We start from the raw sequence: 72,089 nt of genomic DNA on the forward strand, positions 1-72,089 counted from the left end.
GAGAGACTTTACTGCAGCAAGATGCAAAGCACTATCATATTTTATTTGAACATCAATTTTAAAAGCAACTCTTCGTAATTTCTAGAACTGGTAATCAGAGAGCAGAATATTAATGAGACAACATCAGATACATTAGCTTTTATGGCAGGGATTTGCTTCTCCTGAAAATAAAAATAACCTGGGCTAAAATAAGTTTTCCTTTCTATTGTACCACAGGAGTTGAGCTTACTTTTTGTAACCATTTAAATTGTGCCTTCTTATTTTAATAGAAGGAATTTTTTTTATCTTGTCTGAGAATTGGGAAGGGCACTAGAAAGAGATCTGTAGGTCAACTCCCACACTCTGAACGGGTGTTTGATGAACTTGTTTGGATCCGAGACAAAACCAAAAGGGAGATGGAAGACCCAAACTCAACATAGTTTCAATGCCTATCTGGGTATCACTAAATCAGCAACCAGCCTGGAACACAATGTATTTGCCAGAGGGACCATGCATTTGTCCAATGGTCCCCCACAAAGCTCTGTTGTGGAATAACTGTGCATCAGGTACAAACTGGAAATGGTTTTCCAAAAAGAACAAGGTATCTTGCTTTAGTAAAAAATAAAAATGCCTATTTGGAACCAATACTGTGCTGAACAGATTCAATGATGGGGAATGGCCGTGTTTAGGGTTTCCCAGGCTGTGATGTAAGTACTCTCCCCACCACTGGTTTTAGAACATTAGGTACCAAGTTGCTCAGCTGGAGCAGGATGGGAGGCATGGGCTGGGCTCGTTTGAGCTGGTGGGAGCCATTTTCAGACATGATTGCTTTGGGTGGGTATCTTTGTTAGGTTTTCTATTGCTGTGAAGTGACACCATGACCATTGCAACTCTTATCAAGGAAAACATTTCATTGGGATGTCTTATATTTTCAGTGGTTTAGTCCATTATTATCCTGACTGGACAAGGTGGTATGCAGGCAGACATGGTGCTGGAGAAGGAACTAAGAGTTCTACGTCTTCATCTTCAGGCAACAGGAAATGAACTGTGTCACTGGGTGCACCCTCAAAGCCCACCTCCACAGTGACACACTTCCTCCAACAAAGCCACACCTCCTAATAGTTCCACTCCCTTTGGAGGCCATTTTCATTCAAATAACCACAGAGTGTGTTTTTAGTGAGGGGAAATGGCATGGATGGCACCTCACCTGCTAAAATCAGACAATGGTTTTTCCATGGGAATGTAATATGATCAGAATGATGAGCAAGCAATGACTTAAGACAGAGCCAATAGCCCTGATGTCTCCAAGCAGTTCCCTGGGCAACTTTGCTAGGATGTCTGAAATTCCACAGCAAGCACCATTCTTTGAGATTAAAACATTGGGTCACAAAAGGGACTTGTTTAAAGGGCAGAGTCCTCTGGGACAACCTGAGGTTGAGTCTTGATAGACAAGAAACTTGGCATAGTGAAAAGAACACTGGATGAGCAGCCAGGATGTGATCTAGTCCCGATTGGCAACCGCCGATTGTCCAAGTCACTTCATGCTATCAAGCTTCATCTATCTGAGGAGCCATTGTTACCACCTTTTTCATTTCTATCTGTGGTACTGCAAATCACCTCCACACTGAGTCTCCCTCACAGCCTGGACCAAAATAACAGGCCCATTGGTTGCTCTACGCCAGCAGATCTGACTGTTGGTCAGTTGTGTCTTGCAGGGAAGAGGCAAGAGTCACTATGGCGCCAGAGATGGACATCCCAATCTCTTGAACATAATGGGACCATTCTCTGGGGATCAACAGCCTTGCTATTGCTTTCGGAAGGTTCTTGAGAACCCCCACCCCATAATACAATGTAGGGTAACTCTCAGCATCAAACTGCGTCATCTAGAAAGGGTGACATGAAAACTGTAAGATGCAAGCTTTATTGAAAAGGACAACTAGGCAGAATGATAGGAGAGACCCAGAAGGTTGAGTCACGCCTTCTGACAGTGACCCACAGCTCCATCACAGCGCGTCCTCCAGATGCAGAGATTGTATGTCGATGCTTTTACTGTCCTTCCAGGTGTCCTAAAACTCACAGCATGGTAATCACAGATCAGAATGCCTTCTGGCCAGCAGTGACTGGATGAGGGAGCTGTTCCAATTTCACACCACTCTTTATAATTGTATCCCAACTCTCCATTGACCCAGACAACACATAAAACTGAGCACTGGAAGACATTTAATGACCCCTCTGGTGTCCTCCAAAACATAGGACTTTCCCAACACATGTTACCACCCAATCCTGAGCTTCTTCCTAGAGAAGCATAAATTTTGTCAAGTTTTATTTATATCTTGAAATTATTTTCTAAGAAGAGACTACAACTTATCTCAAGGCAAACATCTTCCAAAATATTTGTTCGCTACTGGGGGGTGGCTTTTATTTTTTTCTGCAGCAGAAGTTTCTTGGGCTTTACGTTTTTAAGTAGTTTTAGTTGTGTGGGGGAATTACACCACCTGACATCAGTATGGCTCTGGGAGTGTTGTCATCAGAGCCCCAGGGTGAGAAATAGGGACACTAAATGTAATTGCTAGGTTACAGCCGCATATCTCACCACACCAGCTACTTTGGATTTCCTAGAGATGGATGGGAGTACCTGTTGGTTGGTGGAATGATTTGAGCTGCCGTAGAGTGTAGGGGAAGCTGTAGCCACGCCTTCTTAGGGGCTGGCTACAGGAGTACCTGAGGGCTTGTGAGGGCGTGGTCAGAGTGAGTAGGGGGACTGCGTTTTTGGTTTTGGTTTTTCTTTGTTGTTTGCTGTACAGACTACCACCGGCTGGCTGGTTTGCTCTGTAAGTAAGGCTTTTTCCTATTAAATACCCTTATATTTCTACCTGACTCTGTATTGGTAATTTCCTACTATATCTGGTGTCAGAAGTGGGATATTGGAAACCCACACCCCATTTGGGACAGGCTGTGGGTTCCATCGGGCCCGCCGCCTAGGCCCGAAAAGCACCCTCTCTCCACAGGCGTTCCCGGCTAGCAGCTGACCCACGGCAGCTGAGCTTCTCAGAGCCATCCACCCAGTTTCTAGCTGCCTAGAGATAAGCGCAGGAGCTTTTGTGACCTCTCTCCACTGCGGACCGACTGCTGCCAAACGCCTCGGAATAACTAACAGCCTGTGCTACCTGCAGGTCAAATATATTTACTGCATCTGGAATAGAAATCAGGTAAAATTATGGCGGAATATTTATCATTTGCTAAAATTGGTAATGTTTTTACTTATTACGTGAATTCACTGTTTGAGGAGGATGCTAATTTGCCAATTATTGGCCTATATGCTGTCATGGCAGTTAGCTTGCTGATACAAATAATATTACTAGCCAGAGGACTCAGGAACAGGGACAGAAATAACCTCACCACCTGCTTGCAGAAAATAACAGCTTTACGCAATGAGGTTTTGGAAAACAGATTAGGTCAAAACACAATTGTACAAGTGGAACAAAAATTGGATGATAAGCTTGGCTCTATGTCCAATACACTAAAGACAGAGCTGTCTGATGAGATACAGCGTATTTATGATAAGATAAACACAGAGAGATCCTCCATGTCTAAGGCCTTAGAGGCTAGGCTGTCAGAAGACCATGACCAGCTAAAGAATATCTATAGCCAGCTAGAAACTCAGATAGGCAATGTTACTCATCAACTAGACAAAACGGTACAAAATACCCAACATAGGGTTAAAGAATTGGACAATGCCATTCAATCAGTTATTAAAGCATCCAAGGTAACAGATCAAAAATTTGAGTCTAGATTTAAATGTTTGGAAGATAATTTACAGTACAGGGCTGACAGATTACATAGGTCCATACGGTCAATTGCTAAGGACTCAAAATCAACAAATCATGACCTGGAATCTAGACTCCAATACCTAGAAGGCAGTTTCCATGCCATCCAGATGCTGTCTAAGGATGATCGTATAAAAGACCTAGAAAAACATGTAGATGAGCAGTTAGAGCAATTTACAGATTCACTAACGTGCTTGGAATCTTTTATGATTAAGGAGATTAAAACTTTTCAAAAGGATATCATTGCTAGGCTTAAAAATCAGTGGGATGCCTCAAAAGCAGAATCACTCCAATCCCAGGCACCTACTCCACCCAGGTATCGTAACTATTCTTCTAAGGTTGTTACTCGTACACCATTAGTGTACCTAGCTACCATGGTAGAAAAGCCAGCTTCTAAAAAACACTCTCATGGACGAATGGTTTATGAATGGCAACCTATACAGCCAAAGGATCTTAAGAATATTAAAGAATCAGTTGTCTCATATGGTCTCCATAGCCCATACGTAAAACAGCTATTACATTCATGGGCAACCTTTAACAGGGTGACACCCACAGATTGGAAACTATGGGTAACAGCTGTACTTGAGAATTCATGCCAAATCCAGTGGAAGGCATTGGTAAGGGAAGAGGCAAAGCTCCTTAAACGTCAGGGCATAAAGGAAGGTTTTAAAGCCCCTCTAGATAAGCTTCTTGGTCAGGGTATTTATGCTGACCCACAGGTTCAGGCTAAATATGATGACGATATACTGTCTCTTTGCAGGAAAGCAGCATTAAATGCCTGGGATAAGGTTCATGAGCCAGGAGAAAGTCTAGAAGCTTATACCAAAATAGAACAGGGACCTACAAAACAGTTCCAGGACTTCTTACAAAGGTTAACTAGGGCAGTAGAATTACAGGTAACAGATCCAAAAACAAGACAATCAATTATATATACAATAGCTTATGAAAATACAAACCCTATATGCAAAAGAATACTTTTGCCTTTAAAGATCAGATCAGCTCCGTTAGAAGAATGGGTTTTGTATGCAGCCAACATTGACTATAATGTACAAGATACTGGAGCTTGGGTAGGAAAAGCCATCTCCAAAGGTTTAAAACGGCAACAAGAAATTAAAAGTTCTAGAGGTGAGGATATAAGGGCTTGGCAAGGAGAAGCACCTTACAGAGGTCAACATAGGTACCAAGAGGCTAGAGGTTACTACTACTATGAACCAGAACCTTGGGGAGGAAGAGCCTTCCCCTTGAGACCACAAAGGTGCCAGAAACCTAGATGTTTCAACTGTGGTAAAATGGGACATACTAAGAGAAATTATAGACAAATGAATTCTAACAATGCCTCATATGGAAGGCCACTGCCTTCTGGATTGTGTAGAAGATGTGGTAAGGGCAGACACTGGACCAATGAATATAGATCGACCAGGGACATACAAGAAAACCCCTTAAGGTCGGGAAACCCCGAGGGGGGCCTCAAGAAGTCCCCCACATCAAGAAAGGCTGGTCAAGTGAAGCAGTGGGAGTGGAGAAGGAACAAAGAAATCTGTAACTGGTTGTGATCAATTAGTTGTAAACACCACTACTCTCGGACCAAGGCTTTTCCCTATTAAATACCCTTATATTTCTACCTGACTCCGTATTGGTAATTTCCTACTATAGTAGAGGAAGACACCTTCATTTATCTGTTTATGTCTATTTCTTTCTGTTTACTAAAACATGTAAGTCTGTAAAGCTGAAAACATTAATAAAGGAATAAAAAGCTTGTTCTTTGTTATCAGGCATAGAAAACAAACAGCCACAGTAGTTATTTCATGCAGCTCTTCCTGAGATTCTCTCTCTCTCTCTCTCTCTCTCTCTCTCTCTCTCTCTCTCTCTCTCTCTCTCTCTCTCTTCTCTCCCCCCTCTCTCTCTTTCTGTGTGTGTGTGTATGTACACACATGTAGACATATGTACACTGTGCACATGTACTTATAGATACATGTACTATCTACAAGTCATTGCTCTTCCCAGTTATCCCAGACATCTTTTCGTGTTAATCCCTGCATCTCTGTGTCTTCCTTTTAAGGACCAGACAGAACAAACAAACCCTCCTTTGTAGATATGCGTCATTGTAGTATCTTTGTGATAGAGGAATAGGATGAGCAGTGTTCCTGTTCACAGATGGACAGATGGAAGGATAGAGAGGATGCTTGCTACCTCCAGAGCCCGGAACCCAGTAACACCAAAAAGTCAGCAGCGGCTGACCTTTACACTTTGATTTGGGTAGGGGTGGTGTTGGGGAGTCCAGATGGGTTCTCATTATATAGCTGTGGCTGGCATAGAACTTACTCTGTAAATTTTGAGGTATCCTTTCTCTTACAGCAGTCCCTCTGCCTCTGTTTCCCCTGTACTGGGGGTGTAGGCATGGACAGCCACATTGGACCACACCTGGGCTTTTAGGGTAAGTCTCCTCTATCACTTTCAACCCATTATCTCCCCTCTCTGGGAAAACATTGCAAGTATGGCTTTTGAGCAGGCTGGGTTGCACTAACTGTCCATTGATTTTGCAGACCGCAGTTAAAAGGGATACACAAATAATCATTACAGTGCAGGGGATGGCCATCCATCCTTTTCAAGATTAAAACTGACTTACCAGGTTGTCTGTGTTCCATTTGCCAGCAGACACTCAAAGAGAACCAATAATCCATTTTTGGAGATTATGTTCATGCATGTTTCTTTAAGAAAAGCAAATTTCTGGAAATGATGGCTATATATTGCTTCCCGTTAAATGGTAGAGGACAGTATAAGCCTGTTGTCCCCTTAGCACTGAGGACAATTGTCCTTTTAGAGAGGAGACATTTTATAAACGGCAGTTGGAGCTGTTTCTAGGACAAAAGGCTGGAGGGCGGAGTTCCAATGCACTGGCCCAGCAAGGGGGCCGCCATTTTCACATTCTCACACCTGTCTGGGACACCCACGCCCCTGCGTGTACTTGGCACCCATGATGCATACGCAGCTCCACTCAGATCCATTCCCCTGGTCTCTCCAGATGTAAACTCAGTCTCCCTCCAGCTTTCTGGGCCTTAGGAAGCTGGCTCGCCCACCACTCTACATCCAAGTGGATTCTATTTTAAAAATGGTCTCACACTTGAGAGAGGAGATGGGAGCTCTTCTTCCTGTGTCTGGCTCGTGTAATTTACCATCATGACCTGTGATTCTATCCATTTTCCCCAGAGCAGCAGGACATCATTCTCTATGGTTGAATAACACTCCGCTGTGTACATAGCACACACTGTCCTCCATTCTTCTACCGTGAACATCTGAGTTCATTTCATAGCTTACACATGTGCATAGCACCTTGTTACAGGAAGGGGGCAGGTGTCTCCAGCTTACGCAGTTTCTCTCCTTTGCATACACACCCAGAAGTATAGTATCTGGATCACAGGGAAGCATAATTTTAGGTGATTGAGGAAGGTCCACACTGCTTTTCATAATGGCTGTTACTTCCACTGTGTGAGAGTTCCTTTCTCTTAACACTATCACTGACATTTGTTTCTATTTTTATTTTTCTGGGCAGTTTTACATGTATGGTGCTGGAGGATAAAACCTGTGTCTTTAAATGTACAAAGAATGAGTTCTGTCATGTTAATACTCCCCTAGCCTTCTCATTATCTTCGTTTTTAGGCATCCTAACTAGGGTGAGATGATATGTCTATAGAGTTTTGGTTTATGTTTGCCTGATAAGGATACTAAGCAAACTATATATATAATTATTGTGGATACTTCTTATTGGGAATTACTATTTGGATATTCATTTTTTAAAATCTCTTATTCTTTTGGTCATTGCTAAAGTTTTTGAGGTCTTCATGTACTCTGGAAAGTAATCCATTGTCAGGAATGGTTCCTCTTTCCCTGGCAGCTGACTATTGTGCTGTTGGCAGCTTCCTTGGCTTTGTAGTTTGTGTTTGGTGAAATTCTGCGTTTCTGTATTTTCTTTGGTCTGCTGTGATCTTTTGGTCACTGGATATTGTCATTAATACCATACGTACCAATTTGTTCATGTCATAGATCCAATGGGTCTCCATTGGCATTTTCCTGCTTTCTCTTCCTCATTTTGTCTAATTCCTAATACGATCCACACTATTATTATTTGGGGATTTCTCCATTTTACCTCAGACTACCAAATTTCTTGATTTATATATTCTTTCTCTAACTCAGTTGCAGGTGTTTTGGGTTAAGAGACCTCTTCTTGGTCTGTACTTCCCATAATTCTCAGCAAAATAATGCTCAGTTCAAATATAATCTAAAGCACTTGGGGGGTTCTATGTACCCACAGTGGAAGTTGCTAGACCCAAGGTTCTCTAAGCTTTTTGGAAAATCCAGATCTGAGTGAGAAAAGAGCATGGAGCCAGCAGACACCCAATGCACAGCTTCGTGTGTCAATACTTTTTATTGTGAAGCAGATGATAGAAGGACTGTTAGTCGTTGAAACTGGATTAGTCTATTTCCTTTCTTGTATATATTCTCCCGTCCTCCATGTACCATGGAGTTTCGGGTGATCAAACATAGGTGTGTTGGTACTAGTTGCCACCTAATTCAACAAATTCTTTTGTTAGTAAACCAAATTTTCAGTGATTTTTCCTAGGGCCTCAAATCCCTTTGACTCTTATCTATACAGAATTATAGCCATGTATAAGTAGTAACAGTCTAGTTTAAAAGTGACCAGAATATATTTTACAGAAAAATGGTTCTTGAGCTCTATTATTTCCTTCTTAAACCTTCAATAAGTAACCCAAATTTAATAGATATTTTACTTTCCAATGATTTCAGAAAACAGATAGGAACTATTTCCTTTTTAGTTCAAAGTAGAAACTTAAATTCCATAGAGTTCAGGAAATATCTTTCGAAATTTATACCTTGTTTGTGATTGAAGATTGCTAATGAGTTGATGTTGTAAATTATATTAATTGAGACAAAAATACAAAATCAAACCTCCTCTGAATCATTCCTCTTTGTATCCAGGTTTCAAAGAGCTTTATGGGCAGAATCCATATTACCCACAATGGTGAATAACTTCAAAACAATTTCAGGCATGGTCTTTATCCATGGAAGAGTTATCAGTGCAGAGAGAAGAGAAATGGAAAATGTCCCCATTATGCACAAAGACAGATATGTGCAGATGTAGACAAACCATGTGGAAACAAAACCAAACACCTCATAGTTCCTGGTACACCATCTCAATCTCTCTCTCTCTCTCTCTCTCTCTCTCTCTCTCTCTCTCTCTCTCTCTCTCTCTCAATAAAAATACTTATGAAATAAGCTTCAGGAAGTATTCAAAAGCAGTCAAGGGAGGGGTAGCCACAGCTTAGACTTGCACTCCAGAAATGGTTTCCTTTGAGTGGAAAATGTCATTTTAAGAGACAGAATTGCTGTAAGGGAAATTTCTGTTTGTGTATTTATAAAGCAATTGAAAGAAAATATTGAAAACTCAATGGGCATTATTCAAAAGATAACCTCCTCACAAAAACATTTCAAGGTATCAATTTTGTTTCATTACTAACAGGATCATTTCAGCTGTGGTTGCTAAAACTCAGTTCCCATTATCACCACAAATCAGAACACAGAGCCCCACATGGCGATGGTTTTGACAAAGTTGTGCCACTAACGAAATGTAAGTCATATTTGTTTGCATCCTGATCACAGGCTATGACAGCCTTCACAACTTAGGAAACTGAACTTCATTTCTTTTCAAAACTCTTGCAACGCAGGGTCTGTATTTTCCCCATTATCTGGATCATGGTCGGCAGCGTGACGTTTCCAATTGGTTGGTAACACATCTGCAGCCTGGAGTGCAGTTGATAGCATGGAGCAAGGTTAATTGGATTGATAACATGGCAGTATCCAAATGGCTGAATATTTTAGCATTTCATTTACTGGAAGTTTGAAAGCATTCTTCATTTCCACCTCATTTCTGATTAGAAGCCATCAATCCCAAAGTTTTAGTGCTTGACCTTGTGGGTCTGACCTCGTCCCTCAAGTGCTCAGCTGCCTTGGCGAGGACCAGGGACTAATTCAGATAACATTGCAGGGCCACTCTTATTTTATGAGGAGGGAGGGGTGAGGTGGTTTTCCATGGAGCAATTCCAGTTGGTTTGTTTTTCTGTCAGTGTTCAGGAACACTGTCCCTTTAGTGCCCAGGGAAAGGAGAGGTTTATGTCTAGGCTGATAGAATACTTGGTGAGCAACAGGGACATCAGCTCCAGGTGCCCACCAAGCATGGCTGCCATCTGAAAACAGGAAGCCTGTTACAGTTGGACATCTGTTTATCCAGTCTATGGCTTGGTGCATGCATCAAGTACCCACCTATAATCAGTTGCAATGAGAATCTGGCTCCAAAGCCCAAATCTACATCCAGGCTTCCCCAGCCTGCTTCAGTATTTTGGCTGGCAGAGCCTTCCTAAGCCAAGAAGGTGGAGCATTAGCCCACCTGTCATCCAGCCAATATCTGTGGAGGGAGATCCAGGTTCCAATCTCTCATTGTGAAAAAAATTATTCTGGCAAGCATGGTGCCCTGGAAAAGGAGACAGTGTAGGACTAGATAAACAAGTCATTATATAAAGAGGTGTGAGCAACGTGTTGAGCCTCAATGCCTCCTCCCAGTGTGGATCTTGAGGATGACTTGGAATAAGGAGGTGAGGGTGATGCCTATGCTACCTCAGTTCATTATACAATAGTGAAAAATCAGTGTAAAATGTAAAAATGACACTTGCACGGATTGCTTCTCTTATCATTCTGATGCGAATCAGAAGGAACTTAATGAAGGCTGGGTTATCTTGGCTCACGGGTCAAGGATACAGTTCATCATGGTAGGGGAGTGGTAATATTAGGAACTCAAGGCGATCAGGAAGCTGAAAGATGGTCATGGGATAGAGCCACCACATCGTCCATTGTCATTTTACAGACAAGAAACAAAGTCAGTGACTTCCCCAAAGTCCCATCCTAGTAATGTGACAGCTGTGCTCTGACCTCTAAATTGTAAGCCTTTATTGTTTCCTCTGACCAACCTAAAGAATTTTCAACAGGCACTGGGTATTTCTCCTCTACCCTTGATGACACAGCCCATCAGAAGGTCTCCCAGGTATTTCTGGATTCCAGCCTGGTCCTGCCAACTCATTGCCCTAAATAAACACACACAGATGCTATATTAGTTATAAAACTGTTGACCAATGGCTACAGCGTCTTATTGGCTAGTTCTATATTAATTATTAACCCATTTCTATTGCTTTATGCATTTTCACGTGGTCTTGGCTTACCAGAGAAGGGATCCGGACTGTTACACCTTCCTCTGCTACATGACATCTCTCCCCGGTCTCTCTCTCTCTCTCTCTCTCTCTCTCTCTCTCTCTCTCTCTCTGCCTACCTTTCCCAGAATTCTCCTCATCTCCTAGCCCTGCCTATCTTCCTGCCTCTATTGACCAAACAGTGTTTTATTCATTATCCAATAAGAGAAACATATATATAGAGAGAAGGATATCCCCCATCACCCAAGTCACCCAGGCTGGGCTAGCCCTGGTACCTGTGGTCAACTCCTCTTCCATACAGTGGGTGTGCCTGGGCAACTACACCATTTGTTCCGCCAGCCATGCCAACATGAGATTATTTTCCCTCTCCCTCAACCCAGTAGACTCTTTCATTCCATTCCCTTCCTTAAGGCTGCTGCTTCCATCTCAATAGCACACTTGCCTGCTTCTAATGTTGGAACTCCCCCATCCAACATTCAAAAACCATGAATGCATTAATCCAGCAGATCTGTACACTAAAGCTATGCTGTTTGTCAGTGGAAGGACCCTGGGAAAGTGACATGACTTACTATAAGGTTAGTGGTTTAGTAATTCACATTTTTTATAGCAGTAGTAAGGAGTTTTGCAAAGAGCACACAGCAACATTGATAATCAAGGTTTCCATAGTGCCTGACATTGGGCTAGAATGGACCAGGCTGCATGGGCGAAGCCTGCTCCACTGTGCAGCCTGAGGCAGTGTGGGGTATAATTAATTGTCAGTAAGTGTTGTTTACTTTTCGTACTGAACACTGAGAGTGTCCCATGTGGGGTGAGGAGGAAACCTATTCCCAACAGCTCAGAGGCAGCAGCTTCCAGGTATTCTGCCCTCCTTCTCTTTGGAAGACGAGCTGTTTAACAGACAGGGTTCATTTCTACATGCTGTCTTCCTTAAGAAAGTCTTTCATAGTAGATATTGGTCAACAAATTTATTTTTCCTAGTAATCCCCTCTGTGTTCATTGTCATGTCAGAGAACCATCTATGTGGCTGACAAGGTCTCTAAAGAGAGGACGTTGCCTGAGCTAATTTCCAAACCAAAGCACTGTAAAGCCCATTTTACCTCTGCCACATTCATAGGATGTTATTTCATTTAAAGAAATAAAGAAATAAACTTCTCTGACTTTCTATGTCAACTTGTTCTAACTAGAACATTAACTAGTGTCCTTTTCCTTTGCAGCCAAGTTCCTTAGACAAGGGGCCCTGTACCTGCTCTCTGCTGTATCTGCTTCATAAACTGTGGGCTGTAATCTGACTTCTACATCTTTCTCTTAACACTGCTTCTCACTCTGTAACAGGCCCTGCAATCTCTCGCCTTTGGCATCTCTCCAGAGCTCCCACACCCCAGTCTTTATCATCTGATGTCACCAACCGCTTCTTCCAAGCCAAAAGCTGGTCTTGCTGGGTCCAAAGAAATACCATGTGGAAAAGGACATCTGTCACATGTAATGCCAGCAAAATGAAGATTGGTCCCGGGAAGAAACCCCTGCCACTACTTTGTGGCCATGTTTATATCCCAAATTAATTGGAACCCAACATAAATGCTAACTCTGTAAGTTAGGAAAAGAAAGTGTAGGAGAGGATTCTTACAAGTTTGAACAAAACAAAGATTTCTTAGGCCAGATAAAGAAGTATTACTATCAAGAAATTCAAATATAAAAATGCATTAATTTTTTTAAAACCTTCGTTAGGTGAAAACATCACTAATAACATCATTGGCAAAGCACAGACTCTGAGAAAATGTTCCCAGTTACCCAAGACTTCCACATAACATGTAAAAAACTCTCACAACTTACTGAATAAAGCAAAAATAAAATAAAATGTGAATGACCTGAAAAGTAACCAATAAATACATGTAAAATAATTTGGCATCATCAGTCACTAGGGAAGAGTTGATTTAAAGCCTATGAGCAGAATGTAAGCAAGAAGCAAACCAATGGGAGCAACTGGACAGACGGCCAATGGGATTATAAGATGGCAACTCAACAGACAGCCAATGATATGTAAGAAGGGACCAGGATTTGGAGAGCCTCTGAGCATGTTCTTGTAACACTAAACACGGCAAAAGCAGCAGTTCTGCTTCTCTTTATTGCCCCAGAGAGAAATCTCATACATGTATACATTTTTCTAAGAATGCTCACTCAGCCAACAGTAACCAAAGCTGAGTGTTGGGGAGGTCACCAGGACATATGCCCATCAAAAGGAGACCGGCTACTTGTCAGGATAAAATGGCGTGATGCATACAGTGATGGCACTCAGAAATGCTGGGTGAACAAAGGAAGAGCATATCCTTTGTGATCCCACGCCTCAGCTCAGAATTAGTTATTACTGCCATACTATAGGAATAAAACCATGGCTAGGAGGGTGAAGAACTCTCTGGAATGAATATATTCTGTATCTTGATAGAAATGTATAGAATTCCGTTAATGTATACGTTTGTTAAAATTCACTACCCTGTACAGGCAAGAGCTGTGGATTTCACTGAAAACTATAATTCAATGAAAAAGTGTTATTTTTCAAAAGCAGAACTTCCTCTTTTGGTACTATCTAATATCTCCTGTAAGTCCCCAACCCTGGCCTTGCATCTTCCTGATGGTGTCCCTTCAATCTGCGGGCTGCCACAGGCCAGCCTTCCTTCCCCTAGCCTTCTGCCCTCTGGTGCTGACATTGACTTATCCACTCTCAATCTCACCAAGGGAGGAAAACAATCTTTCCACAGCCGAGGCCACTACTCAGTGGCTCACAAGCTACCTCTGCCTTCAACTCTGTACCTCAAGCCTGCCCTGAAGGCAGAATGGTCACATCACATTCCTGGAGGTGTGGTGTGATGGGGATGTACTTCTATATATATGTTTCTCTTATTGGATGATGAATAAAACACTGATTGGCCGTTAGCCAGGCAGGAAGTTTAGGTGGGACTATCAGATGAGGAGAATGATGGGTAGAGAGGCTGCAGGGAGAGGCCATGTAGCCAAGGAAGGCGTAACTGGTAAGAGAAGACCACGTGGAAATACTTAGATTAATAGAAAGGGGTTAATAATTAAGAGAGAGCTAGCCAATGAGAAGCCTGAGCCATGGGCCAAACAATTTATAATTAGCATGTCTTTGTGTGCTTATTTGGGTCTATTCGGCTGTGGCACCAGGCAGAACAGAAACTTCTTCCGCCTACAGCTGTGATACTACAAATGGCTCAAGCAGCCTGGTCTGTGGCACTATGGGAAACCCCTGGTGTGGTGCATTCTCACTGTCTGGAAACACATCACCTCTTTTGTTTCGAATCCTGTCACAGGCAGATGGCGAATTTACTGCAGAGTGATCACAACTAATTCCAGTTACCCAGAAGCATCTAAGTGCAATGGTTGTTCAGTGAATGTTAATAAAGAATAACAACCGTGAGCTTGTGCAAAGGAACCAGGCCTCTAGCCCACCAAAGTCAGAAAATGGAACCTTGCCACAGTTGTTAGTTAAGATTAGGAAGCCAGCTGTCTGTGTAAGGAAAAGGAAGGGGTTTTCATGCTCAGGCATGGAACTAGTGAAACTTAATTACACCAGATCCTGAGCTCTCTTTTCCTTCTTTGCATTTGGAAGAGGAGTACTACCTCAGACCTCCAAAGGGAATGTCATTTGGAACAACTAGAGAACACACTTTTCTTCCTTAGCACATTCATATGGCTTGGCAGACAGCTCTGGCAGTAAGCAAGGGGGGCAAGCCTTATAAAGAACATGACAAGGGTCTAGCTAGAACATTTCCAATAAGTATTATACAGGCCAAGCATTTTTATTGTCCTTGTTCTTTTTTTTAACCAAAGGCACTGGATGGCTCATTCTAACTGCCCTGAGCACTTTGTCACTCTTCTGAGGCAGCTCCTTAATGACTGATGATGAGCAGAAGTGTGTGTATGCACCAGTATTTCCTTCAGCCTACTCCTAAAGCAGTGCCTAAAGTTAGCATTTTAACATAATATATATTTAGGGGCAGGGAAGATGGCTTAGTGGTTAAGAGCACTGTCTGTTCTTCCAGAGGACTCAAATTTGATTAGAAGTTCACATCTGCCTATCCAGTTCCAGGGATCCAGTGTCCTCTTATGACCTCCTCCAGCATCAGGCATACACATGGTACATAGACATGCATTCAGACAAAACACACACACACACACACACACACACACACACACACACACACACACACACTTTTAATTAAGGATACATTATTTACCTGGAACACTGGAAAGTGTTTCTCTAGGTAAATTGTTAATGAAACTCCATCCGCATAAATCATTCTTCATTCAGGCAGAAAACTTTTTATAACAAAAATCAGTGAAGCCTCTGGAAGACACAAAGTTGAATTTGATTTTGAAGGGTCTTTCCATCTAGCTAAATGGCTGTTGAAGGCATGGCTTGACTGCCCAGCACAGGCAGGAAGTTCTCTCAAGGCTCTCAGCTTGTCCCCCCATTCTTATCAATGGCCTGGCCCATACCCTCCTTGTTGCTATTTCCCTTGGCATTTTCTCCCCTGTTCTTGTGTGCTTGTCTCATTTCAGCCTTCCCTGTGTTTCCTTGACATGGTCTCCCTTGTACGAGGTAATGACCCAGATCCTCTTGACCCTAGCAAACCCCAAATGAGCCCTCACCACCACCCCTGTTGCTTTCTAATACCCTCTACCGAACACTTGACTAATGAAAACTCAGTTGTTGAATTTCTCAATTATTGAAAGCTCCATGAGAACTGAGTGGGCCATTCACTTCTGTATTGTCAGTTTCTACAATGGTGCAACCAGGAATAAGTACTGAATCAATGAATGGATGGATGGATGGATGGATGGATGAACGAATGAATGGGGAAAGTGCTAGTTATGAATAAAAACCAGAGCATTGCATTCAGCTTAGATTAGATACAAAGCAGTTGGAGAGATTGGAGATGTAAGGTTGTACTGAAGCTTAAAATGGTGGCCTTGATACAGGTCACTGAGCTGGTGGCAAGGAGGGTCCTGCTGTCCCAGTGAGTGTGGATAAAAACAGTAACACATGTGGGCTCAGCATCTACTGGAGCCAGTGCATTCCTGGAACTTTATTTGTGGCATACTCATAGCTACACTTAAGGAAGATTGGAATGAGCCCAGTGAGGGTGTGTAGATAACGGACAACCCACAGCACTAATAAGAACACCAGCAGTGACTTCCAGGGTCCACTGCTGCTAGTGACACACCTTGCACCACCTCATTGGCTTCACCACCAAACTCATGGGAGATGTAATAACGCCTCATTCTACAGAAAAGAGAACTAAAGACTAAAGAGATTAGACAGCTTATTGATTGGAGAAATGGAAGGAGGGTATGGTCAGAAGAGAAGCAGGGGTCATGAGTGTTTTCTAGAGGACAGCTCCGATGTCAGCCTTCAGAGCTCTCTGTGTGTAGGGCTGGCGACTGCTCTGCTGGGCTGAATGTCAGGAAGGCAACGGATATCAACCCTAGCTGGACGATTCAAACACTAGTGTCTGACATGCCTGAAGTCTCTTTCTTCTGTTGCAGACCTGGAACATCTGCACAGATGCTATGGAGCCTGGACCTGGGGGGGGGGTTTCGTGCAGGGATCACAGTGCCCTACTAAGCATGTTGCTTTGACTGCCTTAAACCACTGTGATTGGACTGCACCTGTAGCTGCCTTGCCTTGTCCAGGGAGAGCTGCGGTGGATCGTCTTGGACAACAGAGGGTCTACAGCTGCCAGGAGGCTGTCCCTAACCAAAGCTCAGGGATGCGCTCGACAGAACACCTGGAATCTGGCCATGTGTTTTTAGCATTAAAAAAAAAAATACATTTCATTCTTTGACAGGTTCATACATGGATAGAATGAGTTTTAACCTTTCCATCCCTCATTATTTTCTCTCATCTGCCTCCTCCTGATGACCCTTCTTCTTTCTAGTAAGTCTTCTTCCTACTGTGCGTGTGCGTGTGCGTGTGTGTGTGTGTGTGTGTGTGTGTGTGTGTGTGTGTGTGTGCATATGTGTGTTGTTGTGGGGTGTGAGTGTATGTGTCAGTATGTGCATTTGTGTGTGTGTATTCATGTGGGGTGTATGTATGTGCATATGTGTGTAAATGTGTATTGTGTGTCTGTGTGTGTATGTATATGTGTGTTTCTCTGTGTGTGTGTGCGTGTGTATGTGAGAAAGAGAGAGAAAGAGAGAGAGAGACTCATGGAGATTAAATAGGACGTGCATGAGAATGGACCCATCAACATTCCGCCATGAAAGGGAGAAGGGCTCATGAGACCCCCACCTCTCCGTGAGGGGCTACCAATAGTGGTGACCATAAAAAAGTGTCACTTTCTTCAGTGGTGTAACCACTGATAAATTGCCCAACCTTCATTAAATATCCTGCCACCCAAATGTCATACAAACAGTCCCATTTAAACACAGCGGCCATGTTTTCTGATTGCTATTTCTTTCCACAGCTCTGCTCCTATGTGAAGCTTACGCACAAAAAGACAAATGGGCCTCTTTCTGGGTATGACTGCTGAATGTCAACAGCAGCTCTCATCGTCACTGTTTTCACCACTAACTCTCCCCCTCTATCCCGACCCCAGTGTACATTTAACTTAAAATACTTGTGGATCTTTGCAAAATATTTTGTTTTTAATTTACATAACTGGTATGGTAGTAGAACCTTTCACCCTGTACTCTGAGTTGCTTGACCATTGTCTTGTCTTCACACACTTACTTTCGCAGTATTCCAGATAGGATAACCAAACACCATTTGTCACATGGCCAAGCTGCCAATAAGGTGCAGATATTATTCACGGTTAAGGTTACTAACATTTTAATTAAGCTCTCAGAACCTCAACTTCCTCATCACAACAACAACAAAACAGAAATTTCTCTTGTGCGGGACCAGGATGCTGAGCAAATGAAAGGATGTGTGCAGGAGCCCCGTGTATCTTAGTTTATGGGTGATCAGAACTCAGGTCTTTCTCCACGACATAATGACAGACAGTATCACAGGATGAATTAACCAAAAACAAACATGTGTTTTCCCCAGAATTGTGCCATGGTCTGCTTGGCCATGCCTGCTGTTGCCAGACTCATTTTAGGACAGAAAACGCCAGGAGCTCACTTGGAGCATTGATTCAAAAGGCTGCACCACCGTCCTAACCACCTGTTCTTACGCCTCACCCTGAGAGGCTCATCCATATCCAAGAGCATTACTACAGGATCATTTCCTTGCCAGTTTTGAGGTATTTTTGTTGAAGGTCCATATTTTAAAATGCTGAATACACAACAGAAAAACTAGTCAGTGCAACCTAAGAAAACCCAAATTTACATGCATATATTTAAAAGAAATAAATGATTAATGAAAAAAGAGGAAATGGGTTTAAAGAGAGTAAAGAGGGGTGTATAAGAGGGTTTAGGTGTGTGGCGGGGGAGGGATGTATACTTATAGTCTCAAAAAAACAAAAAAAATGAAGAAAAATAAGTGAGCAGCATAAATGAGGGCACTTTGTATGCTGCTTACTGATGAAGGTCCCCTTTATAATTGGGCTCATTTTGTATCTGATTACAAGGCCACACTTTTGTAGATAAATGGGCTTTAAATGGGAACTTCCTGTAAGCCCTTGTGCAGTGTTATGAATAAATATCCAAAACACAAGCCAAATAATATAATTCTGAGTCAAAAGAACACACATTAATTATTTCCAAAGGTTAAGGTATTTGTCGATAGATAACAGAAGTAGGGGTTACCTAGTGAAATAGACACGGCATTGAGGGAGGGAGGGAAAGAGTTTGGGGGTGCTTCTCAATATTGGTCTGCCCAAGTTAGGTAAAACCCCACTCCCATGTCAGTTAAACTAAACCCATCAGTTTGGGTGTTTTGAGCCCCAGCGATTCACACTCTGAAACACCAGCCCCTAGCGTGATGGTGGTGAGGCGGCAAGATGGTCAGAGCATGACATACTGTCTAAAAGGAATGAGCAAGCTCTGCAAGAGCTGGGTGAGTCCATCAAGACCAAGTCCCACAGTGGACATAACCCCTCCCCCTTCTGTACATAGCCATCCCCCCTCCCCTTCTCTGCCTTGGAGCCAAAGCCAAACAGATGCTGGGAAAACCTCGTTACAACAACAGAACAGAAAGTAGACCAAGACAGCAGGTGGGCTTCGCATTTGTGGATTATGCCTTCAACAAAACTAGACAAGGTTACTTTGGTAGCTCAGGATAGGCGAGCCCTGTGGACACAGACATGGCCTTTGCGAGCATTCCCAGCTGCTGGTCTATACTAACAGCTACCCCATCCCTTCTGTAACTCTCCATAACGTCTGTACAAGCGTTTTGTGCCTCTGATAACACACAATTCCAGAAGCCTGTCAGATGTCATCAGAGCACATCCTCACACTACGCTAGCTAGGCACTGTGATGAATGCAAAGATATCCCTTCATTCTGGATTTCACTGAATGGCTCTGGAAGGATTTTATTTGACTCTGAGAAAGAGACCAAAAGGGCGAATATTTTCAGGTGCATATTTTGATGCAGCTGGTGTTTTTCCTAAAAGGATGAGGAGGGCATCTAGAGTAACTCAGGGGCAGGAGCAGGACACCCATGGGGGCGAGGTTGGGGTGGGGTGGCATGGCTGGGCCTCCTGGCGTCCTGAGCCCCCATGCTGGAGTCTGGATGTTTTGTTTTTCTATCAGGCCATTTTACCCTTTCTTCTGGCTTCAAAGAGTTTAAAAACATGTTTATGAATTACTTACCTTTGTGGAACCTATTAAATTAGAAATCTCTTCTCTTAATATAACAAGTAGATTAAAACTTGAGTAATTTCATGGTCTGCAGAAACAGTGAAATGTTTATTTGATTCGGTAAGGAATCCTATCACGTGTATTCATAAACCAGAAGCATGTTTATTGTGAACAAGAGTTACTGTTTGTTGGCAGGAAGGTGGCAGTGGAGAGGGTACGGCAACCTTGTCCACAAATAAAGAAGCCATCGGATGCTACCCACAGGCTCTGGGTCTTGGGGGAGCACCAAGCCCTGCATCAGAGGCACTGAGCTCACCCTGCATTGAACACAGCACCATCCGTGGCAGTGTCTACTTTACCACTCTCTCAAAGGGCAGTGTTTGTTGACACCCACGGTTTGTGTTCATGCAGTGAGCCAGGCCCTGTCAAAGCCACTATCTGACTGAATCACAAGGGCTCTGAAGGCAATGTTATTTCTGGGGCTAATGCTCAGTCAATGTTCAAGAAATCCAAGACATTTAATTCTTACCTCCATACAAAGGAAGCAATTATCCTCTCCACTCTAGTGATGCAATATTGGAGGTTCGGGGTCCTTGAAACTTGTCCGTAGATCATACAGCTGTGAGCTGCAGGGGTTGGCTCAAACTGAGTACAGTTTATAAACAGAATCTTAGCATTTCACCTACCTCGGTGTCCAGGATCCTGTCACCACTGGTGACAGAGAGAGAAGCAAAATGGGGCCATTCCATGGGGCTTGAGTCAAGGCTGTAAAAGTACTATCCAGCCACAGAAGTCAGAAATGAGTAAGAAAAGGAAATTGATTAAGCACCTTGGTGGATATGTAAATATGGTGTGTGTGTGTGTGTGTGTGTGTGTGTGTGTGTGTGTGTGTGTACATGTGTATGCACTCATGGGTACATATGTGAGAGTTTGTAGAATTGCAGCAGCTGCTGGGTGACTGAGAAGGACCATTTATCATTTATCATGGGGCTAGTGAAGTCATTACATCCTCACCTTCATTTTGGTGCCCAACATGGGGTGTGGCTTCAGAAGTGCAAACAGAAGCATGCGCCAAGCTTCCTTCCTTACACTTCCATCCACCTGAAGCCACACCCAAAGGGGTGTGGCCACAGTTACAGGTTAACAGACAAGATGTCCATAGGGAAGTTGCTGTTTTAGATGACAACAAGAATTAATCACTCTGAGTTTTATTTGGCAGGGTTTCTTCTTTGCTCAGGATTGAGTCACTACAGTCAAATCTGTGTCCTTGGTTACTTTGACTCAAGGTGGATTCTCTCCTTGACACCTGTGCCCACCATTTAGCCTCTCACTTCTCCTGGACATTTCCTAATATCATGCCAAGTAGAAAAGCTCACTGCAGTCTCAGAGAGTCTAGAGAGGGAAGGAAATAAAACCTAGAAGTGATACGGCTAATTCAGAAGAGAGTGGAATGGCAGGGTCCTGAAGATGTCAGTATGGCTTGAGGGTTCACTATTCAAAATGTTTGTGACAAGAAATATTTCAAGTTTTGAATTTTACAGACTTTGAGTATTTGCATATGCATGACAAGGTACCTTACAATTCATTAACACATCTGTCCTGAAGGTAATTTTATATTTGGTTCTTTGGTGCACTTATGTTTTAATGGCAACCTGTCACATGAAATGGTTGGAATTCTCCATTTGTGAGGTGTTGGCAATTTCTATAAGCTAAAGCTCCTGGATTTTGCTGCCTTTTGTTGTTTTTGTTGGATTAAGGTCATTCAATGTACAACAGCAAACCTCAGAGCTTGAGATCCAATGCCTTTCCCTTACCCCAGGAGAGGGACCTGCCTTCCCAGAGCCATTCTAAAGGGAAAAATCAATGGTTTACTCATGTCACTAATTTGTCATCATGCCCTCTGTCACAGCCCCTGGGAATCTACACATTTTGAAGAATAGAACAGGGAAGCCTTTAAAAATCTTCCACATGGCTGTGTGGTACCAGGCAAGGTACTTTCCTCTCTGTGCCTTAGAGTTAGACGTTCCATTTTGACCTCTCTCTCAGATCCATCACTTTTTATTCCATAGATTCTTTATCATAACCAGTTGTTTACTATATAATGAGAGGGGAGTCAGAACCCATGAACTTGGGACTAGGGTGTTTGGCTGCAGCACTGTCTGTCTCTCTCCTTTTCTCCATTCCTCTATTCCCCCCTTCCTGCTTGGCTCTCACTCCACATTTCCCTTGAATCAAGCTCCAAGAGACAGACTGTTACATTAACCTTTGCTCTTGGGGTCTCTGGGTTTCACAGACACTGGGATTTCTTAGTGTTACACACTATGGGTGGACTTGTCAGAATGTCACGCCCTCTGGGACCAAGAGATCAATGGCCTCCAGATGAACAAACCCTTGGTCCCTGTGGTAATGGGCTTTTGTCGGGGAGGATTTTGCTTTTGGCTGTCTGACTACTGGATCCCACAGCTGTTAGCAAGTACATCCCTAATGATAATGGAAAAATATATCTTGGCCAAGAGCCACAAAACATATGGGGTCAGTAGCCTCATACTTTTACTCTGCTTGAGATACCACATTAAAGACATTTTCACAAGACAACAATGCCTGGACCAGCCACAGGAGGAATGGTCAAGGTCCTCAAACCATTCTACTTTCTTTGGTTAGAAGCTTTGTTTGTTCCAGTGTCAGTTGCTACAACTGTGCCTTCTGGACTTAGGAAATGGTTGGGATGCAACTGCTATGGCCTTAAGAAATAAAGCAGTGCAGAAGGAGTGAGAAGCAGCTGGTTGTACCTATCTCCAAAGTTGAACAGAGCAGAGCAGAGCTGATCATCCTATGTTGTGCCCAGAAGCTTTCCATGTAACAGTGGCCCTGCCCCTTGGGCATGGCTTCAGGCAGCTGGAAGATGAAAGAGGAAAGTGTGAGGTGTGGTCTGGCTTGCATGGTCTCTTTCTCTTAGGTCAGCCCATCTGATAGAAAGGGCAGAGAAACACTCCTGTGATTCTTTATTATTATCTGTGTAAGTTACTCCCCAGTAAACATCCATTTATCGTTTATCTTGTATCTAGTGAAATCCTTACACCCTCATCTTCATTTGCCTGTGGTACGGAAGAGGTCCACCACTTTCCAAGAACCTCCTTGTGACATGGTGTGAATTAATGGTTCTAAACAAGATGCTTTAGTCTCCATAGTATGCTAGTGTGCAGGTTATTGAATCAGACTACCTGAGTTCCAACCCTGACCCTGTCACTGAGGACAAAGCAATTATCCTTCCTGCACAACAATTTTAATATTATAAATTTGTTCTTATTATATTTTGGATACAAGAAGACGAGAGCTTCCATTGGTGTAGGGAAAGGGTTTCAGTTAATTCAGTAAAACATTTTAGAATTTTAGTATGCATATGAAGAGATTGATCCACAGTCTGTAAGGCTAAGGTTTCTTTATTCAGACAAACACCAGCTAAGCATAAGCCAGAGGGTGCCAGAGGGTGCCAGGGGCAGCAAGGCAGCCTGGCCAGAGAGAGGAGAAGGGAGAAGGGGCTATCCTTGTGTCCACCGTCCCTGAAGAATCCTCCCCGAGTCACCTTTAGACCTCCCGTCACCACGCCCTTAGGGGCGTGTCCCGGCACACCTGTCCAGGCTACTAGGAGGCCAGGCTACAGTGTCGAACTCTAGATAGAGTACCAATTCCTAAAAATTGTACATTTGCCTCTTTAAGAGGCCATTTCTGAGGCCAAGACTTCTGGGTAATAATAGTTACATCAACCCCAGTGTCCAGCTGGGTTAATAACTTTACCATTGATTTTTATTTCTAACTGAGGCCTAGAATCATTAATAGAAGCTTGCCAAAATATGCATTTCTCATTTTCACCAGTCACATGTGATTCTTCATCACTATTCAAACTACCATCTAGAGCAGTATCATTTTCCACAATAGGCAAGGAACTATCTATTTGTCCTATGAGAGATTGTCTCCAATTGCCACTGGGAACGGTCGGACCTTTCTCGATGTGGGGGCCTGCTGGAGCCCCCTTCGGAGTTTCCCGCTATTAGCAGATTCCCTTGCAAGTCACTAATCGATCTGCATTCGTTAGTCCAGTGTTTGCCCTTACCACATCTCCTACATAACCCAGAGGGCAATGACCTGTCACGTGGGGAATCATTAGAATTTCTCTGTCTACAACGTCTCCTTATATGTCCCATTCTACCACAGCTGAAACATCTGTTCTCCTGACGCTTTCGTGGACTCCTGGAGCATGCTCTTCCTATGCGAGGCTCTGTGTCATGGTAGCGATGAACACTGGCCTCTCGATACCTATATGAGTCCCTGTAAGGTGCTTCTCCTTCCCAAGTCCTTCTGTTACTATCTCTCCTAATCTCGTGCTGTCTGTTGAAACCTCTTGCAACAGCCTCTCCTGCCCAGATTCCAGCATCTTGCATTTTGTGGGCAGTATGCAGAACCCATTCTTCTAATGGAGCTGATCTGATCTTTAAAGGCAAAAGTATTCTTTAGCCTTACAGACTGTGTAGCTCGATCTCTTCACTTGGCGCCCAACCAAACCCCCACGACCCGAAGAGCTCCCCCACCCGCTGGGGCTCTACGATGGACTGTGGAAAGCGCAAAGCCGCTAAACAGTGAGTTAAGTTCCCTGGTCCTTCCTGCCCAAAACCGCCTCAGCACCACTGCTCCTCTCCTCAGGCGTGGGTGCCGTACAGCCCCATCTACCGACTCGGGGCTGGTGGTCAGGTGGACGGCTCCCACCGTCCCCACCGGCCTCGCCCTCTGCCTGGCTAGCTCAGTCGGTAGAGCGTGAGACTCTTAATCTCAGGGTCGTGGGTTCGGACCCCACGTTGGATGCCAAGTGAAGAGATCGATCCACAGTCCATAAGGCTAAGGTTTCTTTATTCAGATAAACACCAGCCAAGCACAAGCCAGAGCGTGCCAGGGGCAGCAAGGCAGCCAGGCCAGAGAGAGGAAAAGGGAGAAGGGGCTATCCACATGTCCGTCGTCCCTTAAGAATCCTCCCCAGTCACCTTTAGACCTCCCCTCACCACGCCCTTACAGGCGTGTCCAGGCACAACTGTCCCAGCCTCTAGGAGGCGGGGCTACAGTGTCTCCCTACATGCATATGTGTAAGAGAAAGAGGAAGAGAGTGAGTTAGAAAATAGTTTATGGGGATACATTTGAAACCAACGTAAAGGACACACAGTAGAGCCAACATTAGTCTCATTAAGCAGGAGCTGAAGAAGGACCATGGAGGAGCACTGCTGACTGACGTGCTCAGCTACCTTCTTTATATATTCCAGACCCACCATCCCACGGATGGCACCACCCATGATGGGCTGAGCCCTCCTGCACCAATTGTCAACCTCAAAGAAACCTCACAGACATCTTGATGAAGGTTCCCTCTTTCCAGGTGTGTCTAGGTTTGTGTTGTCGAGATAACCATACCCATGGTACCTATCTTGCATATGGTAATAGCAGTGACATGCTAATGGTTAAACATCACAGGCTTCAACATGCTGCCTTCATGGTTGTAGAACATCAGGGAGACCGTGCATGCACACCCATCCCTATTCATGCTTATCTGACTTTCCCTGAGAGAACTTCCCAGAAGTTGCCAGCATCCTTCCTTTTCTATCTCCATGTTCTCCTCTTCCCCTAAGTTAGCTGTCTGGGAGCTTTACCATTGCCACTGAAGAGCACAAGAAGATTGCTCTGTCAAACACATCTTCACCAAGGAAATCATGTCCTACCAACCCATGTCTGTTTGAGATGCATCTGATGTCAATTTTCTTCCCAGAATCAACCATAGAGAAATCACAGAAGCCAAAGGGAAGGAAAAATTCCAGGGGCATTTTAGAAAGTGGGGAAACTCTGGTTGTACCAACCTTTGTTGTCTTGAGAACCTGAATTGTGTGTAATTCCAAGCACATTAAAAAAATGTTCAGAAATCCTATGTTGGACTTATACATGCAAAAGGCAGGTGACTGGAGGCAGGAATGAAGGGATGGGAAGATGGAAATATCTAGATTGTACCATTCACTTCTTCCTTGAGTTGTCCTGAGATAGCCCTTTCCAGCTCCTTCCCCAAGTCAGCAGCATCAATGCCCAAATCATTGAGTTATCAGGGCCCTATCAGGGGTAACAAGTTGGTAAGTAAGAGAAATGATCCAAGTATCTACTACTACCCACAGCTAAAATTCTAGACAACTTATTGGAAGTGGTCCAGGAGGACATGATAACCTGCTTGGATGCTTGTCAGTTAACACAAAGATACTGTTCAATTAAAAAGTCAATAGAGTTTAAATAAACCAAATAGTTTTAAATAGAAGCCGAACTAGAGAGGACAAAACTAAGATGCTTGGCTTTTAAACCAGCAAAAAGGAAACTTAGTCTTCCTAAAGAAACAAAAAGGAAAGAGGAAAAATAGGATAAATCCAAATAAACATGAGATCAAATGGCAGAAATGAGATTACTATGATAGAAGTCAGTAAATGTAAATGGGCCAAAATCTGAAAAGCAATGGCAGCTTAAGGCTGGGTTTAGCAGAAACAAGTTAGTTCTATTTGCTCTGCAAGACAATGCTTGAAACAAGTAAACACCCCAGAGAAAGTGTGGAAGTGAGAGAAATCTTAAAACTCTAACATAAAATATGTCACAACAATCCCAAGGGCAGGGGGGGCGGGGACATGGCCCAAAGAGATACATGCTTGCCTGACAAGCCAGAAGACCCGGGTGTGACGCCTAGAACACACACACTCACACACACTCACACACACACACACTCACAGACACACACATACACACTCATACACACACTCACACACACACTCACACACACACACTCACACACACACTCACACACACACACTCACACACACACACTCACACACACTCACACACACACACTCACAGACACACACACTCACAGACACACACACACACACACACTCACAGACACACACACTCACAGACACACACACTCACACACTCACATACACACACACACTCACATACACACACACTCACACACACACACACTCACATACACACACACTCACACACACACACACTCACATACACACACACTCACACACACACACACTCACATACACACACACTCACACACACACTCACACACACACTCACACACACTCACTCACACACACACTCACATACACACACACTCACACACACACTCACACACACTCACATACACACACACACATACACACCAACTGTGATGGCATCCTTGTAATCCCAATGCTAAGAAGGCAGAGCCTACCCCACCTGGTGAATTCCAGGCCAGTAAGAGACCCTGTCTCAAAAACACAAGGTGGACAGCTGAGGTCACTCTCTGTTCTCCATGTAAACCTACCCACATGGCATCCATGGAAAAGGGTGATGGGGGCATGTGAAAAGTCAAATGACAGACAAGCCACAGTACCGGTTTGTGTACATACAAAACACACCCATACACTATTCAAGAAAAAATGGCAGAACATTAGATAAAACAATAGGTTCAACTTTCAATTGAGATGAAATAGTCTCAAACTGTAAAAGTCAGCTACAGATTGAAGAGGACGTAGGGAAATCCTCACCATAGAGACAAACCTGTATCTCAAGAAGAAGTGCTATAAAGCAGAGATCTAGATACATGCCTTTAAACCAGTTTCAGGAAAAGGACTATGTTTTAAAACATTGAGATCAGTGCCTTCCTTCATACTGGAAATCGAAAGAAAATGTTGCCATAAAGTGCTGAAATAAAATAGCTGACCATCTAGGATGCTATCGATGGAAAAAAAAAAAAAGCCCATCCAAATTAAAGCCATTGACAATGGATTCAAATAGACTCTTTGTAACAGGAGACACATAAGTGGTCAGTAAACACACTTAAAAGGTCTTCTGTCCATAGCCATCAGGAATAGGAAAATGAAAACCACACTGAGATGCCAATACACACGGCCAGGGTGATAATTACATCTCTTAAATGTCAGACCTGAGAGTGCTGATGTTGCAGAGTGACTGAAACTCTTATTAACTTTGGATGGGAATATAAAATAAAATATAAAATGATACATCTGACAGATTTGGTGGGAAAGGTCTCACAGCTGTGTTGTGGGGGGGAGGGTTTAGTAAATCTGAATATATGCCCATGTGCCAGTCATTTAATTTCTAGGCATCTACTGAGAAGAAAGGAAATAAAGTGTTTACCAGAAGATTAAACAAGCATAGTTAGTCACTAATTTTTTATTGCAAACATCACAACCTTCAAATGGCACAACTTCCTGCCAATAAGAGAATGAGAAAACAAACTGGCAAGCACAAAGGGATACTGAGTGACGGTCATAGTGAGTCCCACTGTGCTTGCTATCTAGTGATAGTGACAGTCATAGTGAGTCCCACTGAGTGACTGTGACTGTGACAGTCATAGTGAATCCCACTGAGCTTGCTACCTAGTAACAGTGACAGTCATAGTGAGTCCCACTGAGTGACTGTGACAGTGACAGTCATAGTGAGTCCCACTGAGTTTGGAACAGCATGCATGAATCTCCAGAAACACTAGGCTGCACGAATGTTTTCCGCAGAAGGCTGTATACCTTCTCATCCACCATAGAGACCTTAGCACTTCTCTGAAGTGCGAGAGGGTGCTTACGATTTATAACACCGAAAAGCAGTGTTGTGATGATTACTAAGCTTTAAAAATCCGCAGAAGGTTTTATGGCTAAATGGGGTGATGTCACGCCTTGTTGTAGGATGATTCATCAAGATAGGGATTCTGCCCATGTTCATCTATAAATTAAATATAACTGAGATAAAATTCCAAGTGTATTTTTAATTTTGTGTGAAAAAAATAAATATTCAAGAACAACTTAGTCAATTTTGAAAAAGAAAATAGCTTGTGCAGCAGATTTCTCACACAGTAGTATAGGAATAGACACTTGGTGGTGCAGTAGCCCCTCCCCTTTTCCGCAGGGTATGTTGCTAAGACCCCAGTGGATATTTGAAACTGCTGTAGTACTGAACCTGTATGTGCTATGTTTTCCCCTACACATACTCACTTATAAGCGAGGCATAGTAAGATATTAACAATGATAACTGGTAATGGGATTGAACAATTATAGCAACACACTAAAATAAATGTTAAATGAATGCAGTCTGCCTCTTAAAGGAGTCAAGGAAACCAATAATATTTTTCAAATAAAGTTGAGTACAGGGCTTAAAGCATGCCTGCACATAAGGGAGGACAACTGCAATAATGTATACTGTTTGTGCAGGAATAAAAACTTTTCAAAAACAGAAGGCTTTAGGGAAGGTCCATGAGATGAGCATTCACGGCAGACGCAAACTCACAGATCTCCTGGGGGTTAGGAAGGTGCTCTGTGGATGATGTTTGTGGTGAGAGATATCAAAGTGGGGAAAAGGAGATAAAATCCCTCCCTTAATACTGTGTAAAAGTGACTCAGACATGTGTGATGTGAAATTAAAACATGATAAATATCAGATATAAATGAGGAGACTGTATTTGCAGTCAAAGGACAAAAGATTGCCTACCCAATGTCAAAGACACAACAGGCATATCTAGTTATTCCTGTGTCCTATGTCCCTGCTTCTGTCCCAGTGCTCTGTGACCAAGATTTCTTTCCATTAAAATCAGTTGATCCGTGTTCAGATACTTACGAATCAGGTGTCTGTTTTTTGTAATATCTGTTAGAGCAATTCCTGGTTTGAAATCAGCTGAGGCACAATGTCATTTCATAAATGTATATTTGTAATATATTTAAAATAGAATATCAACACTGTGTAAGAAAACAACATCATCTTCTACAGTAAGCCCTCAGTATCCATAGAGGATTAGTTCTATGACCTTTGAATATCAAAATCCATAGATGTTTAAGTCCTTCACACAAAATGTCACATTATTTGCATGTAACCTATACACATACTCCCATGTACTTTAAACCCTTCCATTTACTCATAATATCAAATTCAATGTGAATTCTATATAAATAATTGTCATAGTATGTTTCTGAGAGAAGAATGACAAGAAAAAACTCATATAAGCAGGAGCAAAACAAAACATGTATTTCTGATTTGCTGTCAGCTGAACTCACAGACATAGAACCCACACAGAGAGGGTGGGCTTAAAATTCATGGCTGTGTATGTGTCAGTTGTATAGCCAGGTCTACTTGTGGGACTCCTAACAGTGGGAGCAGGGGCTGTCTCTGATGCTTTGATTGGCTCTTGGAAACCTATTCCTTATACTGGATTGCCTTGCCCAGCCAAAAAACAAGGGGAGGCACTTATTCTTACCTCAACTTAATATGTCATGCTTTGTTGATACCTATGGGAGGTCCACCCTTTCTCAACAGAAACCGAGGAGGAGTGGATGGGGGCAGGGAGGGGAGGAGATGGGGGGATGGGAGGAAAGTAGGAAGGGGAAACAGTGGTCAAGATGTAAAATAATAAAATAATAAAATAGCCTTGGCTGGCTTGGCTTGCGTGGTGCTCATAGGTGTTGTGCAGGCTTCGGGTGGGAAAACTCACTGACACTTTCATCCAGCCGTGAATCTTGGGTGTTCCATACCAACCTGTCAGAGAAGATGTGTCCACTTGTGCAATAGTGGGATAACTGTTATTGGGGTGACTAACCACTCTTTGACTGGATTTGAGTCCTTTGAGGCCCCCTTCACAAAAGAGAATTCATCCCTGGTATTTGTGGTTGGGGAAGATCAGAGACCCTGGGGTGAATTTGCCAGTGTTTTTCTGTTAAGATGACAAAACAATATGCTTCTAAATATTTATGTGTAGACAAGTTCTACCCTCTATTTTGATTCCCCCCCCCCAAAAAAAAACACCACCACTTCTCTTTATAGTTAATGGTGGCAAATACAGTGACTCATGGCTGCTCAAGACCCTAAGAGGTGACTATTGGATGTTCATTCCTATGTATGACATTTATTTTGCCTCCTGCAAAACCCAGGAAACATCAGGGAAGCAGGGAGCACGTAAGGGGGATGGCAATGAGATGGGCTACAAGGTGCTAACTTCCTGCCATAACACAGCCGTCGCCATCGAGAATTCCTAGCAGATCAAGTTGTCTTCACTGGCCCTGTTACCAGTCAGTCATGGGAAGGAAGACAGGAGTCTGGGGTGGGGCCCTCTGCAAGGAGGAATGATTGGCTACTGATGGATGCTGAAGAAGGGGTGTCGTCGTGGTCAGCTGTTTGTGTGCCCACTGTTAAACCTACAGTTCCACACCCAAGGTCATGCGGATGGCTCTGGATAAGCTCAGTGAGTCAGTCACAGAGCAAAACAGAATCCGTGAGTGTGAGAAAGGGACTTGTAGAGGGGCGGGGATGGGCAGGGGTGGGGACAGATGAGAGAAGGTGGACGGGGAATGATCAGAATGCATCTCCTGTGTCTCCTGTCAGATGACACGCTGAATTTGAAAAAGCTGCTGGGGGAACAAAAGCCAAAATGTGAGCAACAGACCCGTTTTGGTGACAAGAAAATCTGCTGTTTGTTTGTTCCCTCTATGGATTTTCAAGTATTGAACAAAATCTCTGCACTGACAAGGTAGTGCCTTTATCATTAGGGGTAATATGCCTTCTCCAGTGGAACAGATACTGTCTTCAGCATATGTGCAATACCATTGTCCTGGACAACAACAAAAGACCACATTTGGTCTTCCGTGTGCTGTGCACTCCCAAACATCATGCTGAACACTCAGTAACTGCTGAACTGAATTAACTCGTTGACCCTGAAACCAAATCCACTAGGATCTTCTAGGACCAGAAAAGCTCACGAACCTACCTGGAAGGGTGTGTGTACTTCTAGTTTCTAAACCAGCACACACACATAGACACACACACACACACACAAACACACAGACATACACACACTCATATAGAGAGAGACACACACACAAACACACAGACATATACACACACACTCATACACACAGACACGCACACATTCTCTCACACATACACAAACACACAGACATATCCACACACACACACACAAACTCACACACACTCTCACACACACAGGCATATACACACACTCATAAACACAGAGACACAGACACACTCACACACTCTCACATACACACACACATGCACACATACACACATGCACAAACATACACACTTCTGGACTCTGGAGAACCTTTATTTTGCCCTGGAAACTGTCCTCATGACACATCTACTCTGACCATCTTAGGGGCTTCTGTTCTTATGAGCATTTCATCCCACCAGTTTTATCATAACTAGGAGGGCAAGGGACTAGTTGATTCAATTTAAAAACATGTCTCTAGTTAAAAAGAAGTTCTCTCTTTAAAAAAAAATAGTGCATGCATGCACATGTTTACATCCAGAACAGTATCAATTACCGACACAAATGTTCTGTCTGAGTTACTGGATTTGAAATCTAACTCGAAATTCTGAGGCCAACAATTATGCAGGTGACGTCGGTATGAATTGGGCACCAGTGGAAGGATCCATTAGCTCTAGGTTATAGACTTATGTACTGTTTTAAACGAAGGCTTCCTTCCCTCTTTAGTTTGACGAAGTTTCCTTACAAATCTGCGTTTAGCAAAAGGACTCAGATGTGTTACATACGGACAGGGGTGGCAAGAATTAGAGGGGTGTAAACCTCATCAACCACTATAGGCTACGTCTGCAAGACTGAGCATCCCTCCACTGGAAGGGAGTCTTTATTCGTATTCAGCATCTGTCCTTCTGGATTTTTTAAAAAGCTTTCTAGTAGGCTCTGAGGTTTCAGAACAGCTGTAACCCCCCTTCGTCTTTTTTCTCCCTCCTTCTCCCTTTCTCTCTCTTGTATTCTTCGGTGATCTAACTAAGAGCTCTGTCTGCATAGCAATCTACAGCCTGATGTTTTAAAGATTAAAAGGAACAATTTCCCCCGAATCAAGGAGCATAGATCTAATTAAAGTGTGTGTGTGTGCTTACACCCTCACATACACACACATGCACAGGCCAGTTTAAAACCCAACACAAATGTAACATTAAAAAACTCACTAGCAATTAAATTACAAAATAGAAGAGATGCTATAGCACAGACCAAGTTAAACACTTTTTTCCAAAAAAATTCAAAGTCATCAGTGTCCCCAAATTCAAAGCTTTCTAAGTATTGTCATGTCGGAGGGAGGGGGGTAGAAACTTCCAAGGTAGCCTTGGTGACATGGATTGTAGCTCCCACTACCTGAGGGGCTGAGTCAGATGGACCCCAGTGACAGAGAAAATTCAAAGCCATCCTGGACAAGATTTAGCCCTTGTCTCAAAATTAAAAACAAGGATTTTCTAGAGATGCAGTCCTGTGGTACAGCATGGCTAGCCTGTGGAGATGCTTGTTCAATCTCCAGCACTACAAAAATTAAGACCCAAAACATGAGTCTCTTTCATGTTGAAAATTATGTAATACAACATTTTAAATTACCTTTAAGCAAATGTGTACAAGGTATATATGAAATACAAATCAATTTATATCTTGACTCCTATCACAAGATACCTAATTATGTATGTGCAACTATTCCAAAACTCAGAAGACATCTGAAATTAACAATGTTTTCATGCCCAAGCACTTTGAATAAGGGATACTCAGCTGATAACACAAATAGAGAAATTAAAACAGATAGTCCAACAATATCCCACAGACTTGGGAGAGCACTCTTACTTGGGGAAGACTTATTGCTGGCTAGCCAGAGAGACAACTTGAATTTAATACAAGAGTTAACTTAAGACAGAAATTATGTTTCATTAGAACAGATCACACTGGAGGCTTGGGCAACGTTAGGTATTAGACTCAGTGTATCGGATGGCCACTGGGCATGGGGGTAGTCACCAGTGAAGAAAGAACAGAATGCATACAGCATGGCTATGTAAACAGTGCTCTGATTCCAAGGGGCATGGGCTTGTACAGACAAATGAAGGACCAAGGTAGGTTTGGCAACTGTCTTCCTGGTCCTAGTGAGTGGGAATTTAGATGAAATATGGACAGGAGCCCAGAAGACTAAAGTGGACAAGTCATTTTAGATATGGCATTGCATCCAAATCCGGATGTTTCCAGAGTGCTTGTGGCTGGCTTCTTTCCTGAACCTAATTGATTCAGCCATTAAAATTATGAAGAAAGAAAATGCTAGTGGGGTCTGTCTCTGAGGCATGGTAGAGGATAATTTTCATTGGGTGCTTATTCAGCTCATGATTTAAAGAGATGCAATCATGGAATCCCTGTTTTAGTATAATCATTTTCCCATCGTGAACACAGATTGAAAACAACTGAGTTACAGGAAGTGTGGGGTGGGACGTTTCCCCATGTCTGTGCCTGAAAAGTTTTAATTTCAGGCAGCCTAAGGGTGGTTGATAGGAGCTATTAAACAACCATGGCTGCCTAAAGAAGCTTACTAATTTAACAAAATTTCCCTGATGTCCTATCTGGCCCATTTTAATAATGTAAATCAGTCTTGCATTAAATGTCTAACTGAGTAAATTTTAGTCAGTCGTAAAAAACAACAAAAAAAAGTCTCTGGAGATTTGCTTAGAATATTTCATACTCTAGATAAACTGAAAAACCAACAAGCACAAAAGTACTATCAGCTCTTCACTGCATTGCCTGGAACACACTCGATGTGTGTAACTGGCCTTTGAAGTGTGTACGTGAAATCCAAGGCTGCTTTTTGGGGAGCAGGGCAGCACCATAAACTTGTGATTAGAGGGGATGTTGAGACCAATCCAACCACTGCAAATAAAACTTCCTGCATACAACCAAATTCCCCCAAGTCAGAATGGCAAATGCTTGGCCCTCAGAAAGCATGGCTGCCACACCTTCAGGCTGAGTCTGAACATGGCCTCAGGACCTCAGCAAAGATCTGAGGCTGAAAGGACTGTTTATGAGTTGTTCTCACCCCATCTATGTGTCATTCCTGATGGAGATCCACACTTGAAGTGTGCAGACAGTAAGAGGCTTGAGTTATACATGGAAGAGAAGGACTTTGTTAGCCCTCTGAACACGGTACATCGGACCTGGTGTTACACATTTCCTTGCCCTTAAAGCATCTGATGGGGACTTGCAAAGGAACTACTAGATGTTGGGCGCAATGAAGAAGTACAGCATGCCTGCCCTTTTGAAGCACACACCCCCATATAGCAATTTTAGATTCTCAAAATCTGTGAGATCTATATGAAGTGAGGCCAACATCTAACAAGCTGTAGCGATACAGATGGAGTGTTTAAAAGATTATGGCATAAATCATGCTAGGCTACGGTCATGTGATTTCATACTATTTCATCTATTGTTTAGCAAACATGGTCAGTTTCACCTTGAAACATTAGCATTTGTGCAAACTACCCAACAATGGGAAGATGTAGGCATTCAGAAACGCATGGAAAGCAGTCCTCAGTGCCAGATATTGGTTCAGAGGTGTTAATACAGAGGTTTGACTGTCTGCTGAGGGCAAATGACTAAGCCACAGAGAATCCAGGTCCATGAGATAAAAGGAGACACCTTTGTGGTCTTAGGTTAAAAGTAGCACCTTTATTCGGCTTCCATGGAGGGTTTTAGCAGGACATCAGTGACCTGATAGAAAAAATAAATAAACTTGCTAAGAGGTGCTTCGGCCACAGTATTGGTGACTGTATAAGAAATAGCGGAAGCGGGAAAATACAAAAATATTTCTGTATGCTGTAAATGTTTCCTCCAAGATTCACGTGTCACAGGTTTGGCCATCAACTCTGGAAGATGGTAGCACCTTTAAGAGAGATGACTGACTAGGAAAAATGAAATATTGAAGGCATGCTCTTGAAGGAGGTAGAAAGATATTGACCTCTCCTCATCCTTTCCCCCCTTACCCCCTCTTTTCCTCTCCTCCTTCCTCTTCTTCTTCCTCCTCCTTTTCTCTCCCTACCCCCAGTAATTTCCTCTTTATTCTCCTCCCTCTCCTTCTTCTTGGTCATGATGAGATGAGCAGATCCTTTGCCACATGTGATGTGCTGTGCCATCGTAGAACAAAAGCAGTTGAGCCAAGAAACCATAGAATAAAAATCTCCAAAATAGTGAGCTAAATTGCTCACGTCAGGAATGTCACGGCGGTAGAAAGCTGACGTGGATGACAAAGCAGGATATGTCATACTTGGAACCATGCAGATTATGTTCCAAGCCTCACAGGAGACTGCAAATGGTAGTGAATCTTATATGTGTTTTGCTTATGCTGTACGTATATACCCATGATAAAGTTTAGTAAGTAAATCAGAAGCAGTTAAGCCAATCAGCAAAATCAATAAAATTGAACAAATTTTTAAATATGCTAGAATGAAAGTTACTCAGTGTGCACTTTCTCAAAGATACCCTTCTGTACCATACTAATCTGTCATTTTGCATTGATCCAAGGAGCGAGGTCAGTGGTCCAGGGACTGTGGCAACATTGGGACTACCTGGCAGCTCTGGATCCCTAGATAGCGTGGCTCTGATGGCCAGGGAATGATTTACACCTCCCTAGATTAGAGTGGAGTGGTAAAAGAATTTCTCATGCTTCTCAGAATGGTGTGCCATTTAAAACTAAAAACTATTATTTCTGGAATTTTCCACTAAATGCTTCAGCTGACCAAGGCTAACTTCACCATAGAAAGTAAAGTTGTGGTTGAAAAGGCACTACCGTGGTTGAGCCCAAGACCACAGTATTTGAACTGAGATGGTGGCAGAGAGGTAGATACGGCTAGCCCAGATTCAACATGATTCAACTTGCATGTTGAGGCTCCTGCCCACTAGCATTGTCTTAGCAAGGGGGAAATTACAATGGTAGCCACTACAAGAAAACCCCAAAGCAACTATTGTCTCTCAAATACTTGCTATGCTGGGACTGTTGCTAGGCATTTTGCATACATTGTTTATTTTAATTCACACAAAAAGCCTGCAAGGCAGACAGCTATTATTATCCATACTCTTCGGATGAGAAAATAACTCAGAAAAGTTCAGCAACACGTCCAAGAACACATGGCCACTAAGTGGTAAAACCCACGTTTGCCATAAATGCCTGGCTCTAAAGGCAGAGTGGTTCTGGATGTTGCTTGGTCCTCAACGATAAACCACAAGTGCACAGAGCTAAAATCATGTAAAATGCATGTAGAAGAAGACATACAGGAGAAATTTACATAGAAAAAAACCCTAGACATGAGCAAAATATGTGGAAAGACAAAAGACATAAAGGAAAATAAAAGTTTTAGCAAGCTCCTCTTCTAACCTAAGTTGACAGGATCAGAAACTAGGTAGCAAGTAGGGGCACATGGAGCTTCAGGCCTCTGAGCTGCTGGTTCCAAACACTAGACTGTTTCTTTTCTGACTCAATCTCTCAAATCCTGTAGATACACTGATTGTCAATCAAGAAAACCACATACTTCTTCCATCTACAGCTTCCTACTGGTCTCTGCTATAAAGCTAAAACTCCCACACAGGTATGATATTTAATGTCTGCCTCAGTTTCTTCAGAGTGTGTGGAAAGACTTACAAAGTGAACACCCATAGCAGAACCTTCAAACACACCCTATATACCTGCCTTTTATGGCCCTGCAAAGTTCCTGTGGCTTGAAATAAAGTTTGTCTTGGGTGATGATGCTCCCTCATTCAATGGAAGAAACACTAAGTTTAATTGAACTTACAGCAAGAGTAAATTTTTTAAAAGCAAGAAAAGAAAGACCACTTAAAACAAATATAACAATTACAGAGCTTGCTCTGCCCAAGTGGTGAGAGGAGCCACATGGGTAGTGATAACTGCAAACACACCATGGCTAAAATCCACTCTGACTCAATCTACAGGATGTCTATACCTGGCCAAGGTGTGGAGAGGCCCAGAAGGGCACTCTCCCAGTTTTCTTTTGAGTCTTTCATCTTTAGATGCAGAGGTCACTCTATAGTTTGCCTTTATCTACAGGAGTTTAACTCCTCTGTGAGTTACTTGTTATACCTGTTTTGAAATTTCAGAAGTAGAGGGGTGGACAAAGCCTGGTTTTACTAGTGTCTAAGGATGTACCCCCATGATAGCTCATAGTCAAATGATAGGACTCTCTTTCCAATAAACAATGCCCATCTTTCCAGGAGGATGAGCTGAAGAGTTACATTTAAATAGCACTGAATCTAACTTTTATAAAAAAAAAAAAAAAAAAAAAAACAGTTGTTTGCAAGCCTCATGCAGGTGTTTCTGATAATGCTTATTTGGTATGAAAATGAATATGGTCACCAAATAACATCTTCCCACCAAGACTCTGGGTTCTGTGTATTATGGGTTCACAGCTGACAGCAGCATTAATTAACTCTTAACATTGGGAGGTCTTGGAAGTTGATGAGTAGAGGGTCATAGAGACCTTAAGAAAACCTTGATTATAATGAAATGTTAACAGCTAATTACACATCTGAACAGGAAAGATCAATATGACACCGAAGAGCTTCACTCCCTAATTGCCTAGCACAGCAGCAAAACGTTTTGTGAAGGAGAGAGATGGCACCCAAGTGTGACACTGGGAGGAGGCCCAAAGCCACCAAAGCTGTGTACTATATGGGTATTTTTAGGGATATGGACGAGTCAGAGTCAGCCACTCCTTATATAGATGTATTTCTAAGTCCAGTTGTGAGTGTATAGACACCAATTTTCATCATTCTGCACAAAGCATCCATCATTACTTTCTAAGGTGAAGGAATTCATGAATGATGTGACTTTTATTAAATAGATGTCTACGATTTTTTTATAAATCCAAAGTGAGCGTTTGGAATCTGAACCTCAGAAAGATGCGACTTTCCTCACTTGAGAAGGAACAGAGACTAACGTGGTACCATAAGGCTTCGTTAATCTCAAAGAGTAAACTGCTTCACCATGTGAGTGAGACTAGTCTGTCTTGTCTCTTTGTAATGGGGGGGGATACACAGAGGGTCTAGTGACTGCCACTGACTACTGAATACTCACAGGTACCCACTGTCAGCTGTCATAAAGTCAGGGTCTAGTGTATAAAAGCTGGAATATGTGATGCTTGTGGTCAAAGTCTATTGAGTGTCATTCAAAAGGTCATTTCATGGCAGTAATCAGCTTGTTTGACATCTTAGTAGGCTTGGCTGACCCAACAAAGCTGGTATCAGTGGCTCTACACATTGGCCCACTAGAACCATGCCAGGACTCAGCTTTAGGTGGAATGGTTTACATAGTGCATGCTGGTTGCTAAGGGTAACAGTCCTCAGAAGGCAATGTTTTACATTCATGAGAGGTTTTCTCCTCACTCTCTTCACAGTTCTGTGTAAGCAGTTGTGGCTTGCTGAACTCTACGAGTAAAGCCAGATTCTCTCTGTCCAGTGGTTTCACAATCCCTTGGGACAGACACCTCTTAAAGATGCCACCACTGTCCATTCTGGATATTTATCAGCATCTTTGGCCTCTTTCACTTCTGGAAGTTAAAATTGCCTCATCTATTCCCAGCCCCCTATCTTTGCTTAAAAACCATCTCGTCGGTTGGCTATGTATCTCAGTGACTGAGTATTTGCCTACTACTTGTGCAAGTCTAGGTTCTACTCCCAGTACCTTAAAACAAAGGCAAACACTACCCTAACCTGGGTTGTCCCTTCCTGCACCATCTGTACTTAGCCAGCCAACAAAGTGAATGGAGATGATCCATCCAGCCCTACTGCCTAAATCCTGCCATGACGCCCTGTGTGATATCACACTTCATGGGTTACACACAATCACTTGGCTCCACCCAGAATAAAGATAATGAACTCTATCTGAAACAGGGTTTTCTCAGAACGTTCCATATGAGGAGAAAAAGAAGCAAGAGGAAGCCAAGCTCACTTCTAAAACAAATGACTCTTGAGATAACTAACGTTTTCCCTGGAGCACTCACAAACTCACTCTCGTGAGAATGATTTGAGTCCCTTCGTGGAGGAGAAACCCTTCTCTCCTAAGCACCTCTTAAGGCCCCACCATATCACAAAAACACATCCAAACCGAAGAAGGTATCCAGAACATTGAGGGACAACAGGAATTTAGAACACAGTCAGGAGGCTGGTCCCAATGAAAGCGGTTGTTAGTCAGCTAGACTCAGATTCCTGCCTTTGAGAGCTAGGAGGATCCTTAGTTCTTTGTTGATTTCCGCCTGTTAGTGAGGATTCCAAGGTTTATGTACACCTGGACTTCAGGGGCCTTAAAGGTGAAAGAATAAGACAGGAGCTCTCGGTCAATGCAAGAGCACAACATTCACCTTTAGACACAGAAAGGGTTTTAAATCATTTTGGTTTTTAATTAACAGCTACAACTATTTGCTCACTCTTAGCTCTTCCTTTATTTATAGAAACATTCCCATTCAAGTTCTGTTTAACTCAGAAGCCATAGGAAACAGCTAAACACTACTTTAGGCATGTTTTCCTAAATGTACTCTGAAATTGCCCATACTCAGAACTACCGGGAGAATTTTAATCATAAATATTGTACTTTCTAATAGGCCAGCAACAATTTATTTGCCTTTCAATACCAGGGATAATGATTCCTAGTCCCTCATTCTGTGTTAATAACTGATCCATTTGTGGTGATAAATTGCAATTATTTTTGCCTATATGCCCTTATTACTATGCAAATTTCCCTCCTATTTACTTTCAGGTAGTGGCAATTGCTTGGACAGCCCAGATGAGATAATATCATTGCTACTCACTGGTATTAAATAATGACGAAAATATGTCTTGCTGAATCAATGGGGTAATGAAAGCAAAATATCAGGAAGCCCCTATGCAACAAAGGAATACGATAAAGAAGTGCTTAGTTAAAAATGATACATTACCCCAATAAAAGTGATGGGAAAATCTGAAAGCAGAGCAGTGTCTGTTCTCTGAGAATGTCCTCTCTGTGCTGCCAGAGTCACATCCTAACGGTGCAGACAGCAGAGCTTGGAGATGGCATAGGGGGTAAAAACATGGCTATGCAAGCATGAAAAACCAAGGTCAAATCCACAGAACTCAAATAAAACAGCTCTTGGCACATGTCTGTGATGATCCTTCAGTGAGATTTGAGGTGGGCACAGGACAGTCCCTGCAAACTCATGGGCCAGCTAGTCTGCTGTGGACTCAGCAGGAAGTCAGTGAGACCCTGACTGGAAAACAAGGTTGAAGGTGAGGACCTCTACCCAAGCTTGTCTGTCCTCTGACCTCCACACTAATGCTGTGGCACGCATATGCCTGCACTCACAGAAACAATTGAGTACACACATGCATGCATAGACACCGCTCACACACGTCATACACAGGAATGCGCGCGCGCGTGCGCGCGCGCACACACACACACACACACACACACACACACACACACACACACGTCATACATAGGAATGCACACACACCCACACACACACATCACATACACACACATATCATACACAGGAATGCACACACACACACACACACACACACACACACACACACACACACCACAAAAATTTAGACAGCCACCAGGTCATTAACATACAGACTTGCATGTTAAATAGCTTGCTTTGCCTCACTTCTCCTTGGGATGCCTTGGGAAATGAAAGTTTGTGTTGCTGCCAGTCTGGAGAATTAGAGGATCTCCCTGTTCCTGTGTCTAGGAGAGATCAGGGAGAGTCGGGTCTAATTCAGCACTTAGAAGCTCGGGTTTGCAGCCACGTTGCAGCAATATTGATAATTTGGAATTTGATCTATCAAATTACACTGACAATTTTGCTGTCTACATCTGTGTTAATATTTAATGGACATCTTAGGAGAAAGCATCTGAGTTTTGTTGTTATTGTTGTCTTTGGTTTTGGGATCTTCTTGCCTCTACCTTCCAATTGCTGGAATACAGGTGTGTACCATCACATCTGGCTGAATTTATAAGAATTCTTTTAAAAAGCTCTTATATTTAAACATTTGCCATTGTCACACAAAGATAGTTACAATTTGACCTAAAATTTAGGGAAAAATGAATTAGATCCTTAATAAGAAAAAAGTCAATCCTATAATTTTGTGACTTTATAGTTTTGCAGATATAAATTAACCTAAAAATAAAGTAGCATCATTTTGTTGACAAATTGTACAAAAAAATGAAGAAAATGGCATGGCAATATTGCCAAGACAAAACAAGAACCAAGGAACTACCTTTGATGAATATAGGCAATGGCATAAGTTCCCTTGATTTTAGGGAAATTTCATTTTTTGTTAACAGATAAAATCCAGAGAAACCCAGGATGATGTGGTGGACTTTGGGGAGCCACCATGGAGGGCCCTACCCTCCCTGGGGAGCTGTGGGGGGATGGGGTGGGGGACTGGTGGAGGGTTGGGGGGAGGGGAGGGAGAGGAAGAGGGAGAGGGAGAGGGAGAAGGGATTGACATATGAAGCAAGCTTGTTCCTAATTTGAACTAATAAAAATAAATAAAAAAATCCAGAGAAACTCACATAACCTCTGCAATGGTATTGTGCGACTCCAAATACCCTTGGGAAATTTAAAGTTTTTACTAGCCATCTTATCTCTTGTAATGTTACATGATAGATGGGCAGATGATTGATAGATTAGATGAATGGATAGATAGATGGATGGATGGATGGATGGATGGATGGATGGATAGATAGATAGATAGATAGATAGATAGATAGATAGATAGATAGATAGATAGATATAGACAAATACTGACAGAGGAGTGACTATAGATACCAACTGATAGAACTACAAATAGATGCAGTGGTGTGTGTGTGTGTGTGTGTGTGTGTGTGTGTGTGTGTGTGTGTGTGTGCATATTTTTTTCAAATGCAAAAGGCTTATGAAAGCTATCAACAAAATGGACAGGAGAAAATTTTTGCATCATAATTAATTGCTTTATGAGTCATCCATGATTACATTTTAATTGTGGTTCTGTCTAGTGTTTTGCATATATTCCAGTCAACATCCTTCCTATCTTATTTCAGAAAGCTTTTCTAAACAGATGAAGAATATATCTTTAATGCTACACCCCTAATTCTGTGTCTCACTTTCTTCATTAAGAAGTTGATACTAGAGACCAAGAGCCCCCCCTTGTTCAGGTCAGCTGTTTCTGTGGGTTTCACCAGCCTGGTCTGGACCCCTTTGCTCATCCCTCCTCCTCCTGCAACTGGATTCCAGTTTAGTTCAGTGTTTAGCTGTGGGTATCTGTTCTATTTCCACCAGCTGCTGGATGAAGGCTCTAGGATGGTAAATAAGTTAGTTATCAATCTCATTATCAGGGGAGGGCATTTAAGGTAGCCTCTCCACTGTTGCTTAGATTGTTAGTTGGTGTCATCCTTGTAGATCTTTGGACATTTCCCTAGTGCCTGATTTCTCTTTAAACCTATAATGGTTCCCTCTCTTATAGTCTCTCTTATTTTTCTCTCCTCTATTTTCTCCCTACACAACCTTCCTGCTCCCTTAAGTCCTCCTCATCCCTCCTCTTCTCCCTTTCTCATTCTCCTAGCTCCCTCCCCAACCATGCTCCCAATTTGCTCAGGACATCTTTCCCTTTCCCCTTCTCTGGGGGACCATCTATGTCTCTCTTAGAGTCCTCCTTGTTTCCTAGCTTCTCTGGTCCCCAGACTGATAGCTGGGAAACCAGCATGGAACTGATCTAGACCCCAAGAATGTGGGTGTCAGTGAGGAGGCCTCAGAAATCTATGGGGCCCCTTGTAGTAGATCAGTACTTATCCATAGCATAAGAATGGACTTTGGGAGTCCATTCCACAAAGAGGGATACTCCCTGAGCCTAGACACATGGGAGAGGGCCTAGGTCCTATCCCAAAGGATATGACAGACTCTGATGACCCCCACATAGAAGGCCTCACCATCCATGGGGTGCAGAAATGGTATGGGATAAGTTGGGTGTTAGTGGAGGGTCAGGGGAGGGGGGAGGGGGAGCAAACTAGGATTGACACGTAAAACAATCTTGTTTCTAATTTAAATAAAAAAGAAGTTGAGTCTAGATGATCTAAGCAATTCTGAGTATACAATTTTAGCAAGATTTGCTGTTGTGGAGAGGCAGGGGTAAGAGAAGAGATGAGCATGCTCCACTGTGATGCCCATACTTCCCTTGGCTCAGAATAATTTGTCCTCTTGATGCTCTGGGGTTGGGGCACATGGGAGAGATGCAGAGAGATGATGTCTCCCTTTGACTCTTTCCCAAGGAAGCTCACAATGAAAGTTAGACAAGGGGCAAACATTTCCAAGCATTGGCAATGGGTTATAGAAAATTATGAAATATTTATTGTGTTTTTTATGGTGCTGTTCTGTGTGGTAAGGAAGTAACCACAAAGTATACTCAACCCAAAGAAAGAAACATAAAATATTTAACTTTTAAAGAAAACAACTAACTCTAAATTTTAACCTTAAAGAAAATTCAAAATTCTAACTCTTCTCAAAGGCTAGTCATAGACTGTCATTGTCTCTGGCCAATTTTCAATTCCTTTGTCAGTTGGCTTCTTAAAAAACTGCACTGTGCGAAGCTTCACGGGACACTACTGGGCTGGGAACCAAAGAACCTGCAGGTTTCCTCCTTTGTATTTTATGGTGAGGGCAGAGGGTATTGAGACAGGCTCTTATTGTGAATGTCACTTAGGCCCCAGACTGGTAAACCCCCTGCCTCAGCTTCCTGAGAACTGAAATTATATATGTGCATCACCACACCCAACTAAAGTCTGAACACGTTTTAGTCTGTAAATTATTATAAGTACACGAATGCCACCAACGACATCTCATAGACCATAGCTGGGTTCACAGTCACACAGAGAACTATGTTTAGTATAGGCAGGTTCCTGTGTGCTCAGAACTATTATGGATAATGGGGGGTTATTCCCTCTAAGATCTTTCCTGGTTAAGTAGAAACAAGAGGAAAATGGTTGTTTACAAGAGAGAGCCTCGAGTTTGCTATCTAGAAGAACCAGGCAGAACACAATGCTAGCCTGTGCTTTCTGGACTAGTAATCTCAGAGCACTGGAGTCAGGAGGCATCCTGATGTTGCTCTGCCCTTGGACTTGTTTATGCCATGAATTGTGCTATTGAGGCAGAAGACACATTAACCTATTCCATCAATCAGGGACTCTGCCTGGATCATCCCATGAAGCCATGGATTGGAATGGAGCTGGAATGAGACGGTTTCTGTTGGTGTGAAAGTCTGGAGTGAGCTGTATGGCCGACATGGAGCATGCTACCTTCCATTGGGGACAATAAAACAAACAAACAAACAAACGAATCCTCACAGATTCAGGGATAACAAGAAAATCTAAGGAATTGGGAGGCTGGGGAAATAACTCAGTCGGGTGCTTGCCGCACAGAGCTCGAGGGCCTGTTTTCAATCCTCAGCACTCATGTGAAAAACCAGGAATGGTGGTACATTCTAGTAATCTAAGAACTGAGGGGTAGAGATAAGAGGATCCCTGAGACTCACTGGTCAGCCCGCTGAGCTTAAATGGTAAGCCCCACCTCCCAGCAAGAGACCCCTCTGAAGCGGAAGACCCTCAGCCAGATTGAGATTGAGAGAAAAGTCACTCCACCTGTTTCTACTCTAAGCGCGGCTCCGTCGTGGCAATCAATCACAGTCCAGGCGTGATGTTTTTCAAAGACTGGAACTGACAGCTTTTCCTGCACCACATCCAGCCGTTGCCAACTAAACCTACTCTTTTCCAGCCGTTCTGGACCTTCCGAGGCTCAGTGGGAGAGGTCCTGCACTGAGAGCAGAGAAACCAGTGTCTTATAACTGAGCCCTCAGTCCTCCGAGGTTCCCAGGATCTGAGTGCCAAGGTGTGGAGGAGTAGGATGTGTTCCTAGGCAGCCAACCAAGACAAAACTTCGCCTTCCAATGCCCAGATCACCACATAAGCCCCTCTGGGAAGAGCTGGCTTCAGAGGCGCCCAGCAGCCCAATGCTTGCTGACAGAAATCCCTGAGTTGTTAGACTGTAAGACTCATTAATGCAAATCCTTCAGTAAATGGCACCCTGTCACTCTTCACCTTTATCTCATCCCTTATAGCCTCAAACACTTTATTTTTTATGATTAAATCTTCATAAAGGCCTTACTGCCAGGTGTATGAGTCAACCTCACCTTTCAGATGGTGCAGGAACAGAAGTCCTTGGGTTCTTCCACCACATATACCATGTCTAGCTTCTCTGATGAGACAGACAGAACTTGGAATAAGAACTGCTTGGGTATGAGGCTGCAAGCACTCCCCCTCCCCCAGAGATTTGCAGAAATGCTTTTGAGGGAGCCCAGAAGGTCTGCTGAAAAGGGATTCAGTCCTCACACAGGAGACCAGTTCTTCAAATCTGTGCCTTGACCATCTTGTCTTCAGATGTGACTCCTTCATGGAGGCAGAGACCAGAGGACTGAAGTTCAAGATCAGTCTGTGTTCTATGGTAAGACCTCATCTCAAAAAACAAAAATGGAAAGTTTCTACACCCGGATAAGACTCTGCTGATACAGCATTCCAAATCAGACCAAATCAAACCAAATCAGAAAAAACCCACGTTTAATGGGTCCAATGTTCCTGGATGGCCTTTCAGCCTTGCAGAGAGGAGACGGGAAAGGGAGACTGGAAAAGCCATGAGTCTGGTTTCTGGGGGGCAGTTTAAATACCCTGTGGGAGTGGTCTTGAGCATCTCTGGGGGAGGGGCCATCATTTGGTGGGCTTTCTGAGATGCAGCAGGGTTTGGAGTGAGATTTGGGACGGGGGTTTGGGTAGAACTTCCACCATAACATCCCAGACTCTTTGGGTACATGGATGCCAACTACTGGGGTGAAGCTTCCACCTTAACACAAAACATGCACACAAACAGGCGAACGTGGAAACCCTTCCCATTATCCCTTTCTGTTTCCTTCCATTGTCTGCTAACCCTTCCCCATCATCTGCCCTCCCTTGCTTGCTCTTCCTTCTTCTTTCTTCCTTTAAGCCTCAGAGCCCTAATTAAAATAAAATGTCATTATTTACATTATTTAAATAGTTACAGAAATGGGATGTGACATCTTTAATTAATAAAGGGAGTGATACCTGATTAACTTCTAGTGTTGTTCTCCTCTCAACTTCAGTGTTCCTGCATCACATAACTGTCTACACATACACCCCGCACACAGTCATACCTGTACACATATGCACATTGAGCAGATATGTGCATACAGGGAAGCCAGGCAAGGCAAACACGCTGAGGGCCTGAAGGCTCCTCAAAGCCTGCTCTTAAACCCAGTGCTTGAGATCATTTGGAAGATACCACTCAAAGTCACCCCCACAAGGATTTGGGACTCTCCATTCTATCAAATTGGAGGAGATGAATAACATCTTCACCTGCTTGTATAGAGTGGGCGCTGTGCAGATGCCAGGCACTGCAGATGAAAACATGGCTCAGAAATCAGCGGTGAGGGATCTCTGTAGGATGGTTCAGGTGATATACTAAGATGCTGGAGTACCTGGCAGATGTCCTGTGACACTTGACTTGACCATCATCTCGTCATCTCGTTCCTTGGTAGACTTACCTTTTGCAGTCCTGAGCCAGGGACAACACTGGCCAGACAGCTCTTCCCCGACTGCATTGGGACTCAGCATGTTGAGTGCATCTCTGGCCCTTAGGGAATAGCCTACCCAAAGAGACAGGGTCTTCCTGCCTGTATTTTAGAGCTCCAGCTGCAGCTCATGAAGCAGTTAATTTAGCATTAAAAATGCTGCATAAAAGATATTATGCAGCTCAGGCCCCTGGCTAAGCTCGTAAAGACACACGGCAGCTTTTCCCCCTATTCTCTGCAGCATGGGACTTCAGAGGCCCTATTATAGTCCATTCCACACTTCAAAGAATAGCAGGCTAATACTAAAAGGTAGGCCATCTATTTGTCCATTAGACCGTGCTTTAAAATAATTTCAAGAATTATTTGCAGGGAAAGCAACTTAAGGTCTTGTTTTCATTTCACAAAAAATAGGTGGACTCTGGACCTGCTCTCAGTAAAGCACTGACGGCAATAAAGTAAAGATGAAATATTGCTGGTGACCGTCTAGGGGCAGAACACAGGATTCTCCAGCACAATGGGTACCCAGAGATATTCGGCCTCATTAGCGTTATTAGTAGTTCCTATACCACCAATGTCTGAACATCACCATTATCTAATGCCTGGGGAGCCTCATCTCTCCAGCTTTCTCCCTCCCATGTACCCCACTTTGGAATCCTGGCTTCCCCCATTTCCTTTCTATTGGCTTGAGAAGGTACTGTCATACCTGTTTTTTTCCCCAACAGTGGTGAGTAACAACAGATCTTGGGCAAACCCTAGACAAAGCCAACCATGTCTCCTTGCCAACTCAGCTTCTGTCTCCCGGTTTGGGTGTCTTGCTCACAAGAAGTGTGAATTGGACACTGGGGTAGGGACTGAGTATCTGCTGGCATGTTGATCCTGGACCTGAGAAAGAAGATATGTGTTGTGAAGGGAGAAGGCAGGTTAGAGAATTCACAGCCATATAAGATGTGACCCTCCTGCATTTCTCATTTGCTAAGTCATCATTTAAGGAAAAAAATATAATGATCCAGGTGTTGTGGCACAGGCTTTTCATCCCAGCAGACAGGAGGCAGAGGCAGGAGGATCACTGAGATCAAGCTCAGCCTGCTCTACATAGAGAGTTCCAGGACAGCCAAGGATACATAAACAGCCCCTGTTTCAAAAGGCAAACACACAAACGAAAACCTGTAATGAACAATCATAGTTCATTAGGCAGTTATGGCAACCAACTTTAGAAGGCCTGTGTCATGATCCATTGTCTACCAAGCTAACTAAAAGACTGTAAAATGTTCTAAAAAATAAGTAATTTTTTTTTAAAGAAAGGGCTCTCGAGTAAGGGAAAGGGATTTGAACCCAGTGAGGATGGAATGCATTTAATGATATGACCTGAATTTTAGAAGGTAAGACTAACAGCTGTGTCTTATACCCAAGAGTGGGAGGAGCCATGTGAGAACATCAAGGAGGCAGAGGGAAAAGTTCCCTATGAGATGAAGGCCCTCATGAGAGTAGATAGAGACGTAGAGAAAAAAGTTCAGTCTAAGAAAACGTTGGGAGGGAGACTATGAGGAAGCAAAGCGATTGAGTGAGAGCCTGGGAGATGACAGAGGCCAAGGATGATAGCAGAGCAATGCCTCCATCAGCTGAGTGCATTTTCTCTTCAAAGGGAAGCTGGGGACTCCAAGGAAAATCTGTATTTTGAGATTTTAAGAAGAATGAGAAAAGTCATCTCCACTCCTCCCCTTTCCAGAAAAGAAGACAGAATGCCTTTTAAGACCTTCCAATGGAAGGAGTTCATTGCATTATTTGTTCATTATATTATTCTCAAATGGGAAGCCTGGCCCACCGAGGCTGTTAACAGCTGAGAGTCACCATCCACCACAGACGACAAGTCTCTACTCTGACTTGTCACTGACAATGGGAAAATGAGCTGGAGTCTTGTCTTCTTCAAATAGAGGATTGGGGAGCCACCAATGAGACAGCTAAATCAATACTTCAGAGAAAAGGGCCCTTCCTCCTTGCTGGGCTTGGAAACTACAGTTTTCCAGTCACACAACTCTGGGCAGAGAGTTGTGTCTCTTTTTGGCTTAATCATGCTCTTTGGCTCAAGAAATTTCACATTGTCTGTTGCAATCCTGGCCCATCACCAATAACTAATGGAGTGTTTGTGGCCACGAGCCCGTCATCAGCCTGATATGACTCTTCATGTTTTTATGAGTTTGGCTTGTCAACAAATGAAGGGGTCTGATAGCCCCTAGCTTGTGGGCCTGACCAAATGAGCTATTTCTGCAACAGCAAATGACTTGGGAGGCACATGCTCTGCAGGTTGCGGAGTCTTTAAATCACAGGTTTGTAAAAATGCTGTTGGTGCCTCCTCTGTTCCACTGGCCGCGTCTTTCATTCCCAACGAAACCATCTCCTCTGCCTAAAAATTACTTTGTCCTCTTTTTCTAGTTCACCGTGTAACTCTCGGCTAATACGATGGGAACATCTGTCTTCTAAAGACATGTTTACAGATAGTACACAAACGTAGATTTCCCCAAACATAAAGAGATGGGAAACACGCCGTGGTTCTCCTTAATCTGCTGCCTGATTTGAATTGCACTTGCTCTGGATAATGTCTGTCGCTGATGACATACTTATTTTTATCCACTGCACTGTGATTTTCTGTTGTTAAGGAAGAGGGGCTTCACATTCAAACACACGCAGGAATCTCGCCTAGCAGTATCTCAGTCTGCAGTGCATCATTTGAATAAATACATATGTTTGTGAGAGCCTCTTGGAAAATAAATCTTCTCTTGAGAGCTTAATATTTTGAAACTGAACAAACACCATGTTTGCACACATAACTTAGTGGGATTACTATGTTTAGCAAGTAAAAGTATAAGACAACTAGTTGAATTTGAATTTCAGGTAAATGTCTAATGCATTTTAAGGTAAGTACGCACCTAAAATTGCATAGGGTACACATAAACCAAAAAAGTGAAAAATAATAAAAAAGGAAATTGTTCATTGCCTCTTATTTGTTCTTCAAGTTGGGTGGCAAACCTAGGTCTCCTGTAATTTCAGGACTAATCCGAAAACTTATTACTATGACATCCTCAGCATCTGCTTAAGGCACGTTCAACAACAGGACAACAATTTTGTTTTAAAGCAGAGTCCCTTTTCCATTTGGAGAGATCTTTTGACTCTGCCAAATGGAGATTTAGTAAATGAGCATGGACACCACTTTTAATATAAGCTGGGGACACAGAGAAAGACGACTCTGTCATGGAGCCACTGTTCTTGGTGATCAGAAAGTTAGGTTTAGATTTCATAGTCTTTCAAACACTAAGGCATTATCTAGCAGAAATCTTAGGTTATGAAGATCTTCAAGGGGTCTACAGCTGGGATTGTAACACACTCTAATTTGGGTCTTTTGAAGCCATTTCTCTGAATTGCATTTGACAGAGACAAAAGACTTCACTTACATACCAATGAAAATTGCTTTGCTATTAGAGAGACCCTCTTAAGCCGGCGTCACTTCGTGAGGGGGAAGCTAAGGAGAGCACTTGCCATTCTTTTCTGAGGTTCAAACATGCGGAAGAAGAAAAAGGGGCCATTTTCTCACTTGTGGGCTCCTCTGCAAAGCTGCTGGCCTTCATTTCTCCTTCTCTCTCAGAATGGAGAAAAAATCTTCACATGTGTGTGAACTCGTTTGAAGAATAAAGACGTGTTCAATTACCAGAGCTTGTATCACATGGCATCCATGTGATTCTAACTCTTAGATTCCTACCGTTATCTCTCAAGGGATGTTAAGGTGATCTGTGGATGTTGCAGATTTGAGTTCCATTGTCTGCTCCTACAGGCAGGGGAGTGGTCTCTCTACAGGCACAGGAGCTGTCCCTCCCCTACAGGCAGGGGAGCAGTCCCTCTACAGGCAGGGGAACGGTCAGTCTTTGGGGTCTCCCCAAGCTTTCACACAGCTTCCAGAATCTATTCCCACAACTATGTCCATCCTGCTGATTTACTCTTCATGTAAAAGTAATTCAAGAGGGCGTTGGTGGTGCATGCCTTTAATCCCAGCACTTGGGAGGCAGAGGCAGGTGGATCTCTGTGAGTTCAAGGCCAGCCTGGTCTCCAGAGCAAGTGCCAGGATAGGCTCCAAAGCTACACAGAGAAACCCTGTCTCGAAAAACCAAAAAAAAAAAAAAATGTAATTCAAGAACAGGCCAGAGAGATGGCTCAATGAAAACACGTGTTCAGTTCCCAGCACTCACATTGATTTGATGGCTCACTGACCTGTAACTGCAGCTCCAGGAAATATGATGCCCTCCCCTGTCCTCTATGAGTTCCTGCACTCATGTGAACATACTCCACCCCACCGCATACACAGCTAAAAATACTTTTTTTCATGAGAAAAAGAAAACAATTCAAGTATTTAATTTCTTGAAACCAAAGCCACTCAGTATACCCATATCCATAACAATGATATTTATAATAGTCCAAAAGTTCAATGAGGAACAAGTGTCCAAACAAACATATAATATACACACGACAGAGTAGTATTTGGTTGTAATAGAGAAAGATACATGCTACATACAACATGGAATGAAATTTGAGGACATTATGCTAAGTGAGGTAAATGGGCACAACTAGACAGATAATATATGTATGCTCCGTGTACAAGCAGTGCCAAGAACACCCATGTTCCTTTCTGTTGCTGTTGTTGTTGTTTTAATAATTACAAACATGGATGCAACTTATTTGGATCATCCTCATCTCCATGCCCCCTCCTCCAACTTTTCCCAGACTGCCTCACACAACTTCCTCCTACCAGCAACGTAGTCTTATTCTTCTACAACCCACTGAGTCTATTCAGTGCTACGTATCTACGCGTGAGTGTAGGGCCATTCGATGGAGCATAAGCAATGGATCACATCACTGAAAAAGAATGACAAAAAAAAAAAACCCTGACCCTCCAGCAGCCATCACTTGCCATTAGCTCCTGTGTCATGAAGCAACCACAGCTACGTGAGCTCTTTAGGAAATAGATTCTTAGTTCTAGAAAGAATGGGTTAAAGAGATGATTCAGTTGGTGAAATGGTTGCTATGCAAGCTGGAGGACCTAAGTTGAATTCACAGAACTTGCATACAGGTTCACTCTTGCCATCCAGAGTAGCCAAACTGTTGAGTTCCTAGCCAGTGAACCCTGTCTCAAAGAAAAAGGAGATGAACAGCTGAGGAATGGCACCAAAAACCGACTTCTGGCTCACATATGTGAATATGCACCAGCACTTACACATCTACACACACACACACACACACACACACACACACACACACACACACACACAGGCAAAGAGAGGGAGAAATGAGTAGAGTCTATGTTTAACCAGAGAAAAGATGAAAGAACACCAGGTCCTGCGTGTGGTACAGCATGGAGCATGGGTACAGCTTGGAGGTCTGACTCGCCCTCAGGTGAGGCAGTGAAGACATACTGTAGATCCTGGTGCCTATGCCTTGGGGCTTGGCAGTGGTGCTAGGTACCTCCAACTCATCCTTGTCTTTGCTATGTGTGCTGCAGTGGACTCAAGGCCAGCCTTCCTTTTCAGACACTAGAGAAGTCCCACAGCTGAGTTTTGACCTGCAGCAGGAAGTCACCTGCCTGTCACTGAAGATAGTATAAGGCTTTTCATTTCTCTGCAGCAACAGTGGTGTGGCCTGAAGAGAGGAGCTTTTCCCAAAGCTCAGTGCCTGCAATAACTTGTTTTATTATTTTTAGTGGTCACTGGTGTTTTGCCTCCATGTGTATATGTGAGGGCGTTGGGCCCTCTAGAACTGAAGTGACAAGTGGCTGTGAGCTGCTATGTGGGTGCCAGGAATTAAGCCCATGTCCTCTGGCATTCAGAGCAGCTTTGGTTTGTAAAATAAACTCCACCATTGCATTTTTAAAAAATGTAAATACCCGGGTATAGTTCCATTCCCCCAAACAACACTGCAAGCCTTCTCTTGCTAGTCATTCTTCAGTCTGCCTTCTCCAATCTGTTCTCCCTACCCGAGGCCACTGTTAGCAACTTTCATGGCATGTTGCATTCTCTCCTCATCAATGCACCTGGCAATGGGTCTGAATTGTACGAAGCAGCCATTGCTTATTATCTGTGAACACCAAACTCTCTGGAGATGGACATGGTGTCTCCTTCGTTCTCTGAATGAGTTAGCATCTGACCTAGTGTTTAGTATAGAGCTCACAATGAGTGAATTTTTGGAGTTTGATTTGGTCAACAAGCAACTTAAAATACCGATAAGCTGGAACAATAACCTATGTTCAAAAGATGAACAGACTGTATTGAAGTGGACACTTATATTTCCCTTTTATCTGCTAACACTTTTAAACAGACTATTCTGCACACTCTCACTTAAAAACAAAAATCATGCTTCCTTCAGGAAGCACTTAAGATCTACAAGGATCAGATCTACAATTTTTAATATATGATAAGCTAGAGAAACAAGGATATTGTCATACCTCTTTATTCTCCAGAGTTTGATCCCACTTAGTAGCCACAATTAAAATACTGTTAACTCCCTCGGTGATACATAAGGGAACTATCTCTTCGCAAACAAAATAGGAACAACCACACTTTCAAGTATTTTAGCAAACTACAATCACTGCAGGAAGACAAGCTGTTTTCAAACCACGTTTTGCCAATAACCTTGTTCTCCACTTATTAAATATTCAGTTTGTTTCTAAACTAAAAATGCCAGATAATAAGACCCTGAATAAACTGTTCTGTGTCACTCTGTGCATATTCTCTCTGGGAAGTGAGCTAGATTTCAGACTCGTCAACATGCTGTGGACTTTGCTCTTTTAGATTGGCTGCCTGCAACTCAAATGTCTCCCCCACCCCTTCTTTTTGCATAGGAAAGAAAAATGCTACTGGTTTATTGTGTTACAAATGATGTTAACCAAAACATCCCATTGGGTCATTTTTCTACTATTGAAAAATACCATTTCTATGGGTCCTTGTCTAGGGTCAAAGGCCACAATGTCATTTGGAAAATTTGGTTTCAAATGAAAATGAGGGGGTGTAAAAGTTTTTCAACGTAAACTGGAAGACATGTAATTTTCAACTTCTTTCTTTTTGACTGAATAAAATACCCAAAATTTTGACAAGAGTTTGCATAAACCTAAAAGGAACTTCTAATGGAAACAAAATCAGTCTACCTGTAACCCCACCCTCCCCACAAGATCTCCCTCCATAGCCCAGGCTAGCCTCAAACCCCAAGCTATGATTCTCTGGCTTTATTCCCCTGTGTGTGAGCATTATAAGCATTGGCTGCTGTGCCTAACTCCTCCTTTTACATAAAATGAGTAGATTTTGTAGTTGTCACTGTCAATAGACTTCCATCCTTGAAAGACATCTGGTATTCTTCTCAAGAATGTATGGACAGTTCCTCTCCCAGGACTTCCTCTTTCTTCTTCTCATTGCTTGATGTGAGAGCCTGAATCAACACTGACTCTGACTCCTGGGGGTCCAGTGAGATGCTGCATCACCACCAGAGGAAGGTAGAAAGACTTCTAGTATGAAATGAGCATCCCGAGAACCAAAACTTGCTTGGAACAGTGCAAGTTGAGAGTGACACACAGGATCTTCTACCGTGGTATTTTAGAAGTGAAAGCCAAGGTCTGTCCTCCTGGGGGGGGGGGTGGTCAATGCTAACTCCTCCCGACTCATCAGAAACACAACCGGACAGAAATGATACCTTCTTGTTCTCCTCTGGATGGCTTGTTTATAACTAAGGAGAAGTACGTGCAGCAGCATTTATACAGCAATGATTTCTGATTTCGTGATTGATGCTAATGATCTCCAGATGTCTTGGTTCTTCTTATCTGGCTGCAGCGCCTTCATGTTTTCTTCAGTGTATTTAGGGTTTTATGTTCAGAGTCCTGTCTTCAAGACATGATTAACCGGTCAACCTCCAGTATTGACACCAAGCTAAAATATAGCTCATGAGTAATGTGGTACCAATTTATGTAATTCATAGCAACATGAAACATGAACAAAACCAGTATGATGCAAAAATAATCTTTACATGTGTGAAAGTCCTCCCTCAAAAGCAGCACAGTGAGGGCTGGGTGCAGTGAGACACACTTGCAATCACAGAGCTCCAGAGGCAGAGACAGGAGAGGCCTATATTGGAGGCTGCCCTGCTTGCTAGCAATAGCAAGGTCTTATCTCAAAACAATGATAAGGGCAGAAATAAAGCAAAACAACAACAATAATGATGTGTTGAATCCCAAGAAAAAAATTACTGTGTGATCTAGAAATTTCATACCTGCAAATCCAGAATAATTCAAAGCAGACCATCTGAAAACACAGATATTTACATGAGGATTCATAACTGTAGCAAAATAACAGTCATGAAGTAGCAATAAAATAATTTTATGGTTGGGGTCACCTGTATTAATGGGTCGCAGCATTGGAAAGATGGCACCAGCAATGGCTGTGTTATCTGCTTACTGCCACTGTAACAGACCACTATGGCATTAACTTATAAAGAAGGGCTGGTTTTACTTCACAGTTCCAAAGGTTTCAGTTCATGATCTACCTACCGGCTCTGTTGCTTTGGACCCACACATCTAGGAAGTAAGAATGAAAGAGACCCAGTCCCTTTTCAGGACCGGTCCTAAAGACGCTAAGCCAGAGCCCACTTCCTGTTCTTTACCTTTCAAACAAAGTCCCACTAGGTCACTAAGAACCTCAAACCCCTGGTCTGACAGCCTCAGCCTTCCCTGTGCGATGGTGTACCACCAAACCACTTCTCAGGCCTTACCTCTTCTTAACTGCTCCTCCCCCCTTGTGACCTCCCAAGAACACCACCCAAGGCACCAAGTCTTAAGCTTGCAGGCCTTTGGGAGGTATTCAAATGCAAGCAACGAGATAGTCAACACGAAAACAACAATGGTATTCCTGCTTTACTGACCAACATCCACCTCAGAAAACTTTTTCCCCCTATGTGTGACAAATACTGATTTAAAATTAACATCATCTTGACATTGTTGATGCCATTTGATTGCATTGTGTCACAGGTCATACTTCATCACAACCGTTGTCTGCTCTTTAGGGTTTCCTATGCAATACAGGGAAATAACCATTGTGCAATCAGAATCTGCCATTGCTTAAACCTCTCAGCATGTGACTTCCTTCTGAGGGTGAGTCCACCTGACACACTCAAGACTGGAAATACTGAATGGGAGAGTTGAATTGCATGCTGAGAAAATATTATAGGGTGGAGTTTCCCCAAAATTATGAAAGTAAGTTCCCGCTATCTTGTTCCATGCTTAAAAGTTTCAGGGAATGACTTGAGTTTCCAGAACCATTCAATAACCTCAGCTTTAGAACACCGCCCCCCAACCAGGCGGTGGTGGAGCACACCTTTAATCCCAGCACTCAGGAGGCAAAGGCAGCTGGATCTCTGTGAGTTCAAGGCCAACCTGATCTACAGATCGAGTTCCAAGACAGCCTCCAAATGCTACAGAGAAACTCTGTCTCGAAGAAAACAACAAAAAAAGACATAGAACATTCTCCCTCCTTGCTCAACCCTGAAAACTCACTCACCGACATCTAAAGATTGAATCAATGGAACACACAAGCCTTTGGTGCCACTGGGGAAAGTTGTAGGCAGAGCCATTTCTGTTGATGAATTTGTTATAGCAATCTGCAACAACAACAGGAATTTAAGATTTTCCAAGAGATGGCATTGCTATTTCTCCAGGATCATTGCCTTCCTTCTGTTTGCTGGTTTGTATTCGATTTTCCTCAGAAAACCAGTCCCTAGGTGCCACCCCCACACAGAATTTTTGTATAAAAATGAAACAGCTGGCCTGAACAAGGGGGAGCACATGGACCCCAGACTGGTGGCTGGGAGGCTAGCATAGGACTGATCCAGACCCCTGAACGTAGATGTCAGTGAGAAGGCCTGGGCACTCTATGGGGCCTCTGGTAGTGGATCAGTATTTACCCCTGGTGTATGAAAGGACTTTGGGAGCCCATCCCATGTGGAGGGATGCTGACTCAGCCTAGACACATGGGGAAGGGCCTAGGCCCTGCCCAGGATGATAGGAAAGACACTGGGGATCCCCCATGGAGGGCCTTACCCTCCCTGGGGAACAGAAGAGGTGTGGGGTTGGGGGCTGGTGGGGTGGGGGAGGAGGGGAGGAAGAAGGAGCAGGGATTGACATGTGATACAGGCTTGTTTCTAATTTGAACTAATAAATAACAAAAAATATTCTGTGTGAAGTACGAATCTAGGAGCTGGGTCAGTAGAAGAATGTTTGTTTACTCCAGCATGTGCAAGCCTCTTTTAATACATTGAAGAAAAAGAGAGGAGACAAGAAGGGTTTCACACACACACACACACACACACACACACACACACACACACACACACACACACACAGGTGAAGGCAGAACTGACTATAGAGGTCATAGGTATATGGGAAATGGATCAAAGGTTGTCTGTCTTGTTCATTTTTCATGGGTTGCTTTCTGCCTCCATTGCTCTCCTTTGCCTGTGAGCCAGTTCTTGAGGAACCAATTTTAACATCCACAATCATGGTGAGAGGTCTCTCAATAAGCAAGATGAGGTAGTGACAATGGTAAGATGATTTCCAGCAGACAGTGGATTGGCCTCCAGAGGCTGGAGGCCATTCTGTGCATGCTAAATTCTAAGTGTGGCTCAGACTTACTTCCCGGTTCCTGAAGATGCTCAGACACACGTGGGCATGTTAGGTCCTTTATCTGACACCAGAAGAATTTTTAATGTGCCTTATGTAACTCTTTAGAAAATAACACCGAGAATAACCTGCAAAACTACACTCTTAGATTCACCTAATTTCGTCCAAAGATAGCATTCAGCTGATTGCATCTATCTTTTATGTCCGGAAATTTTCCAACATTGGTTTCAGTGAAACAGGGAGCATCATTGTCTCCTTGATGATGGCCTTATTTGGAACAGCTGTTTGTTATGGTTTCCTGTGGTGATCCCTTCCTAGGAGTGCCTAGAAGGTGTTTTCAGAACCTTCTTCAGGGTCTTTTAAAACTTCCAAGGCCCAACTCTAGGACTGACTCAAATTCCTGGGGTCAGAATCATTGGGTCAAGTAATTCTCATGGTCATCCCAGTGGTCATCACTGGCATTCTACGGCCATCTTCTACTTAGGTTGTATTTAGTCACTGAGGTAGTGATTTGACTGTCAACTTGATTGAATCAAGTAAAAGATGACCAGCTGAGCACATCTGTGTAGAACGTTCTCAATCTGGTTATCTGCAGTGGAGAGACCCAGGCTAAACAGGGACTGCATCTCTCAGTGGCACAAAGATAGCAGGAAGTACAAGGAGGAAGCTCCAGTGTGGCCCCTCCCTTTGCTTCTCTTTCCGACTTCTTCCCGTTGCCTTCATGTGGTCCTGACAAGCTCGTCTACGCTGCTGCTGCCTTTCCCCCTTGATATGAGAGCCCAGGTTCTTCAGCCTTCTGGTGTGCGCAGAAGATAGAAAGCTGTGCAGGAACTATTTAGCTCCTCCACCCCAGTGCCAAACTAAGAGGGCTGAAACAAATCCCCATCATGCATTTATTCTATTGATCCCATCCCTCCAGAACCCTGACTGATTCAAGCATGAAATATTTTTAAACCCTTCAACATGGGTATTAAGCAACAGGGTACAATGGCAAAGTGGCGGGAGTACCCCACATTTTATTCCCATGGACCTCCCGTCTTCTGGCACCCAAAAAACCAAGGATCAATGGAGTTACTCTACTCCTTTACATTCAACTCTTGCTTAAATATCTGATATTTGAGGCACAATACCACTTTTAAAAGCCCAATGTTGCTTGGGGAAGACACCTCTGGATGTATTCTTTCAGCTTGCTTCCCTAATGTCTATTTGCCAATTACTGACAGCTTAGGCATATGATACATCTTAAAATATCTTTAAAGCTACCTCCAGTTCTCTGAAGGACCCGAGAGTACTGCTGCAAGGTGTGTATCAGAGGCGCTATACAATGCAGGCTTGCTTTTAATTCTCATTATACTGGGAGTTGTCTTTTTTTTTTTCAAACAGCTGCTTTAAAAGAAGTATCTTTTATTTCTCCTACCTCATCTTAGAAACTGTTGGAAATGCTCAGAGATTTGGGGAATAATAATCAGAGGAGGCTTAAGCTTTTCAATGAGGTCGATCCTCCCTAAAATAGAAAAGGTGATTCAATCCTTGGATGAGCTTGTGTGTCTTAGATGCAACGTTCCCCTCCCACTCTGCCCCTACACATTCGTAAAATAGACCATTGAGCTTGCAGCGCCATGGTGAAGATGCAGCATGTAGCATGAGCACGGTGTGTGGGCGTGATAATGGAAGAGTACAGAGTAAACATTACCTACCTGTCTTCCTAGAGGATGCGTGAGCTAAGAAAACCTCTGCCAGAATTCTCACTCCTTGTAGCATGAAGATGAACCAAGATGGGCTATTCTCATGTGAGAAAAGAAGATTTGTGAGATCAGTTGTTTCACAGATTCAAGAGTTCTGCTTCTGCTAATGGCGAAGTGACTAGAAAAGACTTGTCTTCAAGACAACGATTAGAAAAATAAGCAAGTGCTGGAGAGATGGCTCAGTGGTTAAGATTACTGACTGTTCTTCAGGGGTCCTGAGTTCAATTCCCAGCAACCACATGGTGACTCACAACCACTTTGGATGAGATCTGGTGCCCTCTGCTGGCATGCAGGCAGGAGACTGTATACATAATAAATAAATAAAATCTTAAAAAAAAAAAGCAAGTAAAAAGAATATCTAACTATTTAGAATATTTGAAATGGCTCAAAGTAGGAAAACCAAACCTTGGAGGAATCACCTCTTAAGCAAGTGTGTGATTCTCCTCCATCTCTGCGTCTGTGAGCAGCAGAGATGGCATCGCTTCCTACTTACTACCTCAGAGGACAGAGTTCTAGGCTCACAAAAAATCCTAGAGAGAAATCCCAGAAAGAAAGGAGCCTTCCAAAGTGAAAGCAAAACCTATGTATACAAACGTAGTTATAATTTTGGTAGACATCTAAGCCACCTCAGGGAAAACAGACAGAAAGCCCAGGCTAGAATCTAAAAGAACCAAGCAGAGGTCTCCAGCACTGTCCTTCACTGGGGAGGCAACCGGAAGCTCACAGTCAGCTAGAACAAAAGCTGCTCTGTAGAAGAAGAAACAGAATCCAGAGTCCCTTCGGTGTCCATCATAATTGTCCACCCAGGTGTCACCAGACCAGATGAGAAGCAGGAAAACGTGACACTTTTTAATAGTCAGTGTAAACAGACATGAGAAAGCGGTTGGAACTGATGCTGCAGTATCAGATAAGAATTGATAGACAAGTGTCGAGAGCCATGCACCACTCGGCAGCTGAGAGCGTGGGCTGCTCTTGGAGAGGACCAGAGTTCATTTCCCAGCACCTATATCAGGTGACTCACAAATGCCTGTAACTCCAACTCTAGGGGATCTGATGCCTTCTTCTGGCCTCTGCATGTAAACACACACATGCACACATGCACTTACACAAACACACAGAGGGAGAGAGAGACCAAGACAGAAGAGATGGACAGAAACAGATATGCACACACAATAAAATTCTTTAAAAATTGAGAGAAAACGTTTTTCTAGTTGTGACACACAACCCACATGTAATTTGGAAAACCAGGCATCAATTAACGCATATAAGCAAAATGCCATCCCCGAGAATCACCCTGAGTTCCCCTTTTTCTTCCTAGTAACTGAGTCCTAGAGAGATACTTTCTTCCTGATGGTTACAAACATTTCCTCCTAGGTCTTGGCTATCTAATTGCCAGTTTTTAAAACATTTATTCTTAATTACTTTCTTGCTTGATTCTTTTTCTTTTTTTATTTCTATACTGTAGAATTTAGAAACTGTATGGAGAGGATTGTATTTAGTTCCATCATTTTTACTTAAGTTTAACAGACTATCTTTTATTTGCTCCTTGACAAGTTCATACATGCAAACAATATATCTCGATCATATTCACTGTAATACCTTCCCAACTTCTTCCTTCATGGATTCTTGCCCCGCCCCCCGGCATTTTCCTTTGGGCAATCCACTGAGTGTAATTAGTGCTATTTATTGGGGTGCTGACTGACCTTGTAAGAGTGTTCTGCAGGAACCACAGCTGAAGTGGGCTCATGAGAACAGAGCCATGTTATGTCCAGAAGACTTTATAATACACAGCCCTGCACTCAGACTCTCACACTCATGTGAGCCATGTCATGGGCAGGTGACATCACTCCATAACACACACACACCCCTCCTCCGAAGCTCTCACATTCATGAGAGCCATGCTATCTGCAGAAGACTTTACAACACACAGCCTCACACTTTAGCCTCTCACGTTCTTATTGCCCCCTCTTGTGAAACATTCCACGGGCCTTGGTTGGGGGAGTAGGTGACAGAGATGCCCCATTTAGACATGAGCACTCAACAGGCACTTAGACTAGGTATTATACCAGTGACTACCAACCATGGAGGAGAGAGACTTCTCTAGCCAAGACTGCGGGCAGCACTAATCTGTGTGTATAATATTTAGAACACAGTTTGACAATGTGTTCATTTATTAAGATGAAAGGGCCTATGAGCTCCCAAGCCATGGGGTACTGAGCAGATTTGCAGTCCAAGGTGTGAATTCTCATGTGGTTGGTTGCCCCCACAACCTTGTTGCCACTTTTACTTCATGTCTCAGCTTAGAGCCTGTTAGGTTGACATTGCAACATGCAAGCTTTTCAAAGCATGTTCAGCGTGATGAAAGCTAGAAACATCCAAGAAATTTTCAGGACAGTTCCATCTTGATTTCTCTTTGAATAAACAGGAATTTTAAGGCTCCTCAAGAAAACAAGAGGGCACCAGCACAAGTTTACCTATTCATCTCTGTGACTACTGAGATTTCAACCCTGACATGATCCTATTGATAGTAACCATAAGGATTCTCAACTTGTGAGGATGTACACATGCAGCCAAAGGCTTTTCAACCAGGGTGTCAAAAATATCCAGTAGGAAAGGCAGTCTTTTCAACAAGTAGTATTGAACAAACGGGATATCCAAATGTAAAAGAATGACGTTGGATGCTTCACATCATAGCAGGGACTAGCACAAAGTACTTGAAGAGCTAACCCTTGAAAACAAAGGCTATGTGGCACTTTGGAGGAAAAGTTGGGGGAAAGCTTCATGGCACTGAGCTAGACAGTGAGGTCTTGGATGCCGTACAGGTTAATATTGATTGTCTAGATTAGGTTAGTTGAGGTGAGAAGACACACTGTAACTTCGGGGAGCATCCACCAGCCCATGAGCTGGGTCTTACCTAGAATAAAAAGGGCAAAGACAGTTGAGCAACAGCATTGTTCCCTCTCTACCCACTATCTATGGAGGCTTTGTGACTAGCTAGGCTCCCTCAAACTCATGCTGCCATAACTTCCCACCATGATGGACTGCACCCCCAAACAGTGAACTAAAGCAAATCTTTTCTCTCTTACATAGCTTTTTTCAGGGTGTTTTTATCACAGTGAAACTGAGGATCTGGGGGGAAATGAGGCAGGGGAAACCATGGTCAGAGAATATTGTATGAAAAATTATTTTCAGTTAAAAAAAAAGAAAGAAAACACAGTAACAGGAAAGGCTAGTCAACACAGATAAAATACTAAAAGCAAGGCAAAAAATGAAAAAAGAGAACCTCAAACTTTAAGACTTGTACACGAAAAAAGACACATTTAGCATGATGTAATGGTACTTAACTACCAGCATTCAGGAGGCAGAGGCTGGAGGATTGCAAGCAAGACCTTGTCTTAGGAATCACAAAATGAAAGGAACACGAAATAGCAGCAGATAGAACCATCAGCATAAAACTGATGGCCACTCAAAGAAATTGGAGAAAATATTTGCAAATTATGTGTCCAATAAGGGGACGAGTGGGTAATGTAAAGTCTACATAAAGCTTTTCTGAAGCTCAGTAAGTTGAAGTCAAGCACCCAACAATAGCAAAGAATGCAGGCTTAATAAGGAAAATATGTGCTGTGCAAATAACTAGCAAGCATTTTAAACAAGCGATGTTTAAAATCCCTAATCATTACATAAGCATAAATCAAAGCCACAGTGAAGGGTCACTCCATGCCCACTGGAGTGGCTTCTGTGCCCCATGCAGAGAAATCCCCCAATGGACAAAAGATAACAAGCACTGTCAAGGAGAGCTAGACTGGAGTTGTTCTTTTTTTTTTTTTCACTGTTGGTAAAAATATAACTGCAGCAGTCACTATGGAAAGGAGATGCTAGCTCCCAGAAAAAAAAAAAAAAAGGAAAAAAGAAAAAACTTTTTAAAAGAACTACAATATTATGGAGCTGTCTTAATTCCTTCCAGGTATACTTTTTTAAATGAAAACAAGTTCTCCAAGAGATAGGTGTATAGCCTTGTTTGTGACATCACCATCGTCTTTATTGTCACTGCAGTCATTCCTGTGGGGTTCTGAGGTGGGGGTGTCACTATATAGAACACGTGACATCAAATCCATGATCTTCTGGGAGCTGGGATCACAGTCCTGTGTCTCTTCACCAGCTTCCAGCACCATTTTCACACTACAACCAAAGACTCAACAAGTGAAGTCCTGAGCAGTTGATGACAGGACAAATAAAATCTAAAATCAGTGTATAATCAAATGACATCCAGCCTTAAAAGAGAGGAAATCCTGGACACGTGCTAAGCGTAAGCCAGTCATTAGCAGGCGGGTGTTGTACGATTCCATTTGTTGGAGACGCCTAGAGAAACCGGACTCCTCCGAGGAGCAGGTGGAATGGCGGTTGCCAAGGATATGTAGGGGAAGGAGACACTGCGCATGAATGAGCGCAGAGTTCTACTCCCGGAAGATGAGTGAGTCTGGAGTTTCTCTGCACGCCAGTGCAGATACTGTCAACACTACTGTACTACCCATTTGGAGTAGTTCTGACGGCAAACAAACGTTGCATTTTTCTTTTTACCATTTCTAAAGATGTTTAACTTTGAATGTTTTTATTGTAGGGTAATGATTGACTTTTGATATTGATAGGTTTACACTGATTTGAGTATTATACAATGTATACATACCCCAGATTGTCATGTGACACCACATAAATCTGTTCAATTTTTATTCATCAGTTAAAAGTGAAAATTGAACATCTGAAAATAATTATAAAGGGGGATAGGGATGCCTCAGAGACTCAGCGTGCACACTGCTTCTGCGAAGGACCCAAGTGAGGCAATTTTAAAAATTTAAATAAAAATAAGTCATATACTTGGGTTTGTAAATGAATCTCCACACCAGAACAAATTTTATATTTGGTCCAATCTCACGAGTTACAGCCAGCTCTAAAAATCATGGTAATTAACTTCATTACTGAGAATTGTCTAATCACCCATACAAATAGAAAGAAGCTGAGTGCTCTCAACTTTCTTCTTACAAGGCCAGAGAAAAACCTCAACATGACACTTGATGGGCAGAATCAGCTTTCTCATATCTCAAAGGGGTGGAAGGAAACAGAGTCTGGAAACCTTTCTGTCTTTCTTTGCTTTCAACCCCTTAAGAAACAGCTGCAAAGCTGAGAACAAAGTAACAGAACTGACACCTGCCTTCCCAGTCTTGATGCCAGGCAACCGCCAGGGTGTCTCCTCAGAGGATGGAATGAAGACATCAGTTACAAAGACAAGAATCCAAACTCTGTTTTGGGAAGAAAAACCTGGGTCTCTTTCTTGCTGCAGAGGTTCTCAAATGCTGATCCCTAGACAGACCACACAGGCATCTCCTGTAATCTTCTTGGAGCTCTGTGGATCCCAGCCATCTATGTCTGAAGACACCCTGGTGAAGGTCATGGACCCTAAGTGTAGAAACCACAGATAGCCACAGAGTATCAGCCTGAGGAGGAGAAGGGGTGGGGTCTCAAACAAAGAAGCCTCCAGGGAGTTAAGTGCTTACTTTTACAGTCATGAAGTGAGGTAACAGAAAAACTAGATCAGCAGAAAATTGTTGCATACATATCTCTTTAAAGTTTGTTTTCAAGGAGTATCTGGACCAATTATTGTTTGTTTTCAAAAATGTTCACTAACTAAAAAGCAAGAAGAACAACAACAAAACCTTCCTGAACACCCTGTGGAAAGTCTCCTGCAAAGGACTGGAGAATATTATCCAGCCTCTCCTCCCTCACCATAACAATTGGCACGGTTTTCCCCACAGGGCAGGTGGGAAAACAGGAATGAGTGGCTAAAATGCCCACTGTGTGGTTACTCCTCTTGAGTTAGTAGCAAACCCAGTTCAGAACTCATGTGACCCAAAGCCTTTACCTTTGCCTACTCAGTGTATGGTGTTCTCCACCGGGATCATCTTTCTGGACAATGACACTGGCGACAGTCTCGGTGCTTAATCCAAATGCGAGCCTTATGACCCTCTCTTACCTGACTGGTGAGGGACCTCCCGGCCTTTTCTGATCATTATTTCTACTGAGATCTTGGGCCACATCTTCCCGTTCAATTCAGAACTCAGGCTCTAGACGAGTATGGCTTCCTGAATTCAACACGGCATCACCCCTCAGAGCCCTCAAAACATTCTTCAATGTCAACAACCATTCTTCCTCACTTTATCATTTTCTTGACAATGTCGCCTGAGACTAATTGGCTTGAAGGTGCTACTTACTCCCTCTTGGACAGCACACACTGGTCTGTTAGCCCATTTTCTGATATATTCTCTCCTCCTTGGGTGTCCATTTCTTTCCAGTTTCAGAAACTTGCTATCACCATATAATCTCCATTGTTTGCCTTGTGTTGCTTTCTGGCCTGGAATTTTCTCTCTTGTTTTCCAACTGTGTGAATTATTTCTCCCACCACCATTTAGCTTGGCCCTACACAGATTGCCTCCTTTCAGCTCTCACTGGCTATGCCATGGTCTCTGAGGCTTCATGGAGCAATGGCTCCATTGCTGAGGTCTTCGAACATATATGCATGAATAGAGTACCTCATGGACTTCTAAAAGTAGATGAGAGATAAACATCAGGGGTTCTGTAATTTTCTCCCTTCACCTAAAGAAAGTCATCCTCAGGACCCTGGGGTGCAAACGCTCCCCAGCCCAAGCCTCGATCCCTCATGCTGCTGTTTCCTCTCACGCTGGTGGTTTTCCTCATTCAGTTTATTATGTGTCTCCAGCTTATTTTCTTTTTATAATTTTATTTTATCTCTAATGTACACATAATATAATTGTACAGCCTCACCCAATATAATAACACCACTTGGACACTTGAATATATTACTTAGTGACTACATTGGTGTCATACAGAGTAGGTGCGCAGTTCCTTATTGGTATAATTTTACTGGGGTCCATTGAGCTTAACTGACATGCCCAGCTTTTGAAGCTGCTGGTTATTGTTGGATCAGAGCTTTTAGGTGCCTTCTAAGGAGCAGGATGGTGGGAGCACACCCTGTAAGAAGAAGAATGGTGGGAGCACACCCTGTAAGGAGCAGGATGGTGGGAGCACACCCTGTAAGAAGAAGAATGGTGGGAGCACACCCTGTAAGGAGCAGGATGGTGGGAGCACACCCTGTAAGGAGCAGGATGGTGGGAACACAGGCTAATCTATCTTCAAAGCAAAGCCAAACAATCTGTGTGTCTTCTATCATTTGATCAGTTCTTGTGAAACTGGACATTCCACAAACCCCACAAATAGTTTGACTTGTGAAAGAATAAAGTAGCTCACATGTCCAGCAAGTTCACAATAAGTGGGCCAGGGAGTTGACTCACCGGGTACAGGCATGTGCTACTGAGCCTGAAGAACTGAGTTCCATGCACAACACCTGCCTGGTAGAGGGAGAATCAGCTCCCGCAAAGCTGCCCTCTGATCTTCATATGCCAGCTCTGGAGCTGACGTGTGCATGTGCAAACACACGAAACTGAGGAGATGTAAAAATATAAATTAGAGGAGAAGACTGGGTGAACTTTTCATCTCTCACCCCTCTTTCCTGGAGTACCTAGAAGTCAGGTGCCATGCTGTGAAACACTGAACAGAGTGGGAGGCAGTACTGTGTGACCTCACCAATATCTAACGGTCAACATAATACTTAAAATACCTTTTCTTGGAAGAAAAATGCACCCGTCCATCATGGCCCAGAATGATAGCCATGGTTGTCAAGCGCAAAGAAACCCCATGACTAAGGTGTGCTTTTTCCTCTATCTTGTGCCATTTTCACACCCCTAATGTACTCTTACGCTATTAAAAAACTCCCAAAATGTCTCATTTGTCCCCCACCAGTGTTTTACACCTTTAATAACTGGGAGGCGGGAAACACAGCACATGAGTGAAACTTGCCAGTGTTGACACATTAGAGAGCTGCAGGAGGCTTAAAGAGAGGGAGAGATGATGGCTGGGAGACATGAAGTCACACCAGTCTTAATAAACAACGAGAAAATGCTTAGTCACTGCCACGACTGACTCATCAGAACCATTAACAGCCCAACCTAAACCTAAAAAACCTAAAGAGAATGCCAGCAGAGAACACAAACGGAATGGTCCCTGGTGAAAATGCCAGGGTTGGGGGAAATTTGCCCTGTTCTATTTCACCAGAGACAATGGATGCTTGTCCTGAATTCTTGGTGAAAGAATGTTCCAGACCAATTCTGTATCCTTGCATGTCATTTGGGGAAGCAAAGTCTGGTTACAAAGGACACACTTTCCTTACCATTGGAGAGCTGGTCTTGGGATGGTCAAACATGGAGATCCTCTGAGGTTTATCATCTGGCCCAACATCAGTTCAAGCATCTGGGGGTACCCAAAAAACAACAGGGGTGCTCTCAGGGGTCCAGATCCAAACCGACGCCATTGTACCTCTCCATTGGGCTTCTGGAGCTGTGAGAGAAGACGGAACGTAGCAGGTGGCTACAATCACGCCATTACAGGACTTTGCATCTCATTCCCATCCCCCCATCTTCTGTCACGTGACTGACAGCGGTAGTAACCATCATGATGACCCTTATGACCACCATCAAAGCAGATATTAGAACATCATTCCTTGACAGGGAGGAAAAAAGAGATGTTCACAAGATGAAGGAGCTGGCCCGGATTCACACAACTAGTATGTGGAAGGCAGGACAGTCTGGCTTGTAAACTCTCCACGTTCCACTCCGCTGGACTGCTCAGGCACTACAGCAGACCTGCTCCTGCCTTTGAGGCCTCTACTGTGGGCAAATAAAGCCACCTGCTCCCAGCTGCTAGTCCCCTAGCTCCCGAGCCAGCAGCTTCCCTTTGATCTGTGCCGTCATTACCCCTTCCAGTTCTCTGTGGCTTCTCCCCAAATCCTCCAGCACTGTGCATCTCAGACTGCATTATCCTGAGAGGCCGCTGGAGTCCCTCCTCCCAAGTGTCCCCTTCCAAGTCAGGGTCCAAGAGACACGTTAAACACTGGGCCAAATATTCAGAGTCCGCTAACTGAACCTCAATATCACGGCATGAAAATGTATTGTGCTTGATGCACATTTTTATCTGCTGTTTCTACACTAAATTTCTTCAACTAAAACTGAAGACTTGTCTTGACAGAGTACTAACTTTGTGAAACGTAGGAGGTGGGAAAAAATAGACACCTAACACAGAGAAAATCATCTGAGGGGGAAATAAGTCCCTTTGAAGCACCGTTCCCACAGACACTTCAAGTAGAGCAGATTGTTACCAAATACCTTTTCCTCAAGGATGTCTTTTGGATTCTGGGAAATAGTAATATTATAAAGAGGAACTAAAAATAAATGAGGGCTGATTCCGGGACACTGCTCCTCACGGTGTGGACCTGGGGCGCTGCTTCTCACAGTGTGGACCTGGGGCGCCGCTTCTCACGGTGTGGACCTGAGGACACTGCTTCTCACAGTGTGGACCTGGGGCGCCGCTTCTCACGGTGTGGACCTGAGGACACTGCTCCTCACAGTGTGGACCTGAGGTACCCCTCATCACGGTGTGGACCTGGGTGCCGCTTCTCACAGTGTGGACCTGAGGACACTGCTCCTCACAGTGTGGACCTGGGGCGCTGCTTCTCACGGTGTGGATCTGGGGCGCTGCTTCTCACAGTGTGGACCTGAGGACACTGCTCCTCACAGTGTGGACCTGGGGCGCTGCTTCTCACGGTGTGGACCTGAGGACACTGCTCCTCACAGTGTGGACCTGGGGCGCTGCTTCTCACGGTGTGGATCTGGGGCACTGCTTCTCACGGTGTGGATCTGGGGTGCTGCTTCTCACAGTGTGGACCTGAGGACACTGCTCCTCACAGTGTGGACCTGGGGCGCTGCTTCTCACAGTGTGGACCTGGGGTGCCGCTTCTCACAGTGTGGACCTGAGGACACTGCTTCTCACAGTGTGGACCTGGGGTGCTGCTTCTCACAGTGTGGATCTGGGGTACCGCTTCTCACGGTGTGGACCTGAGGTGCCCCTCATCACGGTGTGGACCTGGGGCGCTGCTTCTCACGGTGTGGACCTGAGGACACTGCTTCTCACAGTGTGGACCTAGGGGGCTGCTTCTCACAGTGTGGACCTAGGGGGCTGCTTCTCACAGGTGGACCTGGGGTGCCGCTTCTCACGGTGTGGACCTGGGGTGCCGCTTCTCACAGTGTGGACCTGGGGTACCGCTTCTCACGGTGTGGATCTGGGGCGCTGCTTCTCACAGTGTAGACCTGGCGAAGCTGAGCAGTGGCAGCAGTCCTTTCAGAGGGTCTTCAAAGTTCAAATTGCTTTCCGAAAACAACTAAGCCCTTGCTGTCTTTCTGATTCTGTGCGCTTAAGACTGTACAGTGCAGCTCCTGGAGGCCACATGGCACACAACTGTGGCATTGCTTTGACAGCTCATGTTCTACATTTTTTAAAATCCTCACTTTTACTCTCCAATTTGATAAATATTGATATAATCCACTGAATCAGAAACTCTTTGAGGTTGCCACTAATTTTTAAGAGTATGGCTCTGTAGCACATTTCCACACACTGGGCGACTGATAAATATTGGATGTCAGTATCCATCTGTAGTGTCTGGAAGTACAAGGTCCCATAGAGTTGGTATTCTGTGAGGACCCTTTCAGAAATGGTATACTGGCACTGTAGATGAAAAAAAAAAAAAAAAGCAAGTTCCAGAAGGCTTCCTGGATGAGGTGCTAACACTAATCATGCGGTTGAGGGCCCACCACCATCTCCTTGAAGATTAGGGTTTCAGTGTATGCATGGGGAGGTGAATAAGAACTTTGGTCATAGCAGATTCTAGAGGATTATGAAAACAGGTGGTCTGAGAGCTGCTGTTACTGTCTTAAGACATAGCTGCCCAAGTGGAATTTACACCCCATGAACTCTCCAGGAAGAAGCCATCTATGACCAGGGTGGGGACATGTGGAGATGGGGTACAGGGTACGAATTCCTGCATCTGAATATCTGGCTACAACACACCTCTGGTAAATTCTTCTCACACACAGAAGTAAACCTGAGGGATGGCAGCAAAGGGGTAACCGTCTGTTCATTATTGGAATACTCCCTCAGTGCTAAGACACTGCCGTAATGAGTGACACACCAGACAGAATTCAGATGAAAAATGCAAATGGAAACCAATTTCCATGTTGTTGAGTTTCCCTCCTGGCTCATTTGGACATGCTTATGACCCTGAAAAGTCCCGCCTTGTTGCTGGAGGTTTTCTTGTCACACCAGATCCCGTCTCCCTTGAGCCCCAAATAAACATACAAAGACTTATATTAATTATAAAACAGTTGGCTGATGGCTAAGGATTCTCATTGGCTAGCTCTGTCTTAATTAATAACACATTTCTGTACATTCATGTATTTCCACGTGGTCTTGGCTTACAGGAGAACACTTGGTGTGTCCTATCGTCATGGTGGCTACATGGCGACTCCTTCTGACCCTTCTCTTCCTACCTTTCCCAGAATTCTCTTCCTCTCCTCATCCCACCTATCTTCCTGCCTCTATCGGCCAAACAGTGTTTTATTCATCAACCAATAAGAGAAACACATACACAGAAGGACGTCCCCATCACTGCCTATGCCTGGTGATTCTTGCCACACCTGTCTGTGCTCTGCAAAGGGTGGAAAAGACGTGAGTGTGGTGCTGTGGACTGCTGACTGTTCACTCTTCTCGGGTGTCCTATAACAAGTGCTTGATTCAGTCAATGTTGCCTTACTGTGTCTCTTGCAAAGGCAGAAATATTATTTGTACCCAGAGTGGCATTTATCTGATTAAAATATGAGTTTACACAGATACCAACTGCCTGGGAACTTTGGGACACTGAGAGACGAATGAAGTGTCTGCTACAAAGGGTCAAGCTCTGCAAAGGCTAGTGTTTGGTATCAGTCTACATCCTTAATCCCAGAAGCCAAGTGTCACACTTCTGAGCAATAACTGACAAAACCCAACATTGTTCCAAACAGTCATTCCAGGCAATCCTGGGAAGTGTTTTATGTAGAATGGTATTTCTAGCATCCTAAAGTTACAAATGCTTCTGGATAGCTATACAATCTTATCAGATACTGTTGAGCAAGGGCGCCTAAAGCAAAGGAACACTCCCTTTTTTATGTTTACGTTGGTATTAGCCCTGGTGGCTTAACATTACAGATGAACTTCTCAGGCTTAGCTGAAGACTTAACATGCTTGAGCAGGAAATGTTTATGTTACAT

General features: G+C 43.4%; 1 non-coding gene across 1 annotated transcript; it reads left to right on the plus strand.

Moving 5' to 3' along the window:
• Positions 1-24,625: 24,625 nt before the first annotated feature.
• On the plus strand, positions 24,626-24,698 carry Trnak-cuu. The gene has a single exon. It is a non-coding gene; the product is annotated as a tRNA-Lys (tRNA).
• Positions 24,699-72,089: the final 47,391 nt, after the last annotated feature.

Source organism: Cricetulus griseus, chromosome 2 (assembly GCF_003668045.3).
Source record: "Cricetulus griseus strain 17A/GY chromosome 2, alternate assembly CriGri-PICRH-1.0, whole genome shotgun sequence".
In the NCBI taxonomy this organism is placed as follows: Eukaryota; Metazoa; Chordata; class Mammalia; order Rodentia; family Cricetidae; genus Cricetulus; species Cricetulus griseus.